The sequence below is a fragment of the Fistularia commersonii genome, chromosome 12 (assembly GCF_037954325.1).
Source record: "Fistularia commersonii isolate RoL2024-O1a breed Wild chromosome 12, RoL_Fcom_v1.0, whole genome shotgun sequence".
NCBI classification, from domain to species: domain Eukaryota; kingdom Metazoa; phylum Chordata; class Actinopteri; order Syngnathiformes; family Fistulariidae; genus Fistularia; species Fistularia commersonii.
In genome coordinates, this window is record NC_141295.1 from 18,675,808 (window position 1) to 18,737,268 (window position 61,461).

Here is a 61,461-nt window from a genome sequence, read left to right on the forward strand (position 1 = left end):
CGGCCGTCAGCGGTGCTCTAGCGGGAGTTCAAAAACCAGAAAGACGCAAGAGGTCAATGACAAGAAGACGACGATGCTAGTTTTTGGCGCACTCAACAAAGCACGACATGCAAAATATTTTTCACGCCCTCATCATGAAAAGCACAAAAAGTAATGCATATGATGCAGCTTTTAAGTTGAAATCATTCATTAAACATCCTTTTGTGTGACGGAGATTTTCGGAGGCTCTGAAGAAGACGACTTCAGTGTACTTTTGTCTGATCGGCCGTTTTACAGACACCGTTTGGAAACAATCAATTAAGGTATGTGAATAAACATTTACAAAATCTTTTAATATCTTATTTTACAACGAGGATATCTTCAGCTTATTGTCCGGTGAGGCATACATATGTAAAAAATGTTTTTCTTTGTCCAGTGTGGCTAATAAGTGAAAATATTTTTTATTATAAATTTAGTGGGTTTGGCTTATAGTCCAGTGCGGCTACTATATGTGGATTTTTTTTTAAATTTAGTGGGTGTGGCTTAGTCCAGTTAATATGTGAAAATATTTTTTTCTTAATGTAGTGGGTGCAGCTTCTAGTCCAGTGCAGCTACTATATTTGTTTTTTGTTTTTCTTAAAATTTAGTGGGTGCGGCTTATAGTGAAGTTAATATATGTGAAAAAAAAAATTCTTAAAATATAGTGAGTCTGGCTTATAGTCCATAGCAGCAATTATATGCAATTTTTTTTCTCTTAAAATTTAGTGGATGCAGCTTATAGTGAAGTTAATATATGTGAAAATATTTTATCTTAAATGTGGTGGGTGCAGCTTATAGTCGAGTTAATATGTGAAAATATTTTTTTTCTTAAAACTTAGTGGGTGTGACTTCTAGTCAAGTGTAGCTAATGTTTGTAAAATATTTTTCTATATTTTTAAATTTAGTGGGTGCACCTTATATTCCGACATGCTGGAAAGTGTGTGTGTGTGGATCTCTATCTATATCCCTGTTGTCATGGCAACGCGGGTACCTCTTGGTGGCTGTGGGGATAGCTGATGCGCGGCACTTGTGTGTGGGCAAACAGGAAGTGGAACGAGACCGACAGGAAGGGCTGGAACTTCATCAGGCTGAAGTTCTGCCCGTGCAGCATCACGTAGCTCAGCCTGTCCGAAAACGCCATCCAGTCCAGAGCCGCGCACACGCCGTGCAGGTTCGGGTCCCGGACACGCATGGACAGGAAGTTCTCGTACAGACCCTGAGGAGGAGGCGGGACCTTCAGAGATGGAGAACTTAAGATTGTGTGTGTGTGTGTGTGTGTGTGTGTGTGTGTGTGTGTGTGGGGTTTGCAGAGGAACAACGGGTTACCTGAGAAACCTTCTCGTACTCCCCGCTGGAGGACGCCAGGTGCAGAATGTGCTCGAACCTCCGCGCTCCGCTCCCCGATCCCGGCCCCTCCTCGAAACGCTCACCTATACGCTTCCTTGAAACACATTCGCTTCTCAGAAAACAGCCACGTACAAGTCTGCGCGCTCGGGTGCGGGTGTGTGAATTTAAACAAACGAGTGCGACAGATTCAAATGAAGTCCACAACAATGGACCTTCAGGGATCACGTGTGTCAATAGATTTTGCATCTACAGCATAACCTTGACTTACAGGTGCATCGGCGTCAGGAAACGTCAACGCACGAGGCGTCGTAAGAGTCGTTCGAAGCCGGTCCGGGATGATTTGATGGTTTTAGAGAGGAGCGGCTTCACATCCATAAATTAAGTTAAGACAAAGTGTAGAAAAGTTATATTTAGTGTAGCATTAAGTGTGGAGTCAGTCTGTTAAGGATTTAGCACCAAATATAATTGTCTTATGTGTTTTTTTTACACACTGCTCAAAAAAATAAAGGGAATACTTAAACAACACAATGTAGCTCCAACTCAATCCCACTTCTGTGAAATCAAACTGCCCACGTAGGAAGCAACACTGATTGATTTGGACTTGTTTTAAGGACATTTCATCAATGTTGGTGTGTTTTTCCACTTTCATTTTGAGAGTGACTACAAATCTAGACCTCCTTGGATTCATAAATTTGATTTCCATTGATCATATTTGTGGGATTTTGTTGTCCGCACATATATAATGAATATTTCATTAATTCTGCTCCAGGATGTGTTATTTCAGTCTTCTTCTTCTATCTGCAAGCAGAGCTGATGCCTGATGGGAGTCCTACCTCCGCCTTGAACTTCTCTGTTACCCCTTCAGCACACCTCACCACTGTCTCACAGCGAGCATACATGTCCTGCACCAGTTGAACATACCTCTCTGCCACTCCAGACTTCCTCATACAATACCAGAGCTCCTCTCTTGGCACCTTGTCATACGCCTTTTCTAGGTCTAGAAAAACACAACGCAGCTCCCTCTGGCCTTCTCTGTACCAAATCTGCCCATCCCTTCTTCATCCCCTCTATTGCCTGCACCAACATGCCCATTGAAGTCTGCTCCAATTATCAATCTCATCTCTGGGGATATTCTGCATCACATCATCTAGTTCATTCCAGAACTTCTCCTTCTCCTCAAACATCCCACCTGCGGGGCATAGCCACGAATAACACTAAGTATTAAACCTTCAATTTCCAGTTTCAGACTCATAAGTCTATCTGACATTCTTTTAACCTCTAGGACAGTGGTTCTTAACCTTGTTGGAGGTACTGAACCCCACCTGTTTTACATGCGCATTCACCGAACCCTTCTTTATTGGATCAGGATCGTTTCGTTGACGGGTACAAAGAACAGGCAGAGTAGCCTTTTCATGGAATCTGGCTCCCTTCACCTTGAATTCAGCAAGCGCTATGTTCTTGTAGCTCCCATCTCCATGCAGCTGAAGGAAGCCTTCCCTTGGTTTTGCCGGTGCTGGACTAGAATTGCTCATCTTGTCTTTGCAAATCATGCAGTTAGGACATCGATTCCGATCACGTTCCGTCATACATGTGAATCCGTATTGTACGTATTCTTCCGAACCGCTTTCTTTTTTTGCCCGACATAATTAGTATGAAGGGATTCAAATATTAAGAAAGAAATCACATGACGTACCATCACGACAGTCACAAGTTACTACAACTGAGCACGCCAAAATCCCTGCAGCACGGATAGGCCGAGCTATGTAGCGTGATCACCTGCGGCCAGTGATGTCATCACCAATGTGTGTCTTGACCTCCGCCGAACCCCCGAGACTGACTCACCGAACCCCTGGGGTTCGATCGAACCCAGGTTAAGAACCACTGCTCCAGGACGTTCCTTACGAACTCCTCCTTCAAGATAATTCTTACTCTGTGTCTCTTCCTGATAGTACCATGATAGTACATCTTAAAGCTGCTCCTGAGCTTCTAGCCTCACTACCTTTCCCCCTGGTCTCCTGGACACACAGTATATCCACCTTCCTTCTCTACATCACGTCAACCAACTCTATCTTTTCCTGTCATGGTACTAACATTGTTTGTTTGTTTAGAAGTTAATTAAGACAGTGTACAAATACATTAAGCACAGAGGCAGAGATGTTTGTACCAGGTTATAGCTCATAGCTAATTTCCATCTGTAGTCCTGTACAATACAAATATAAAACTGTATAAAATAGACAGATAGGCAATAAAATAACTATACAATATACATACATGCAGGATATTCAAAGTCCCTCCTCTCAGTTTCCTTTTCTCTCTCTGCTTCCAAACACATCTTCCTCCTCTCTGACTCTGACTAGGATGTGTTATTTCAGTGTTCCCTTTATTTTTTTGTTGAGTAGTGTATCTTTTGCTGTTTATAGAGTTCATTTTTTCTTATTTTAAAACGCGTAACAAAATCGGGGCGTTGGAACGGATTCATATCCTTTCATTATAATGTGGAAATTGCATCACCACCTCGGCCGCGGAAGCAATTACACTCCTAAGTCAAGGTGTTCCTGTATTTGCGCGCTCCGGCGAGACGGGCTCACCGCTTTGTGCGCGGCAGCTGAAAGATCTCCTGCCACAGATGGAACAATCCCTTGTTCTGGTCCTTCTGGCCCACGGACACCGACCGGACCGTCTTGGTGTCCAGCTGCTTGTGGCCTCGGCCGTGGAGGAACTAGCGCGACACAAGGACGGTGGGTTTTTTTAAGACGCCGCCAGGGCCGCGGATGCTGGAGAAGGACGGCGCTCACCTGCAGGGTGTTGATGCACGACCTGATGTCATTGTCGGTCTTCTCGCACAGCGTCATCAGACTGGGCGTGTCGGCCTTCATGCCCTGTCGCACGCAGATCTGCAGAGAAAGAAAAACAAACGTTAGATGGTTGATTCGCATTTTCTGTGTGTGTGTGTGTGTGTGTGTGTGTGTGTGTGTGTTTTTCTAGACCTCTGTCAGCCTTTGCACCAGGCGGGAGGGTTGCGTCTGAGGGAAAGCCAGGAGGAAGGCCTGCTGCCTGAGCGGCCTGAGAGCCGGAACGTACCTGCAGCAGGAAGCACGCGAACGTAAGCAAACCATCGGGCGGAAACACTTTGCGAGGAATAATTCCGTCAGAAACAGACGTACAAATCATTGCAGATGCAGATGATTGGTCGGAGGAGGACGGATTCTTTCTTCTTTTTCTTCTTCGCCGCCTCCGCGCCCGACTCCCCGCCGTCTTTTCTGTTCAGCGCCGCCAGCAGGATGTTGATGGCGGCCTGTTCCGGAAGAAAGTTGGAAAAAAAAAAAAAAAGGTAGGTTTTTCTTCTTGGTTGTTGAACGGAGAGATTTTTATCTCCGCCGGACGGAACGGACCGCTGGCGCCCCGTCGATTTCGTCGATGACGAGGCAGTTTGGTCTCTCGTCGGCTCCCAGGACCGACTTCATCTGCGTTGCCGTGTCGACGCGTTTCTGGAACACCTCCGCGCTGCGATCGTCGCTGCGAAACAAACTCGGGATTACCGTAAACGCCAGCTCTCGTTATTTCACGCCCGTCCGCCGGGACCCACCTGGCGTTGATCTCCACCACGTTGTACCCGGCGTGCTTCGCTATGACGTGAGCTAAAGTGGTTTTCCCCAAACCTGGAGGACCGGACAGCAGGGCCACCTGAAGCGGAGGCGAAACATGTGAACCCCGATGTATCGGACCACGTTGTCGCGCTCGGTTTTGACGCCAACCTTGAATTTGGGTCGTTGGTACTGGTCCAGCTCGGCCTCGAGTATCTCTTCGGTCATCTCTATCTTGCTCTTGAAGCGATTGGGGTTCTGGTTGGACTGGTTGGGTTTGAAGGAGGTCTGGTTGGGCGCCGTTCTGTCTGGCCGGGCGGTCCGGGGCTTCCACTCCTTCCCGAAAACGACGGTGTCCCACAGCTTCAGCCACTTCAGCAGACAACGGTTGGTGAACTAACGGAGAGAAGGCGTCCGATCAGCTTCCGTCGACCCGCTCGTGGGTCACAGTTGTGCAAAAACGCGGCGTACGTCGTCGCTGAGGAGCTCGGCGTAGTTCCGGGGGGAAAACCTGTCCACCCAGAGGCGAGAGCTTTGGCCCTCCGAGTCCTCCTGCTCTTCTTCTTCTCTGCTTTCAGCCGTGAAGAGCGCGTCATTCACTCCGCTGGACGAACGACAGAAATCCGGAGGCGTTCAAAGATATCGTGGCATTCCTGATGGATTTTTGTGTGAGCGCAAACGGGCGGCAGGTTACCGGGCCAGCAGATCCGTGAGGCGCTGAGATTCCTCCGCAACCTGCCGATGGCGCTGCAGATGAGATATTCATTTACAGAACAGATGTTTGTGAAGACACGCTCAGTATCTGGAACGCGTACTGGATCAGCATCTCTTAGAACGGCTTAAAATCTGCCGATTTCTTGATTTTCGCTGCATCCGTGATTTGAGTTGACGCTTTCTCTGAAGATGCTAAAATTCAAAGACTTGGCGACTTACCCGATCGGCCTCGAGCTCTCTCAGCACGCCGATGGGCAGCGTGAGCAGGCCCAGAGAGCCCTGAGAGTCCGGCACCATTCTGGATTCCACCAGCTGCAGACAAAGTGAAGACAAATAAGGCGCTCAAACAAGCTGCTGGAGAAAATGTCTCCTTAATGAGCGAGATTAACCTTTGCTGCCGGTTCTTCCGTCTGCCGGAGGTAGACTCGACTCCCCGACGCGTCGGTCACGCTGATAAAGTCTCCGTCTGGCGGGGGCCTCCTCAGGACGCGCAGACGGGCCGGGTTCGGCGGCGGCGGCGGCCTGGGACTCTCCGGGAGGGCAGCCAAGCCACTGATATCCAGCACCGCCGGTTCGGATCTGGAACCCAAACATGCGATACCTTCAGAATTTTCAGGTGTGATATCAATTCTGGCTTGTTACTCATAGCGTATTTAAGAACATCACTTACATTCTGAATATCTAAGACTTTACTAATCCCCATAGGGGGAATTCTTTTGTCACAGCAGCGTAACGGTTAGTGTCAATAAAAATGAATATAAATAGAAACCATTAGAAAATAGCAAAAGACAACAAAAGACAAATAAATAGACAACAGAGAGAACAATAACATCAAGGATAAGAATGGACAACAGGATAAAAAGAAAGACAATAAGGGTAAAAACAGACAACCAAAATGACAACAGGGACAGGAACATACACAGTGACAATGGCGATGACAAAAAAAATAAATAAAATAAGTGGGATGAGACCAAAGAGGATAAAATAGACAGCGGAGTTGGGGCATGGGTGAGGTAGTGACGTTGTGGTAGCACATATGCATCTCCGGCCGGTCAGAGTTGTTATAAAATAATGTAAATGTATTTATTAAATATAAAAACGTATTTTTTGGACTATTGAGAGCACCTGAATATAAGCCGCACCGGCTAAAAATAACCAAATAAATGTATGTGTACATATATAGGCCGCAGTTGTTTATAAGCCGTGTCCACGTTGTTACATGAGATATTTACACAGAGACTTTTTTGTTTTACTATTAATATAATGCATCCCGCTAACATCCAAAAATATGTAGTGGAAATGCTTTCTTTCTGAGCAGTGCCTGTAACAAGGCCAATGAAAAAGATGAATAATAATTAAGACAAGGAAAAGTCCATGCATTTTCTATCCCTGGTTTGTCCTACTCCAGCTGATCGCTATCTTCATCTTCCTCCTGCGCACTAAAACCACTAAAGTAATTTCTTTGGTGTCGCAATTGAACCCTCGTTTGCCCCCAAAAATTCATAAATTAGCCGTGTCGTTGTTGAAGCCGCAGTGTTCAGAGCGTGTGGGAAAAAATAGCGGCTTATAGTCCGGAAATTACGGTCATTAAAATGACCGTAACTGCATGCCCAGTAACTGCATGCATGAAGTGAAAAACAAAGGCAACAATATTCAGTCGTAATTATTAACTAGAACTGCAGCGGCTCCTGTTCTGGTCCCTTTCCCTCGTCTACCTGAGGGCGAGCGAGGGCTCGTATTGCTCCGGAGAGGACGGAGGCGTGACGTCGGCGTTCCGCGGCCGGGCTTTGACCTCGCCGGCTTGGGATGAGTGGAAAAGTTTCTTCACCACGCTCAAGTCCTGCTTCTGACGCTTTGCCCTCGGGGCTGTGGGGAAAAAAACAAACAGGGTGAGAATCGAGGGGAATATTTGCAGTGACGAAAACGAAGCTTGCCACCCCCGGCGGGAACTCACAGGCGGGCTGGTCCTGCAAGAGGTGCTCGATATCTGAAATGTCATCTTGTCGGCGCGGAGGCTTGACGGCGTGAGAGAGTTCATCTGTCGATAACAAGCACACGCACAAAAAATCCTTGAAAGGAATCTCAAAATCAAAAATCTGGTTTCATTAAAATAAATTGTCTACATTTATTAAGGAGCAGACAATTCAAGTGGTAAATACAATGTTATCAGCAAAATGATTTTCTATTAATGCAACATAAATCATTCTTGTTGCTTAGCTAAAATATTAAATTCAACAATCAAAGGGTAAATAACAGTTATTAGTAACAGTACTAATAAAATAATACCACACAAACTGATAATTCTCCCTAAAATACAGTATATCTAATAGTTTGTTGTGTGTGTTTGTGTTTCATCATGTCAAGTATGTGTGACAAGATCACATTGTACAAAGTGTAAACTATGTTTTCACATTAGTTTTACCTATGTAGCAAAAATTAAACACAAGTCAATGTTTAACAAGTAATTGTTAACTTCTAAATGTGACAAAATACATTGAGATGGGTATTATTATCAGATCTAGCACAACCAGATGACAGAAAACAGTTTTTCGTGTTTATGGCATCGATTAATTCATTTTTTTTTAATATTTTTTCTTAGCTTTTGAAAACATAGTCTCCTTACCCTCCATCTGAGCCATCACCTCCAGCTCGTCTGCAAACTGCTCCTCGAAATCATCGCCCGTCTCGAAAAGTTCATCGTATTCGTCCATATCCGCTCCGGGACGAACAAATCCACCGTTATGGAACTTTAATTTCCAAGCGTTAAATATAATTTCCCCATAAACGTCCGCCTCTCAGCCCAAAGCCTCTGCCTGATACAAAGATTTCCCGGCAATTTTTTTCAGCCCTAGGATATTACTTCCGGGTCAGGCTAGATTCCGTGTTCTGATTGGCTGTTAAGTTGCGTCACCGGTCTGAGCTCCCAGAATGCACCACGATGCTAACTATTCCTCAAAATAGTGGCCTATTCTTCAGGTAAAGACGATTTAAATGTGGTATATGTGTAAAGGTGGATTCAGAGTCACCAATATAAAATGCGTTATTAGTGAATAAAGATGGAAGTTTGCTCAAGTGCAAATTGGTGAAAAATTTGAACACTAGCATCCTTTGGTCGGTAGGTGACGCCATTGGACATCGTTTTGTTGACTGAAATGCGCCTCTGGCTAATGGTAACATCATGACTGAACTTTTAGTTGAATATGTAATGTAACGTCTTCTTTAGTCACTAAATAGAGAAAAAAAAAGTTTCAAAGCCCATTGTATCAACTGAGTACTGTCGTGTTTCACAGCGAGAGCAGCCATGTTTTCTGGTGTGGAGACACTGGGGAGAAAGCAAGAGGGAGAGATGGAGGCAGCAGAGATGAAGATGTTGGAGGTTCTCTTTGGAAGTGAGGAGGATGGAAAGGATCACGAACGAGTCCATCAGAGAGACAGCACAGGGTAGATGTTGTGGAGATAAAGTTACACTGAGATGGTTTGGACATGGACAGAGAAGGGATAGTGAAGATCTCTGCAGAGGAAGACCAGAAGAGGAAGGTCTGGATGAAGGCCAGAGAGGAGGTTTGTGGATGGAGGAGAAGAGGACAGAAGGTCAGGAAACGTGAGAGAAGAGGGTTAGTAGATGGTAGATGATGGCTGTGGTGACCCCTGAAGGAAAGGAAAAGAAGAAGAAGCTTAAGTTAAGTGTTGTGCCAGCAAAATTGTACCACCAGAAACCCCTCTGACCATCTTTATATGCATTTTTATTTGTGCAATTCCAATTTTTAATATTATTATGGGAAAGATATTGCTCTTTCCATGTGAGTGCACAAACACAAACACACAGGGAACATGGCAATTAGATCCAGTGTTGATGGGATGCAGAATGCTGATTTTTTTTCCATATTTATTTTTTATCATAAACATCATTTACAAAGCATCGACATCAATTATAAGTGAATTTATTATTTGTATATACACTTGTTTGCTGCATACATTTTTGGAAGTGCTTGATTTGTATCAAAATCAAAAAGTGATAAACAAAGGAAATAGACTCAAATCAGCAGGAATCAGCCCAAAATAAAGAAGAAATAACCTAAAAATAATATATTTGTCAGGTCGTCGTACGTCTGTCAACAGGATGGCACATGTGTCTTTATCTTTGTAACCTTAAAAGTTAAAATGAATCGTGGCAGGATTCCAAACCTTCATAGACGAGCCTCGTGAAGGAGCGGTTGCAGAGACGGAACACATATTTCCAAATTTACCTCTTCATTAACTTAATATTCTGCCACAGAAGATATTTACTTTTTAAATTAATTTCCTTTTTTTTTTTCTGCATGTCTGTGTGTATTTGTGTGCGTGTGTGTGTGTGGGGAGAGATTGATGATGATGTGTGTTTGTGTCAGAGCCGCCATCTGCTCCTCCTATAGACAAACACCAGCCACAAGTTTGTGTGTGACCCCGAGTTAATTTCACATCACGGAGCATGAAAGTGAATTCTCCTTTTGTCTTCTTCCGGCTTCTCCTCACAAGATCCGAACTCCAAGACACACAGACTTGTGTATTTTTAGTGTGCTTTTAGTACTTTATCATATCTAGTCATCACTTTAACACGACATGTTGTTTCTGTGCTTGTTTGCAGATGACATTGTGATCTGCAGTGAGAGCCGGGAACAGGTTTAGAGGTGGCGGTATGCTCTGGAAAGGAGAGGAAAGAAGGTTAGTCACAGTGAATGAGAGGAACCCGAGTGGAGCGGTGAGGCTACAGGGAGTGGAGATCAAGAAGTTGGAGGATTTCAAGAACTTAGGGTCAACATGTCAGAGCGTAGGAGAGTGTGGAAAAGAGGTGAAGAAACAGGTTCAAGCAGGTTGGAATGGATGAAGAAAAGTGTCAGGGGTACAAAAAGATAGAAGACTATCAGTCAGAATGACAGGAAAGGTGGAAGAGACAGTAGTGAGCCCAGCGATGCTGTATGCTCTACAGACAGTGACAATGAGAGAAAAGACAGGAAGCAAAGCTGGAGGTCACAGAGATCAAGATGTTGAGGTTCTCTTTAGGATCTGATCCAGGACGGATAGGATCAGGTATGAATCAATCAGAGGGACGGCACATGTTAGATGTTTTTGAGAGAAGGTCAGAGTAGCCAGACTGAGATGGTTGGGTCATGGACAGAGGAGGGATAGTGAATATTTTGGTAGACGGATGCTGGAATTGGAGGTCTAAAGGAAGACCAAAGAGAAGATTAATGGACGTCGTGAGAGAGGATATGGGGGTGGTTGGTGTGAGAAAGGAGGATCCAGAGAATAGGGTTAGATGGAGAAGGTGGATTGGCTGTGGAGACCCCTGAAGGGAAAAGCCCAATGGAAAAGAAGAATTTGTCACAGGGGCGCAGGACATGTATGACCGACAGAAAGTGATGACTGACATAGTTTGGACATGAATACTCCTCTGTTTATGTCCAAACCATGGTGAAGATGTGGCTAGAAGGTTGCTGAAGGTGGAGCTGCCAGGCAGGAGGACTAGAGGAAGACCAGAGAGAAGATTTATGGATGTCGTGAGAGAGGATATGATGTTCGTCTGCCTCCATGGAGAGCCACATATCACCATCATTTTACACTTTGTGTAACTGAATTTGCCCAAGTAAGGGTCTCTCTTTCTTTTTCTCATTGCAAAATGAAAGGATGAGCTAAACATTGCTTTCAATCAACAAAACAAAGCTGAGAAAAAAGTGGAGGAAAAAGTACCTGTCATTTCCACACTATTGAGCGCACCTGAATATAAGCCGCACTGGCTAAAAGTAACTAAATAAATCTGTGCACATATAAGGCTGCACTTGTCTATAAGCCCCAGCTGTCCACATTGTAACATGAGATATTTACACAGAAACATTTTTTTTTACTTTAGATTAAATACATCCCGGTAACATCCACAAATAGGTGCTGAAAATGCTTTTTTTTCCGAAAAGTGTCTGAAACATGGCCGATTAAAAAGATGAATAATGAATAAGACGAGGAAACGTCCATCCAATCTTCTAGTCCTACTCCAGCCGATCACTATCTTGGTCTTCCTCCTGAATAATAAAACCGTTAAAGTCTTCTTCTTTGGTGTCAGAATTGAACGGCCTCAGAATTTCACGCTTATTTCATTGGTCCGATGCGGCTAAAGGAGGCTGAATGTTTTGGCAACGTGAACTTTGTTCACCTCAAAAAAATCCATAAATTAGCTGAAGCGTTCAAAGCGTCTGGAAAAAAGTAGCGGCTTAGAGTTTGGAAATTAAAATGGAATTTAGTTTTCAAAGACAGGAAGTACAGAAAGTGTCACATCGTCGCTTCGATGAGAAATATTTGTTCCTGGATGAACCGATCTGAATGACTGAATTATCACGGGTATTTCAATGAAACACATCTGCAACAACGGTAAACTCATTTTTTATATCCTTTCTTGCTGTTTTTTTTTCCTTATTTCTGTTCATTGTCTCGGCTTCTTGCAGGGAATGGATTTATTCCAGAGGTTTTCTGATTGTGAACCTCCAGAGGGAACATCTCTGAGGAGCAGCGCTGAAGAAAGTGAGTCTAACACCATTTAGCACCCGCCAGCAGATGTTTGTGTATTTAAACACTAATGATTATAAACTTGTCATGGCCAATGATTGACCGTCCCCGACGAGTGTGTGTGTGTGTGTGTGTGTGTGTGTGTGTGTGTGTGTGTGTCAGCTTGGACTCTGGTCCACAGGAGCATCTGTTGCACCGGTGCCGCTCATCCACACCACACACTCCATTATCCCCTGGCAGTGGGAGCAAGTGTGTGTGTGTGTGTGTGTGTGTGTGTGTGTGTGTGTGTGTGTGCGTGTTTCGGCGCTGCATGTGCCGCATTAAGGTGATGTGTTTAATCATCAATTCAAGCAAGGAACTGCCCTCTTCACGCGTAACACCTTCGACACCCGCCGCTCCTTCAGCCGGGTGGGACTTTCACCAGCGGCCGGAGCGTGTTTGAGTGTGTGGATGTGAGTGTGTGAATGTGTGTGTTTGCGCGTGAACGTGTGTAAAGACCACGTTTTGTTGCTAAACTGCATGTCAGAGAAGTTTTTTGATTTTCGTGTGGAAGGATTGTGATGCTTTTGTCTTTCGGAGGCCTGTTCAATGATTGCACAGGGTTTGGCTCCACAGGTGTGTGTGTGTGTGTGTGCGTGTGTGTGTGTGTATGGAACAGGTCAGTTGAAGAAACAAGCGTGTGTGTTTCGTTGAGATCGGAGTGTGTGTGTGCATTGCTGTAACCCTTGGGGATGTCTAATTCAACCACCAACTTCTATGCCCTGCCGCAGTCCTTCAGCTTCTCTGACATTATCGTCATAGTAACATACTTCCTTCTCAATCTCGCCGTGGGCATCTGGGTAAGTTTTGTGTGTGTGTGTGTGTGTGTGTGTGTGTGTGTGTCAAGTTTATCTGCAACACGCATGAAGATGAAAAGTATCCTCTGTTAGTCGTCATGCAGGGTGAGCAGAAACACCCTGAGCGGATATTTCTTGGCTGGACGGGACATGGCCTGGTGGCCGGTGAGTGTGTCCGTGTGTGTGTGTGTGTGTGTGTGTGATTGATGCTGGAAATATCTTTATTCAAAATGAAGACGTGGTGAAGCCTCAGAAGACGCTGGTTCCAAATAGATTTATCAGTGTTACTGCTGATGACGTGAATTTAAGATTTATTTAAAGAGGTATCTTGAGGCTTGTTTGGTCCTTCTCTGCTGGAGTGTGTTTTCCACGTGACTCTTTGGAGAATTAAACATGCACCTCACATTCCTAACGATGGAGCTTTATATAGCTGAAGCTAAAAAAAAAGATTTTTTTTATTTTTGATAAACCTAAAAAATGTATTCGCTAACCTCAGTGTGCACTGGCCTTGCTTTTGCTCTATTAGCATGGCTGAAATTAGAATTTTAAACGTGTGCACACAACTACTCACTGCTGTTATAACAAAACCAAATAATGACTTTGTAATGTTTTTATGCAACGCTGTTAATTCATGACGTGTGTGTCTGTGAGCAGATCGGTGCATCTCTCTTCGCCAGTTCGGAGGGTTCGGGCCTGTTTATCGGTTTGGCCGGGACAGGAGCTGCTAGCGGCATCGCTGTCACCGGCTTTGAATGGAATGTAAGACATCACACACACACACACACACACACACACACATACGTATGCGCCCATTTCTCGGATGCTAGGTTAATTGCTAATGCAATTATTAATGCTCTGTGTAACATTGTTTTAATGCAGAATGGCCTGCAGGGGGGCAAAGCTCCAAAATATTTTTCTGGTTGAATTACAACACGATAAAGGAACCTCTCTTTTCCTTTCGGAATGCAAACATCTCGGCAGCTATTTTGGCTAACTGGATGTAAAACTGTCTGCAGATATGCAGGGTTTGAGAACCCGTCTGTCGCTTTGATCATTTAACAGCGCAAACAACTACTGGGAAATAATAATTGGTAAATCAATGAACAGAAAACATGTTTAGTTGCAGCATCATTTTTGAATTTGATCCTGCAGATTGCATATCGTGTCATAATTAATGAAGAGTCAGTGAAATGACACAAAAGTGCAGTATCTATGCCCACTATTTTGTATTTTTTGAGAGAAAGTGACGTCCAAAGTCATGAAATTTCCCCCACATCCACTTAAACACATGAACTTTTCGAGAATTATAGTTAAATTATGAGAATTTTTCCTTTTTGAACCGCGTGTCGCAACCATAGCTGAGCTGCCACGTGAAGTCAGAGGCATTTATCAGTCCATTAAGTCCATCAGCAGAAAAGCCCGGGCACGATTCATGAACGTGACTGCTCGGATGTTTTCCGCCTGACTGACGGCGATTAGTAATCTGATTACTCTTCTTACCCCCCTTTCTCTCTTTAAAGCTTTTATTCCTCATTTTTACAGGCTACCTATGTGCTGCTGGCTCTGGCCTGGGTATTCGTGCCGGTCTACATCTCCTCCGGGGTCGGTTTATACACACACACACACATACACACACACACACACACGTGTCTACTTGTTAAGGCTGGTTCTGCAGGTACATTTGGCTGGAGCGAGACATTGTCCCTACAAGCATTTCCCCACCTAGAAAATTCCCCAGCAGGGTGTTTCGCTGCAGCAGCCGTGATTAAACCAACCTGTCCATCCACGTCGCCCTGCAAATTCACCCGAAGCCTCAGATGCGCGAAAACAAGCAAACCCGTTCGGTGAGGAAGCGCGCTAAAAAAAAACGAGTGTGTGCAGATCGTGACGATGCCGGAGTACCTGGGCCGGAGATTCGGAGGGGAGAGGATTCGAACGTACCTGGCCGTCCTCTCGCTGCTGCTGTCCGTCTTCACCAAGATATCGGTACGGTCGTGGCGCGGCGGCAAATTCAACATTTCCTAATCCATCCCCGTTAACGCGCGCCTTCTCTCCTTTGCACCAGACTGACCTGTACTCCGGAGCCTTGTTTGTCCAGGTGTGTCTGGGATGGAACTTGTACCTGTCCACGGTCCTCATGCTGGTGGTCACTGCTCTGTACACCATCGCCGGTACATATTCCACGACACGATAAAACCTGCTGGGATTTTCCCCGTTTGTGTTCAAAGATGTGTTTCTGGACCGTCTTCCAGGAGGCCTCGCTGCTGTCATCTACACCGACACTCTGCAGACCATCATAATGATCGTGGGGGCGATTATCCTCACCATCACCGGTGTGTGTGACTGATAAATATACGCCGACCGTTTGGGTGCATGGAAAATAAAATCTAATGATTGCACTGTTCCCCGAACGCAGCGTTTAATAAAATCGGCGGCTTCAGTAACCTGGAGCAAGTGTACAGCAGGGCCATCCCGAGCAAGATAATCCCGAACAGCTCCTGCCACCTGCCTCGACAGGACGCCATGCACCTGTTCAGGAACGCCGTCACCGGAGATCTGCCGTGGCCCGGCATGACGTTAGGCCTCACCATACTGGCCACCTGGTACTGGTGCACGGATCAGGTACACCTGCACGCTTTCAGATACATGCATTATGCAGCAGCAGCAGCTTCGCTCTGCAATTCCTGGAAGGGCCTCGACACACCTCTGGGAACCCTGACTCAGATGGAGCGGATAGGAAATTGATTCAATCGCTCACTTCCTTCCTGAGAGCGTACTACCCAAACTTTTTAATATTACCGAACGGATGACATAGCGTTTCCCCGTGCTGACTGACTGACTATAAGGAACCAAGGTAGCGAAAAACGCTTCCGTTGCCGAGTCTGCTTCACATACAGCAATAACGTCAGAGCAAATATTTTTAGATCTGATCTGGCTCAGGCTGCCGTGTTCTTTTTGGCCCGAGCCGGACCAAACCCCGGCCGTTCTAACCGCGGTACGGCAAAGCCGAGCGAGGCCGCGTTCACAGAATGTAATTTGAGTTCGTAATCCGATTTAGCTTGAAATGCTGTGGCTCCGAATGGGCGCGGTGAAACGGACCGGCCCGTCTTTTCAGAGCTTTGGTTTTAAAGCGATACCGTGGCTAAGAATCAAAACGATTAAGTCACAATCAGCCCATAAATAGTCCACTAATAGCGTGGCTGTTTTGGGGAGACCTGGTTATACCTTTCATGCCCATTTTTGTTGGTTCTGCTCATAATTTACCGCCTGGACTCTGAGGTCATAACAAATTGTTTAGCTGGAGATGTCTACTCAATCCCTCTAACCCTTCAGGAGAGCCCGAGCTAAGAGGGCCCTTTATTGAAATCAGCTTTTGATTAAAATCCCTGAAATGACTAGATTCCACCGATATCTTTGCCTCCCTGCAAGAAGGTTCGATTCCAACAGGGGGACAGCATGGATTAAGCTTTCCTCTCTGATGAACCATGCAGAACATCACGACGGCACCGAGCAGCTCCTTCCTGTCAGCTGCCGTTCCTCTATTTAACTCTCACAGCTCTTTTTCATTCATCTACTCATTTATCCATTCACTCACTCAGACACCATTGTTGTTGCACGTTTATACAGTTTATATATTATCACATTGATGAGGTGCAGCTTGTTAATACAAGCGTTACCTGTTTATATATATTGTTTACACTATCTATTGTTCATTTTTAGTTTTCTATTCTTGATCATTTTTCTTGCACTGTCTACTTTCTGCAGTGAGCGGTTGAAATTTCCCCAATTTCCCTTTTCAGGAGTAGAGAAAAATGCCCCAGATGTGTGAATAAGGAAGCGAACGGTTGTATTGATCGGGTGTCGGGTAATTAAAAAGGCTATCAGACTTTTTAATTCCTCTTCCCTCGACCGCAGGGAATCTTCAAATCAAATCAAATCTTTGTAGTTACAGTTAACCGTAAAGACAATTTATATTTCATTGTATTTCTTATTCTTCCTCCTTTCTACTATTATCTATTACAGTTATGTTTTTACTTGAAACTCTGGCACAACAATTTCCTTCGGGATAAATAAAGTTGTTCTCTCATATCGGCGGCAGGCTGAGCGCTGGATCGGCGGTGTAGATAATGGATAGATGAATTCAAAAAATGGAAAAAATTAAAAAACACAGCAAGATTCCCGATACAAAGGTGGGATATTTTCGTTAACGATCTATGATTTTTATTAAAAACATTCACGCTTGGTCCCGTCAGGTTTTGACGTTGCGAACATATTTCCAAAAGCGAGTTGCCGCGTCGACAAGACGCCGTCGATTTATTAAAAGCAGCCAAGAGCAAAAGCCCCCCCCTCGAATCCTTAGTAACAATCACAGTATCAAGAGAAGAGTGAAAGGCCGGCCTGACTTTGCTTGTCATATATTGCACTGGTGCGTGTCTTATGGTAAAAAAAAGTCTACAAAAAGCACGTGAGGTGATTTCGACATATTTGAGAGGGGAGTCATCAGACGCGTCCATTGAGTTTTCATTGGATTTCATAAGCCACCGCTGTGTGTGTGTGTGTGTGTGTGGCGTTTTTGTCAAGAAAATACCCATAAGAGGAAGTAGCTAACCAAACGTGTGCTCGTGTGTGCTGGGAAAAAAATATATACACTAATAAGTGATTAAGATCCTTACAGATATTAAAAGGCTGCCTGTAAAATTCCTCGCCAGCAAGACGCTACTTGAAAGCTACGAACCAGGGTTTCTTTCAAATCTCATTGTTAAATAAACTGCAAACCCTTCACACCCTCAGTTGTCGCAAACCCGGTCTCGTGGCTAGAAAACAGGAAATGACATGCATGCCCGAGATAGAGAAGATTCCATATTGATGCGCCACCTTAGCATTTTTCCCCGCCTATAAACAAACTCCCCGAAGCCTCGGGTCCAGGTCGCACGTTTACCTGTTAGCTTTGTTATTCTGAGGCGTTTTCTTCTCGCTCCCGGCTCCTCGCGCCTTCAGCTGTCTGAAGTTGCTCAGTCTTGAGAAAGATATTCCAAGTAACGCGGGAGCGACGGGAACCTGCTGCTGCAAGGAGTGATCGGCCTTCCGAGGGCCCGGGCTGTGGCGCCGCGGCGACCGGCCGGATCTCGTATTCTCGCGCGTCGCCTCCGGCTGAGGCGTTTGCCCCTGCCAGTAACGGTGTCCTCCAATCACATGTGCCGTTGCTCGGGCGGGGCGGTGAAAACTTCCTGGTTTAGCCAGGATTACTTTGGCTCCTCTCCTCCCGTCCCGCACAGGAGATCTGGACATCTGAAACAACTGGACAAGGGAGAATACTAGTCAGTTTCATGAGGGTTAAACATTCAGGGATACCTCAGGGATCGATCCTCGGTCCTTGAAAATTTAGATTGCAACTGTTTTTATTTGGACAAACCACACAATTACGCTGATACAAAACGATCCAACTGATATTTTACAACCCGTTGACTGCAGTACAGCAAATAAAACAATTAGCTTCATTACTGTTTCCGTGATTTTTGGACTATTGGGCGCACCTGAATACTTAACTAAATAAATACATGTATGTGTATATATACTGCTCAAAAAAATAAAGGGAACACTTGAACAACACAATGTAACTCCAAGTCAATCACACTTGTGTGAAATCATAGTGTCCACTCAGGAAGCAACACAGATTCATTTTGACTTGTTTTAAAGACATTACATCAAAGTTGGATCAGCCTGGAGTTTGTTTTTACACTTTAATTTTGAGTGTGAATCCTAATCCAGACCTCCATGGGTTGATACAATTGATTTCCATTGATCATTTGTGTGTGATTTTGTTGTCAGCACATTCAACTGTGTAAAGAGCAAAGTATTTCATAAGAATATTTCATTCATTTAGATCTAGGATGTGTTTTTTAAGTGTTCCCTTTATTTTTTGAGCAGTGTATATAGGCTGCACTCGTCTGTAAGACACAGGTGTCCATGTTGTAACATGAGATATTTATGCAGAATTTTTCTTTTTAACCTTTTAATTAAAGACATACCGGTAACATCCACACTTACATACTGGAAATGCTTTTTTTCCGAACAGTGCCTGTAACAAGGCTACTGAAAAAGATTAATATTCCAGCTGATCTCTATCTTGGTCTTCCTCCTGCGCACTAAAACTATTACAGTCGTCTTCTTCGGTGTCGGAATCGAACGGCGTCAGAATTTCGGGGTCACTTTATCGGCCCGATATGACGAGGCTAAACGTTTTGGTGGCGTGAACCTCGTTAGCCCAGAAAAAAAAAACATAAATTAGCTGCGTTGTTGTTTAAAGCGTGTGAAAAAAGTAGCGGCGAGTACCGTCCAGAGAAGATGGTACTCCTTTGCTTAACTGGTATTTTCTTTAAAACTCTGTCAATGCACAAAACACTTTGAAGTGCTTAAACAGAAACATCTGCGTCTCATTTGGTTTCACTTCGCATCCTGAGGGCTTATCTCACATACTTGGCACCGGTATAGTGTGGAGTAGATTTTAAAATTCAACTTCAGTGATCTCAAACAATATAAATTCAAACAGTTGACGGATAAAAACAAGATCAGCGTCTTAGCAGGAAGCTAGGCAGCCACAAAGAAACAAGGACCATGAACTCTTTGCCAAAACGGAGACACATTTGGTATTTTGTTAAATAAAAGTACATGACGAGCTACCTGAGATTCATGAAGAAAAGTAAGTGCAATTTCAACATTATGCCTCAGTTCTGTTTTCTCAGTTCTCTGTGCATTTTGTTTTATTTTCCGCCACGGCGAGTCTCATCGTGGCGCCGAAACTTGCTGCATCCACACCAAGCGTACAGGTTTCTAAGTAACCCCAATGAAAAAATAAGAAGTGGTCCATTTTTCCAGGAAAGCCCTACACTCCATATCCACTTTTCTCCTTTTTTTGACAACGCCATCTTGCTGATGAGTGTCGTGGCAAACGGAGAAGCAGTTACATTTTTAACAAGAAGTAAAAATGCTACTTACAGACCCAGAATCTGCATTGCTGCCATCTGCTGTAAGTTCTGAGTCACATGGTGTTGCGCCATGTTGCTAACAATAACAAAAACAGCGCAGCTCTAGCAGACAATATAAGATTTCTTCATTTCAAAAAGTAGTTGATGATTTTTATGTAGTTTTTCACATTGTAGATTTATTTTACGGGCTGAATTTGAGCCCCTGGCGTGCCGGTTTTGGCCCGCGGGCCGTACGTTTGACACCCCCGGGTGTAAAATCCAATCACAGTCTCCCATTAGGATTCCACCGGTTTGGTGCTTTCATAACAGCAGGGTGTTCCTTTGCTCCGCAGGTGATCGTCCAGCGTTCCCTCTCCGCCAAAAACATGAGTCACGTCAAAGGTGCATCTCTGCTGGCAGCCTATCTGAAGATGCTGCCCTTCATTTTCATCATCCTTCCCGGCATGATCAGCCGCGCCCTCTATCCAGGTGATTTTTACACACATGCAACTTTCGATGAATCGCGTTTGTTGTGCACAGATCGCGCAAGTAGTGACTTGCAGCTGCGCCACAGGCGGAAAACACACCCTTCTGATGGCTTTCTGTGCGAGACTTCTTCGTTTTCCTAACATTTTATTTTCATTTTTGCCTCAGGCTCTGTTCTTGTATGTTGTTATTCATTATAACAGGTGATAAAAAACATTTGCTCTCAGTATTACACTTTTTTTTTCCCCTCCTAGGTGAATAGGAGTTTTGATTTGGCAAATGGAAATGTTTAATAGAAAAAAGAAAGAACTGAAGTTTGACTATTCAAAAGCTGTAAATGGTGTCGAAAGATTCCAACGGCACGATCGGGAAACCAATGCGGATTGATAATAGTAAATCACTGATTGATCCCTTCATCCATATCAAACATGTTCTACTCTGTGATCACCAAACTGGTTAAAGTTCAGTTTCAAGCAGATTCATGCAGGGCAACATCTTATTTTATCCCTTTTTAATCATTAATCAATTTTAAAAGGATTCTTCCCCCCTTCATTTTCTGCTGCTGTGTAAAGAAAACACATAGGTGCAAACATCTGACTGACATCAACAACAGGGATATTAGTGGAAATTGTCATTTCTACATCTGTATCTCCATACTTCACCTCTCTGCAACCTGACACGTATTGGTTGAACATCGACATTCGACTAAATCGATCTCTCACCTGTCCGATGTGCCGATGCGGGGAGCCGTGACTTTGCCTCCTGAGATGCTGCGATTGGCGGAGAAGGGAATTGTAGTCCTCCGGCTTGGCGGGCTCCCTCAGATCCAGCATGCTCTGAGAGAAGCGGGCCATCATGTTGACCCCGTCCCCTTGCCGGTGTCCGTGGCCCGACCCCACCGTGACCCCGTTGGTCACCGGGTCGCTCTGCAGCTGCTGCTGCTGCTGGGAGCAGTCGTAGAACTCGTCCTCCGACGTGGTGGAAGCGCTGGAAGGGTCCTCGTGGGCGGCCCGGTCGCACATCACCTTGGTGCTGTCTTGGCTGTCGTTCCCGTTGCTGCCGGAGTCGCCGCCGTTCTCCAGCGTCGCATCTGCGCGGCTCTTTTTCACCTTTACGCGAGGGGAGCCGTCGCGGCGGTCGTCGTCCCGGTCCAGCTTCACCAGCGTGACCTGCGGCGGACCCGTCTGCTCGGAAGGAGCGGCGTCTATGACCAAATGCAGCGTGCGGCGTTTTGGGACCGGAGGGGCGACCGCCGGTGCGTCGGGAGCCGGCGCTGCCGTGTCCGCGGGCTGCGTGTTCGCCGTCACGCCGCTTTCAGGTGCGGGACTGTGCGTCCCGGTCGAGTCCTGCGCCGGAGGCGGTGTGTGAGGCTGCGGAGGAGGAGGAGGCTCTTTAGAATCTGTTTCTTCGGTGTGTTCTGAGCATTTCTGCTCCTCCGCCGGTTTGCCTGTTTCGCCGTCTGGAGCAGAAGGCGCCGCGCACGTAGTCCGAGGGGCAGGTTGCGGTTTTTCGGCACCGGCGATCTGGGGCTCGTCGGTGTCGGCGGGGAGCGTCAGCGGCGACCTGAAACGTATAGCCTGGCTGACCTCAAAGCGCTCCGACCTCTGTAAGTGGACCTGGTGCGCTCGCTTTTCGTCCCGGATGTTGATGAACCCGATCACGTCGCTCGGGGGGTCGGGCTCCGGCCAGGTGGGCAGGTACGGAATCAGATACGCCTTCTCCAGGTGGGCCAATCCGGGATGGATCGGCGGCTCCTCGGAAACATGCTTGAGACGGCCTTTCCTGAGCTTCAGGCCGGAGGGATTCTGCGAATTCTTGTTGCTGGAGTTCTGGTCCGAGGAGCTGGGACTCGTGTGGGTTCCGGTGGCGACCAGGGCGTATTTGGGATTGATGAGCTTCCTCGCCACCGAGGCCGGCACGGGGACGGGGGCGGCCTGGGGGACGGGGACGGGGGCGGGTTCGTCCGACATGGGCACCTTGCCGAGGGACACGCCTCGCGACAGGAGGAAAAGCTCGCGAAACTGCTGGTCGAAGGTTTCCACGGGCTGCCCGGTGATCACCGTGATGAGATTGCGGTCCAGGCGAGAAGACGACCAGGTGAAGCTGGAAATCCAATCCAAACGGAGACATTATTTCACAACGCTTCCCTTTGGATCGGCTTCACGTCCCCCGGCTTTTTAAATCTACCCGACTTGCTGCGTCCGAACACTTGAAATATCTCCGACTTTAAAAGAGAATTACCGGTAAATTATTTTAAGTGACCCTCAGGTCGTGAATCCCATTGGGCTTTTTTTAATCAAATCACATGATTCCATCACGTTGTCTCCAATTTAAATTTTGAACACGGGTTGCCGTCCAGGACGCGATGCATAATATTTCTACATATTTGTCCCTTTTGGACACGTCATAAAAACAATAATAGCATATTTTATTTTAGCTGCCTTACTCAACACTAAGACACCGTACAACAATGTACCAATTTAAAAGAAACTATTAAAGAAAAAAAATAAAATAGTGCTGTTTTAACGCCTGGGTTACACATTTTTAAGAGCTGCGACTGTTAAAGTGACATTTACAGACTGTTCTGTCCAGCTAACAAGGCTAACCTTGATTTATTTTGCTCCATAATAAGACAAATTGGACAAAATCAAATAATAGTGAACAATGAACAGACCCGGCAAAGTTAAGACTATTTTATTTCCTCTCACGGGGAAAAAAATACATAAAAGGTCACATGTCGGCAACTCGGCGTGACCGCTTTGTTTAGGTATGGCGAGCTGGATTTGGTAATTGTTAATTTTCTGCATTCCTGAGGAAAACAAACCGGCGCTTCGGCGCTGAACGCCACTCTGCTCCTCAGCTGGGGGCTCCAACGGTTAGAAGAGCTTTTTTTGCACACTGGGGGTCGAAAGCTACCACGCCGTCACATTTAGATCCAATCAGAAGATCCTAAAAGCGTCAGTGACGACGATCTGTCAGCATAGGAAGCCTGAAATCTCTTTTTATGGACGCCAACACAGCACAGCTCACCTGTAGGAACCAGAGATGGCTCTGTCTCCATCCACCAGGAGGAACTTCTGGCTCAGGGAACCTCGCACCTTCTGCGCCGACCGCGTGAAAAAGTCCACGCCGCCGCAGCAGCGCACGCGCAGATTCTGCACAGATATAGATGGAATACACTTTTAAAGAAAGAGGGAGGGGGTTTCGGCTTAACCTTGATTTGAGGAAGTTATCGTGCAGGAAAAAGGAAAAACGTCAGGAGCAGCGTTGACACGGCCGAGGATGAAGAATCGGTTTCCGAGCATCTCCGGTCAGAATGTTCTGGCGCTGGGACGGCGGCGTTTGCTGAATACGCAGGTTAGAGCAGGGACCGCGCACGGTATGTGCACGCTCGTGCGACACACCCTGCCGTGTTTGTCTTCGGCCCTGTGATAAGGGTGGGGTCGCAGCCGGAACATTACCTTGTGAGTAAGTGTTCTGTGTGAAATCTCACAGGAGACGCAAACCGTGGAAGGCCGTAAAGCGCTCGCGGTGACGGCAGAGAGGGAAAAAAAAAGAAAGAAGTTTAAAGAAGTGCTTTGAGAGAGATAAATAAAAAGAGAGGGCATTACTGGCGGAGAGGATTTGCTTGTCTGATTGCCCGCAGGCGAGACGGGAATGCGCTTACTGTCTGTCTGGCCTTCGGTGAGGTGTATTTACCGAGGAAATTATTTTCTGTTACTGCCTCAACCAGTTCAGCGCAGACAAATGATGACTGATGTGTAAATGCGGCTCGCCGCGGCGTGTTTATTAGGTCCTGTGGGCAAAAAAACGTGCTGCACCCTCTTTGGTCACAACCCTTTTTTTTTTTTGGCATCCAAAAGGGTTTTGTTTTAACATTTTCTGTTTTGTCCTACGCCTGCCTGCGTACCTTCAAATGTCCACGATGCATATCAGCTCTGCCACACATGGAAAGAAAGCATGGCACGGCGGCCATGTCGATGATAATGTACACAGCAACGCGGCGCTTGTACGCCGCGTCCAGCAGGTCCCGGAAGATATCCACGTCCGTGAACGAGTCCATCACCACCGCTATCACCTAGAATCACACACAAAGCGGTGTTAGCGTTTCCTGTGGGAGCGGGTCTGATTGCAGCCGCATAAAAGACAAATCTCAAGAGGAAATCTGCCTTTTTTTTTTTAAGCGATGACAAAGAGCGACGTGGCTCAGGAATCACTGCAGGGCCGGTCTGAGTCACGGCGCGGCATTCTTCACGCCGCGACGCCTGTTAACTAAAGTTTGCCATCAGCTGAGTTGTTAATTAGAGCAAAATAACTTCAGTCACTGTAGTTAACACCTCACTTAACCGCCCTCCTCAAAAGTTTAAGAACATTAGCAAAAATAAAGTGGGCTTATTCTGGAGAGAATAGATTTGGCAGACTGGGCGCCAGCCTGCGGTTCATATTTCCTCTCCGTAGTCACGACCCCGGGAGCGGCGTAGACGCTGCATCACACCTCCATCCAACATCAGCCCTTTTTTCCAGGCAACAAGAGCAGACTTGCCTCGGCATGTGGAGGAACCCGAGGGCAACATGTGAGGGCAAGGATGGAAAAAAACAAAAAACAAAAACAGACAGGATACAATTTGATATTCAAGTGGATCTCATTTAAAAATGTGTGTTAGCGGGATTAAATTGTCTTGTTCCAAGACAGGAGGGTTACAGTAAACACCAGAAGCCTGTGCAAAATCAATAAGGTTCATTTACAGCGTCAACTTTCCCCACAGGTGATTTTACCTGCAAGCTCTGGTTGGCCTATGTTCACACTTTTGAATCCTCCTGCACAAGTGTGCAAACATTCCCCTGGGTCGTGTGATGCTCAAACATTATATCAAAAATACTGACAAACGAGTTCATCTGTGTGCATTTGACTTTGTTTGACATTAGAACCAACAGGACGGTCACCTTCTGCGCAGACGCGATGCTCTTGCGCACCACCTCCTTGATGTGCGTCTGTCCCTCCCTGGGGGGCTGCGTGTGCACGGTGACACGCGTGATCCCTCGGTAGGCGACGGCGTCCGGCCAACCGAGATCCAGCTCCGCCACCGAGGCCTCGGAGCGGTCGGGCCAGTACTGCAGGGACACCTCCCCGTCCCCGGCGGCGTCCTCCCCGGACCCGGGGGTGACGTTCCCGGTCACCGGCGTGGCGGGCTTCTCGTGGTGCTCATGCCCGGGCCGGTACGCCTCGGCTGTCCGAGCGATGCGCTCCAGCTCCGGCTCCGACAGGAAGCCCCGGACGCCGCGCTGGCGGAGGAGGTCCGTGAACGCATCACGGCCGCGGGCGACCAGCGCCTCCAGCGCCAGCCGCTGGTCCTCGCAGTAGAAGAACTCCGGTTTGCTCTCGCTTACACGCCAGTTGACGTGGTGCTCGTCCAGGCATTGGATCTGAGACAGCGCCATGGCTCCCCGGGGAGGGTAAAAAACAAAAAAATCCGAGGGAAAATGACCCGGTTTCCACGCGGGGAAAGTTCAAGAAAAGTGCGACCCGGCGAGTCGGTCCATGGCGAGTGGAGCCGTGAGGCGTTCACGGCACCCTCGGACACCCGAAACTCCCAGGTGGTGTCGGGACGAAAACGCCGGAGCCACGCCTTCCACCTGCGCGGGGGTGAGGAGCGCAGGACCGGGGGATGATCCGCCCGGACGCGGCGTCAGACGACCGGGCGTCTAGCGGCGGTTCTGCTGACGAGACACTTCTCTCTCTCTCTCCTTCTCTTCTTCTGCTTCTTCTTTCTCCGTGAGGCTGTAAATTCCGAGCCGCCGGGCGGGACCGGAAGTAAACTTTCACTCGGCAGTCAATCACCGTCCGTGTTTTCGTTCCCGGCGCGGTGGGCGATGGAATGCCGGCAGCGGAAGCTCGTTCGCCGGCTGCGGAGAGGCGGAGCGTCCGGTAGTTGGTCGGAGACCGGGACTCCACCCTCCGGGCTGCACACGGGGGGGAGGATTATGTTTTTCACCCCCATTTCTGAGGAAAGAAAAGAAGACTTGGATTTTAGTGTTTTTCACGCTGTTTTTAACCTAAAAAAAAAAGTTTCTTTCATGGTCTTAATTTGGGTTTATTGCTGGAAACCTCCTGTGAGGCCTTTCCGGAATGAGTCCTCACTGTGAAAGGAGGCCATGGCTGAAAACCAGCAAACAGATAAAGCAGTCCCCTCTTTGTTTTCCCTCTGCAATAAAACACCGGAGGGCATCTCGGGTTTCCCGCAGATGTTGGTTAATGCTCTGCGAGGACATGTAGCACAACGGGGTCAGGAAGCCCGACGGCCGCCCCTCCTCTGCAGGACATGTGGAAAACACAGGAAAACACGGGAAATTTTCCACTGCTCCCCGGAAAGCTTCTGCCAGGGCTTCTAGGAAAGAAGCTCAGCAGAAAAGATCTGGGTCCCTCATGTTCAATACCAGCTGTCGGGGAAAACAAACCAAACGTGTCCGTTTCATGTAAATGAATGAGAGCGTGAATGATTACATTACATTACATTACATTACATTGCATTTGGCAGACGCTTTTATCCACAGCGACTTACAATAGAGGACATAGGGACTGCAAATACACGATGCACAGGAAATATACAGAACAGTAAGCTTGGGTTAGTGAGGTTTTTTTTTTTTTTTTTTTTTTGATCGTATGATCGTATGTTTACACGACGTACGAATGAATGAATGAACAGCTGTTCATCTTTATATGTTTATATGGTTGCATGTCCATATGATGTGTGAATGACATATATCATTACATACGCCGTGTGAATGATTATTTTATGATGTATGAACGAGAGGGTGAATTATTATTTATCTGTACATAACATGAATGAGGGGATGAATGTTTTTTATGTTACATGCGAATCTATGTATGACTCGATATTGCGTGTTAATGAGAATGGTCTATTTGGCGTGTGAAGGAGTGAGCGAATAGCTAGGTTATTTCCTGTGTGAATGAGTGGTTGTACGTCTCTATATGCGGCCGTGTGATTGGATGGTTCGGGGTGAACCCCATCTCTCACCCAATGGCAGCGTGGCTGCAGGTCCAGTCATGAATGAATGAATGAATGAATGAATGTTGGATCTCCAGTGAATGAGTAGAACCGGAGTGAGTTGTGAATGAGCGAGATCCCGCTCTGCTTTCAGACTCGGTGGGCTGCGTCGACCCGGAGGAGTGTGTGCGGGTGTGCGGAGCCGAGGTGGGATGCTCCAACATCGCCTTCCCCAAGCTCGTCATTGAGCTCATGCCGAGCGGTGAGAGTGTTTCAAAACACACACACACACACACGCTTTCTCTGTGTTTTTACTCCAGTAAAGTTTGACTTTCCTGCTTTTTCACTTGTGTGTTTACGCGCCAGGCCTGCGGGGCCTCATGATAGCGGTGATGATGGCGGCTCTGATGTCATCGTTGACCTCCATCTTCAACAGCAGCTCCACGTTGTTCACCATGGACATCTGGAAGAAGCAGCGGCCGCGCGCCTCCGAGAGGGAGCTGCTGCTGGTCGGCAGGTATGGAAATCCATCGGCGTCGTTGAAGATCTGGGCTTGAGACCTCAAAACCCGCCTGACATGTAAATCAGTAGGTAATCTAGGTTACAACCATCCATATTTGACCTACTTTCACATTCACTCAAAATCCCAGAACTTAAGAGATGAACAAATATTGTGTCAAGGTGTGAATAGTCACTGTTTCACGCACTCAGACACAAATGTTACAGGGTAGAAACTGGAGGAGAAGCACATTTTTGGCTCGGGGGGGGATTTGTTTTTAAAGGTAAACAGGCCAAAAGGTCAAAAACCAACCTGAAAAGGTAATCAGCAGATAACCTGAGGCACGAGCACTTATTTACAACACAAAAGAAGAGCGCACACTTGGTGGAGGGCGGCCCACCACACACTGCTCGACCCCGATCACTAATATGATCAATACGTATCAAACGTGAGGTTTCTATCAATATAGTTAATCCCGCTCTCTCTCTCTAAATATATATATATATATATATATAATTATTATTATTTTAAATTTTGATTATTTGTTTGTTTGTTTGTTTGTTTATTAAATTAAATTTTAATTACATTTTTAAATTACATTTTTCCTAAATTTTTGAGTACACCTGAATATAGGCCGCACTGGCTTAAAATAACTAAATAAATCTATGTGTACATATATAGGCCAGCCTCGTCTATAAGCCACAGGTGTCCACATTGTAATATGAGATATTTACACAGAAACTTTTTTTTTTTAACTTTTAAATACATACCGGTAACGTTCAGTTATACGTGCTGGAAATGTTTTTTTCCCAAACACAATAAATAAGACAAGGAAAAGTTAATTTTCTATGTCTATATGACTTGTCAATGAGAGGGTGAATAATAGCAACTTTATTTATCCCAAAGGAAATTGTTATGCCAGAGTTTCAAGTAAAACATAACAATAATAAATAATAGTAGGAAGGAGGGAGAATAAGAAATACAAATAAAGCTATAAAGTGTCAAAGTCAAGGCTATAAAGTGTTTTAAAACACTTAAAACACAATGGTTGCATGTCTCTATATGTGGCCCTGTGATTGGTCCAGGATGAACCCCGCCTCTCGTCCAATCAGAGCTGGGATAGGTTCCAGCGCCCCCTGCGACCCTGAGTGCAGGATAAGCTTTTCGGATAATGAATACTTAATCAACATAGATATTCCTACAGGCGTTGAATCATTTCTGAGTGCAATTCAATAAAACAAGGGATTCTGAAAGTAAATCATTTAAAACAGTTTTGTTCCTGGGTTGGTTTTTGCAAGCGAGGGTCCCAGTGGTGTGTTTTGTGTGTGTGTCTGAGGATCGTGACGGTGATCCTGGTGGTGGTGAGCGTGGTGTGGATCCCCATCCTCCAGTCGGCGAACAGCGGGCAGCTATACGTTTACATCCAGTCGGTGACCAGCTACCTCGCTCCGCCCGTCACCGCCGTCTTCACGCTGGCTGTGTTTTGGAAGCGGACCAACGAGCAGGTAACAAGGACTCGCCCAAACATTCACGAAAGCGTCCCGGCACCGTTCTCTGGGAAGCCATTTTCCCCAACGATGGTCCGCCTGCCTGTGCAACCAAATCACGTTTGCTGGAGAGGTGGACATTGTTGGTAAATAACAGGGAAAAGATCTAAAAATGTGAAACTGTGTATTTTCTCCAAAACATGTCCAATGTCCAAACTATCTCAGTCATCACTTTGTCTCGGTCATACATGTCCTGCACCAAATTTAATTATTTTCCTTTGGGCTTTTCCCTTCAGGGGTCTCCACAGTGAATCCACCTTCTCCATCTAATCTAACTCTCTGAATCCTCCTCTCTCAAACCAACTACCTTCATATCCTCTCTCACTACGTTCATAAATCTTCTCTTTCATCTTCCTCTAGACCTCCAATTCCAGCATCCGTCTACCAATATATTCACAATCCCTCCTCTGTCCATGAGCCAACCATCTCAGTGTGCCGTCCCTCTGATGGACTCATTCCTGATCCTATCCTGGTCACTCCCAAAGAGAACCTCAACATCTTCATCTCTGCGAGCTCCAGCTTTGCTTCCAGTCTTTTCTCTCAATGCCACTGTCTCCAGACCATACACCATCATCTGCAGGTCTCACCACTGTCTCCTCCACCTTTCCTTTCAATCTGGCTGATGTTCTTCTATCTCTTCGTGCCCCTGACACTTTTCTCCACCCTTTCCAACCTGCTTGAACCCGTTTCTTTACCTCTTTTCCACTCTCTTATTCACTGGACTGATGACCCCAAGTACCTGAAATCCTCCACCTTCTTGATCTCCACTCCCTGTAGCCTCACCGTTCCACCCGAGTTCCTCTCATTCACACACATATATTCTGTCTTGGTGCGATTAGCCTTCTTTCCAGCACATACCTCCACCTCTCTAGATGTTCCTCAACCTTTTCCCTGTTCTCACTACTTATCACAATATCATCTGCAAACTTCATGGTCCTTGAAGATTCCTGTCTAACCTCATCTGTCAGCCTGTCCATCATCACTGGAAACAAGAAGGGGCTCAGAGCTGATCCCTGATGGAGTCCTACCCCCACCTTGAACTTCTCTGTCCCAGCTACAGCACACCTCATCACTGTCTCACATCGAGCATACATGTTCTGCACCATTCTAACATACCTCTCTGCCACTCCAGACTTCCTCATACAATACCAGAGTTCCTCTTTTGGCACTCTGTCGTATGCTTTTTCTAGGTCTACAAAAACACAATGCAGCTCCCTCTTGCCTTCTTTGTACTTCTCAATTAGTACTCTTGAAGCAAATACTGCATCTGTAGTACTCATATTTTCTCTAAAAATTTCAGTGAAGCAAAGCAGTCCTGCAGCTCGGACCTGCGAAGGAATGCAATTTTTTGAAAGGCTTTGAAACACTTCCTTCTTTTTAACACAGTCCTCCCGAACAACTGATTATTCACATACTTCCTCACAAAAACAGAACGCGTCTTTGTCTTCGAACGCTCTCTTTGAAACAGCTGACTCGACAAACGGGCCGCTCAGCTCGCAGGAGGGAACTTAGCATTCCCAGCTCAGTTTTAAAGTCGATCTGCCTCCAGGGCTCCAGAACGCAATGGTTTTTCTCTCCGCTGCGATTTTTCCTTTCATTCGGGCTGCGTGGGTTTTCTGTTTTATTAGTGTCACATGGGTCCCACTAAGTGCAAACATGCCTCCTGTATTTGCGCGTCATTCCAGCGCTTTGTTTATCCCCTCCTGCAACGAGCCCACGCTGTTGCTCACATTCATAAATAATCTGCGTGATGACCGGCGAGTGGACGAGAATAACAGCACTGTTAACAGGTTCTTCTGTTGTGAGGTTTAAAAATGTGTCAACTGCAAGTAAACACAGCTTTCTAACAGCCAAGAAACGGTTCCTGGGAATGTGGAGCAAGTCTCGGGCGTGTCTCTTTTTTGGCCGGCAGGCTATTTTACTACCACGGAGACTCTTACGCCTCTCTTGCAAGACACGGACCTTTACGAAAAAGGCTGTCGTAGAAGCCGCGGCCTGAGGCCTGTTTGCGAAATTTAATGAAAAAAGTGAATTCAAGGCTTTGGCTCGGCACCAAAATGAAACGTGTTCTTCCTCTGCCTACTTCCCTTTCTTCAAGTAGCTCGCAAGAAAAACATCCTGGTGCTTTTTCGTTTTCCCGACTGCCAGCTGGCACCCAAGCACACACACACACACGGGGATAAAGATAATGTGTTTGCAGACGGCACGGCGGCGCAAGAAGCTCCCTGGTTGGAGTCTCCACGTTCCTCCAGCCGTCCAAAAACATGCTGGAGGTGCGTCGGAGACCCTAAATTGGCCAGACTCAAGTGAAAAGTTGTACATTTTCAATGGACGTATGAATGAGAGAGTGGATCGTCTGATGTTTTTAGGATGTGAGTGTGAGGGTGGATGGTTGTGTGTCTCCATGTGTGGACGGGTCCGCTAGCAACGGCGTCCACAGGACCCTGAATCCAGTATTAGCGGCGTAGATAATGAATTCATGAATGAATTAATATGTTTGCATGATCAACTCGCCTTGGGTTGCAAGAATAGAATATTCCCCCAATTGTGCCATAGTGGGGAAATTTCAATTGTCACACAGGAAGTGGTTCGTCCAGTAGAGGTATAAGCAGTAAGATATATAACTATCAGAAAAATATAGAAATAGAAAATAAAAATATCACCGTTACAAAAAGAAAAGCTTTTTTTTTTTTTTTTACACCTGCGTAAATGAAACGTCGGGCCCGATCGCTCTGTAGAATGTGAAAATAAAAAAAAGAAACGGAAAAAAAAACAGAAAAATAGCGGCCGGAACAATATAATCACTCTGACCTGGATATGCAAAGGAGAGTTTAAAAATAAACAGAGAAGACCGATTAGACTGGCGGGGTCAAAGGTTAAACACGGTAGCGTGTCAAAAACCGCAGGCGCGCTGGAGAACAAATAACGCTGACATACACCGCTCAAAAAAATAAAGGGAACACTTAAAAAAACACATCCTAGATCTAAATGAATGAAATATTCTGATGAAATACTTTGCTCTTTACACAGTTGAATGTGCTGACAACAAAATCACAACAAAATGATCAATGGAAATCAATTGTATCAACCCATGGAGGTCTGGATTAGGAATCACACTCCAAATTAAAGTGTAAAAACAAACTCCAGGCTGATCCAACTTTGATGTAATGTCCTTAAAACAAGTCCAAATGAATCTGTGTTGCTTCCTGAGTGGACACTATGATTTCACACAAGTGGGATTGACTTGGAGTTACATTGTGTTGTTCAAGTGTTCCCTTTATTTTTTTGAGCAGTATATTTAAATCGGGACACCACGTGCTTTCAGAGGGCGCCGTGTAATTACCCTCATACGTGTGCGGTTATGATGTTATATCTTGTTTAACATGACGTTTTACGATCAAAGAGAGAAAAGTTTTTATGTCGGTTTGCTTCGTCTGAGGCGATAAATGTCAGAAAACAGCGAAGACGTCAGTCGCCGTCTCCGTTACCGCGGGAATCAAATAGAGGACTTTTGAAAGCGCTCCGAAAAAGCTTTTTTATGTATTTTTTTATTTCCGCTTCCGAATCCAATCGTCCGTTTTCCTCGCTCTTGAGAAACGGATCGATTCCTCTGCAAGGCGACGGAGTCGAACCGCACCGATGGCATTCTTCGCCGACGGCTGAGCGGACGAGTCGCGGAGCTATTTTGCGTCCGTGCACGTGCGAGCACCTATGTGAGAAGTGACCTGACGGTGACAGATTACCGGGGTGGGAAAGTAAAAAAAACACGTCTGTGAGCTAGAAATGCTGACGGGAATTAAACGTGTTTTTCCAACCCGGCATGCGGCGCAACCGGTATGTGTACGTGTTTTTTTTTTTGTTTTCTTTCCAGGGTGCATTCTGGGGCCTGATGGTGGGGTTGGTGGTGGGTGTGTGTCGCATGGTGCTGGAGTTCGCTTTCCCGCCTCCCAGATGCGGCGTGGTGGACTCGGCGCCCGCCGTGCTGCGCGGCGTCCACTACCTCCATTTCGCCATTCTGCTCTGCGGCCTCACCGTCATCGTGGTCGCCGTCGTGTCGCTGCTCACGCCTCCGCCCAGCCAGGAACAGGTGCGGATATAGCGACGTATCGTCGATTAAACCGATATAAGGAGCGTCGCCGCGACGGAACGGTGGATGTGCGATCTGGATTTTCCGCAGCTTGACCTTTGGGTCACGTCGATGTCCAAATCCTAAGATCTGGATGCCGCATTCCTGCAATTGCACACGTTTCGTTCCGTGTTTTGAAAAAGCCTCCGGCGCGGCTCCAGCCTCTTTGACAATTTTTAAACACGGCTTCACTGTTTAAAAGAATAGCAACCCCCGCCAAGATTGATATACAGCCGTGTGACTCGCGTAAACATTTCCTCACCCTGATGTGGATACAAGGCCGGGCGCAGTTTATTTTTTTAAGTGAAAAATTAAACAAAACAAGAAAAACAGACATTTTCATCAAACAGCTTTGCCTCTTCAGGTGAAAAGAATAGTGACAATAAAAAATGATAAAAATCTAATATAATATACCGCTTTATTGCTCCAATTTTCAGTAATTAATCCAATTAATTAAAATAATAATTATAAAATCATAACAATGATAACAATATCATTATCATTAAGATTATTATTATTACAATTAATAAGATTATTGAGGTTACTACTATTAATAGTGATATTATTACCATTAAGATTATTAATATTACTGTTAATTATTATTACTATTATTATCAAGATTATTATTATTACGATGAATAAGATTACTGAGGTTACTACTATTAATAGTGATATCAATATCATTAAGATTATTATTATTACTATTGAATTATCAAGATTATTATTATTAAAATTAATAAGATTATTGAGGTTACTACTATTAATAGTGATATTATTATCATTAAGATTATTATTATTACTATTATTATTACTATTATTATTAAGATTATTATTATTACTATTATTATTACTATTATTATTAAGATTATTATTATTACGATTAATAAGATTATTGAGGTTACTTCTTTGAATAGTAATGATATTGAACTACTATTTTATTGTATTTTGTATATTCAAATATTCATATCTTTATTCAATTCAAATATTCAAATATTCAAATCTTTGTACTTTTTAAGACCTTAAAACGCTTTATAGCCTTGATTTTGACTCTTTGTAGTTTTATTTGTATTTCTTATTCTCCCTCCTTCCTACTATCATTTATTATTGTTATGTTTTACTTGAAACTCCAGCACAACAATTTCCTCCGGGATAAATAAAGTTGTTTTTATTCTTATATTAGTATTGTTAATTCTTATATTTATTATAATTGTAGTTGTTTTAATATTATTGGTATTAGTTTTATGATATTATTATTCAATTTCACTGCTACATTCTTAGCAGAAATGCATGTTTCTAAAAACAGTCGGGTTCCTTATGTGGTTGTTCCGACGTCAGATTTACTTCGAATCAACGTCTTATTTGCTTTAATCTGCTGGCCTTAAAAAGCAAATGGCGACCGACATTTCCTCCTCCTGGTTTTCCCAGGTGCGTCACCTGACCTGGTGGACGCTGACCGAGGAATCCCCGGGAGAAATCCCTTTGCAGAAGGTGTCTTCTGTCAGCCGCCGTGACTCTCAAGGTGACGCTAAAATGAAAATGAAATAAAATCCGACGTCATGTGATGAATAATCCCGTACGGGCCGTTATCGTCAGCGGCTGAGTAACTTCCTGTGTGTGTCACGCCGCAGACTCAGAGTCCAGGCGTCCGTTGACGTGCTGCGGTCGCCGGGCAGGCCAGTGCGTCGCCGCCTTGCAGAAATCCGAGGGGACTCCGGCTCCGAGGGTTCCCAGCGTCAGGGAGAGCGTCTTCTGGTCCAGGTTCTGCTGCGCTAACGCTCTCCTGCTGGTCAGCATTAACATCTTTCTCTATGCGTACTTTGCCTGAGAGGAGCGGATCTTATTTCCCGGGTGAGCACCGGCCTACACCTTCAACATCTGGCAGCAGATACTGATTCTCCCACGGACGCAGACTGGTTCTTTGGTTTTTTTTTTTTTGGTTGTTGTTGGGATTTTCCCTGAATCCTGCAAGAAAAAAGGAAAGGAAATCGTTCCTTGATAATGTTATTTTGGGCGCTGGAAAAAGTTTTTATCAGATAGTGAAGACACTCATCGCCTATTATGGTGATTTGGTTGGGTGTTGCTGACATGCTTCTGGAAAACTCTTTTAACTCAGCGTCTTTTAGCCATTTCCAAAATTAATTGAACTATTTTAAGTATTTGAAAAATACTTCTTCTTCATGTAGCGCAAGCTAGAATCGTGTGGCATTTATTCTGTTATTTGCAACATATAGACAACATTTTAACATTTAATTTCGTTCTCCATAATTAGCCTGATAGCGGCTGTTAGCCATTTTGAAAATGAATTGAATTATTTTATGTCTGAAAAATATAATGAAGCACAAGCCAGCATCATATAGCCATTCATTTGGTTATTAGCAACATTTAGACAACATTTCAACGTTTTAACGCTTTGTTCCCCACTATTAGCCTGATAGAAGCTGTTAGTTTCTGTGAGCCATTTCCAATATGAATTAAACTATCTCAAGTATTTGCAAATTATAATGTAGCACCAGCTAGCATCGTATAGCATTTATTCTTATATTAGCAACATTTAGACAACATTTCAACATTTGATATGTTCTCCACGATTAGCCCGATAGAAGTTGTTCGTTTCTGTTAGCCATTTTCAATATCAATTAAACTATTTTAAGTATTTGCAAAGTATAATGGAGCACAAGCTAGCATTGTGTAGCATATATTCTTTTATTAGCAACATTGAGACAACATTTCAACATTTAAATCTTTGAAAAACATAATATAGCACAAGCTAGCATCATATAGCCATTTATTCTGTTTTTAGCAACATTTAGACAACATTTCAACACTTTGCTTTGTTCTCCAAGATTAGCCTGGTAGAAGCTGTTAGCGTCTGTTAGCCATTTCCAAAATGAATTGAACTGTTTTTAGCATTTGCAAAACATAAGGTAGCACAAGCTAGCATCACGTTGCCATCTTTTTAGCTATTTGTTAATAAAAGTTTATCTTTTTTGATCATAAATAAACCACTTTTTACATACAATAAGCCATCTCATCCTCTTCTGGTCCCATCCTTTTTAAGCTTTGGCTAACGGCGTTTGTCAAATCTAGACCCTTTTGGAAATATGTGAATATTAGTTAGCCCTTTCTGATTCAGCGTTAGCCTATTATAGCTTTTTCCTAGCGTCGGCTAATCATAATGTCATCTCATTTGAGCGTAGCATTTCATTTTGTCGCGGTGCATTTTTCCCTAAATTCAAGAAACATTCAGCTCACATCAGGACACACACTTGCATCAGCTATGCAGCTTATGTAAACAATCACCGTGCAATAATGAAACATGGAGTCCAAGAACCCTTCAGAAAATGCTTCATCAGTATCAACTTTGTGATGAAAACAGAAACAGTATTACAACACCCGTGTTGAAATATATATTATTGTTAATGGAACTAGAATATGTATTAAAACCCATCTCTTTTCTGTCCTTTGCAGTAACCTCAGTCCGTCTGTTTGACTTCCACTCAGATTCAAAACATTACAAATACAATATGTCTTGCAAAAAAAAAATTCAATTCCTTATTATTATTTTTTTTTAATCTTTGCAACTTTTAGTGTCATCTTTAATTCTGAATAATAACTTGTATTAATTCTTGCTGAAACTCTCGTGACCCAAATGTTTTTCCTTTTATGTTTTAGTCAAGTCATTGTTCTTGAATGTGGTATTTTGATCGTTGACCCAGTTCTTTTTTCAACTTCAAACATGTGAAAACTACCTGAGATAAAATTTATAGATCTTTTTTGTATGTATTGAATAATCAGAAAACACGTAACTTGTCTGAACATCGGATTAACGAAGCAGTGCTGGAGAGGTAGACGGTCTTATCAACTTATCCATCCAAATATGTCGTTGTCAGTTGTTATTGTTGCTGTTATTGTATCCAATAAATTTCATAGTGTGTATTTGACAGTCACAAAAGTTCATGGTCACATGCAGATCATTTTTCTATTTTTTCATTTTATTATTTATTACATCGCGAGTACAGCAGTGGCCGCGTTACTTAACAGCTCGATCGGTTAAAAAGTAATACGGCGGGACCTGAAACACAAACTTTAGGGTTTAAACAGGCTCTCGATCATTAATGACATTGTTTGTGGAAGACTCACAACAATAGAAAGCACGCACACTTGACCAATTTACATTTCGAGTTTTGTCCAACCATTAAGTCGGTTTTCAAAACCGAAAAAGCGGGAAACATAATGTGGCACCAGCTAGCATCATGTAGCCGGCCATGACTAGCATGAGTAGTAAGTTAGCATCTTTTTAGCTATTTGTTAATAAAAGTTTATCTTTTTTGATCACACATAAACCCGCTTTTTACTTACAATAAGCCATCTCATCCTCTTCCTATCCCATCCTTAACTTTTATAAGCTTTGGCTAACGGCGTTTGTCAAATCTAGACCCTTTTGGAAATATGTGAATATTAGTTAGCCCTTTCTGATTCAGCATTAGCCTATTATAGCTTTTTCCTAGCATCGGCTAATCATAATGTCATCTCATTTGAGCGTAGCATTTCATTTTGTCGCGGTGCATTTTTCCTCAACCAAATCCGGCGTGCTTTTAGCCTTTTTGAAAGATAATTGAAATAAAACAAATCACCTACAAACTAAAAGTTAATGCTTGTTGGTAAACAGGAACAAGGAAGAAACACAGACAAGAAATTCACCGGTCAACAATAAGAGATAAATAACAACACGTAGATTAAAATTCTGACATCACGAACCGCTTTTAACCGTAAAGTACGACCAACGCAGAGGTTGAACGGGAACATCGCCGACCTCGATCGCACGGAGATGCAAGACTTCTGCTTAGAATAAAAATTGGAGGGCCTCTCGCACACTCTTGAAAAAGAGACGGGGATTGATAGCTTCCGCTGGGGTTCCGAGATATTTGACACCGACTGTTTGCACATCATTGACCGACAAAAGCCGTCTGCGCTTCTTTGAGCCGGACAAAGACGAAGCCAGAAAGCCTTCGTACGAATGCCGTTGCGCGGCGGCGGCTGAATAATGGAGCCATTGTGTGGACTTCCAACCCCGAATGAATTACCCTTTACGGAACTCTAGCCTTCTGTGTATAAATTCTGACCATTTTCTTTTCACATTTTCATCTCAGTCGCGTCCAAACGCTAAACATACGTCCGCCCCCATGACTACTTTCCCTTTTGTTGAGTCCAATTATGAAACAAACCAAAGCAAAAAAAAAAAGGAAAAGGCTAATTTTGCTAGCGTAAATTTAGGAGCCGGGCTGCGGTGTTCCCTCTAGAGGCCGTGGACGGCTTTTGGCTTCGCTTTCCGTTCGCCGCCCCGTTGTGTTTGGGTGTTGGCGTGAACATGGCGTGGATCAGTGGTAGAGCGGCTGGACGTACTCCGGAGGAAACACTCCCACTCGTCCGCGGCAGCGACCTCTCCACCTCTGGGAGCCGGTGCAGTCCAGCAGGTCGACGATGTCGCCGCGGAGGAAGTGGAGGTGGGCGGCGTGAGCGGGGGCGTAATCGCAGAGGGCTTGAGCCAGACGAGGTTTCTGCGGGAAAACGAGGAATTTCATCAGTTTTTTTAAAGATTGGAAACCTTTTTTGATGTTTGATCGTACCCTCGTTTCCAGGAGACGCGGGGACGGGGGGGCTTCGGCGGGCTTGCGGGGTCGCGGGTAGAGGTGGGTCGAGGAAAGGGACTCCTGAGAGCCGCTTCTGTAAGGGTTGGGGTACGGGTTGTATCCGCCCCGGGGTCGCGGGCGAGGGGAGCCGTCCCAGGGAGGGTCTCGGAGCAGGACCGATCGCTCCACGGCGATGCTGTGGGTCCGGTAGAAATCCACCAGCCGGTTCAGGGAGCAGAAGGACTCGTCCCAGATGCAGTACTGACCGCCCCCTTCCAGGACTCGGAAATGCTCCACCCTGTCGCCGTAGCTGCGACGACAAGAGGACCGGCTATCAACAAGATGCGCCCGTAAATACGTCAACACAGTCCGGACGGCGGGTTTCAATAATAGCCGGTTTCAAAACACACAATAAGCATACATGTCTTGCACCAGTCTAATATACTTCTCTGCGACTCCATACTTCCTCATATTTTTCTTCCTCATTACACTTTACTGCAATTTTTCTGATTCAGGGAAGGTCTATGTACGTCCACGTGTCCACTTGGGGTTTTGTTCATCCAGATTCGATCACTTTTTCTCCAAGTGATCATTCTGAAATGTGCCAATGTCACATTTTAGTCTCCCCCAGTCCCAGATTTGGTTTCCACATTCTGGAAAAAGTAGTTACTGATGAGGAACTTTTTAAACACAGGGGAAGGAACCACAGTGAGTGACGCGTCGGGCCACAGCAATGCAGGCGGAAGAACCCGGACGGTCAAATAAGAGCCGTAATGTGTCTGACTTTTTTTTTTTGTCTTCTAAAGAATTAAACTACAAAATGATCTTGCCAGACTTAACAAACAATTATCATGGTAAAAAACATTTTTCAACTGACAGTGTGTGTGTATGTAGGGGATACAGCACAGCAGACTGATAAACTCCAGCTGTAAATATTTGTAGAAACTATTTTCATGCTTTATCTGCTATTTATAAACAAGAACTCAAGGCTGATTGATGCTGCAAGTTCTGCTTGTGCGTTGTCTCCCCCTAGTGGCCAGATGGAGAATTGCACCCTAGTTGCACCGCCTGTAACAGCTGCAACACACAACTATGCTTGTGTGTGTGTGTTTTTATGTGTGTGTGTGTGTGTGTGTGCTCACGGGCAGACAGATGCTGTGTTTTAAAACATTATTAATAATACGCACATTCTGTACATGTTTGTCAGGGACATGTGTGTGTTGCGTAACACACCTGTGTTTGACGAACGAGAGCGGGCCGTTACGTAACAGCCCCGATTATTGAGCACGTCTCATTAACCCTCAATGATTAAATGTGTCCAACGTCACTTCGGTGACCCAAATTACAACTCCTCACACACACGCACACACACACACACACACACACACAACGAGTCAGTTCCGATGTGATATTTTTAGTTTAATGGGTTCTAGTTGAATATATTTAAATGGAATCAGCCCTCCGCTGACCCGACACACACCAGAGACACGTGGACTGCCAATGTGCGCGGCGTGCACGATACAAACCACACATCACACACACACACACACACACAACTGAGAGCACACGGATGATGCAAGGAGAAGATGTGCAGAGGGACCTTCTGGGACTGACTGGCATCACAATTTGATTCCAGAGGAATGTAGTTTCAGGCCGAAACACCAGATTTAGCTGCTTCCTGCATCGGCCGGACCCGAATAATTCATATGTGTGTGTGTGTGTTTGTGTGTGTGTGTGATGCATTTACTGACCTGACGGAGACGGAGAACTCTCCGGGAGCTGACTCGCTTTCCCTCACCAGGAAAACACCGGCGTCCTGCCGGATGAGACGCTGCTCGGCCTCCAGCCTCGGCACCCGTCCTGCAAACCACCTACGGGAAAACACACACACACACACACACATTTGAATATTCTGCAATCTGCAACTTGGTGAAGTCCAAGGAGTCACGGTGAGTCACTTTGAAACGCAGGTTTAAGCGAAGAATCTTGGAAATAAATAAAAAGACGATTCCAGCAGACAAACCTCCATCTGACCTTCTGCAAGGTACATCTGCACATTTTGGGCTCGATTTTAGAATTCTGCAGCGGAGAAGGAGATGTTCTTACGGATGAGGCAGGAGGGAAATGTAGTTTTCCGGCACGTAGCCGCGCTTCCCCCGGATCTCCGCCGTGAACCAGCAGGAATCCTCCTCCATCTCCGTCACCTAAAACACACACAGATCTTCTTATCCGTGCAGCTTCTGTGACGTCCACGGGTTTGAAAGCCACGCCGACCTCCCGTACCTTCACCACGTCCCCCTTCTGAAAGCTGATCTCGTCCGCCTCGGATGCGGAGAAGGAGAAGAGGGCCACTGCCTCCATGCCGAGAAGCCAAGACCACCTCAAACCCCTGGTAGAAGGTACCTTCACTCCATGGACTGACGGAGAGTTTGGAGCTGCGTGAGCGGAGCGTCGCTGTGTGAGGGCACGCAAGAGCAGGAGGAGATAATCTGTGTGTGTGTGTGTGTGTGTGTGTGTGTGTGTGTGTGTGTGCAGGCAGTCACTGACATTCTGCTCATTAGTTAATGAGGAGAGTTCCACTGAACTCTGTGTGTGTGTGTGTGTGTGTGTGTCCTGCTGTGCGTCCATGTGACCACAGTAGCGAGTGTGTGAACACGTGAAGGCGTGGAAGGCTGTTTCCGGCGGGGAAGGAGGCTCAGGGTTGCGAGGAGGGCAAGTAAATGTAATCTATTACTGATTACTTGTCCGCATCTGCAACCGATTCACTTCCCGTGAGCAACTTTGTCCGTTTTCTTTTCTTTTAAAAAACGCCAAAGCGGATGAAATGGGTTTTTTGTGGGAAAGTAAAGGTGTGAGAGCTGAGCAGGAGCAGGAGAGGATGGAAATATTTGAAAAGAGAAGGAAATATACAGTGTTTAATAGAATTGACTAAATTGTGAATTTTATAGAGTTCAGTTCCTGGAGGTCGAGTCACGTTGGCTCTGAATCTCAAATCAATCCACACCAGAGATAGTTTGAAGTTGTATTTAACTCAAGGGTTTTTTTTTTAAACTTTGTATTTATTACAATTATATTTGGTTTTCATTTCTCTGGGAAAAGGTTTTGATATATTATAGATAAAGTGCGAAATGATCAGGATAGTGGTTGAGAAAACCAGTCAAGGTCAAGGTCAGATAAGGATAAGCATGATAGATAACGAAAGAATAGTGAGAAAACAGCGAGAATAAGGAAAAGGTCGGAGGCAGAGCTGGAGGTCGTGGAGATGAAGATGTTGAGGTTCTCTTTGGGAGTGACCAGGATGGACAGGATCAGGAATGAGTCTATCAGAGGGACGGCAAATGGTAGATGTTTTGGAGAGAAGGTCAGAGAAGCCAGACGGAGATGGTTGGGTCATGGACAGAGGAGGGAGAGTGACTATAGTGGTGGACGGATGCTGGAATTGGAGGTCTAGAAGATGCACGGTCATCGTGAGAGAAGATATGGAGTTAGTTAGTGTGAGAGAAGAGGATCCAGAGAAGAGGGTTAGATGGAGAAGGTGGATTGGCTGTGGAGACCCCTGAAGGGAAAAGCCCAAAGGAAAAGAAAAATTTATCACAGAGGTGCAGGACATGTATGTCCGAGACAAAGTGATGACTGATAGTTTGGACATGAACACTCCTCTGTTTTATGTCCAAACCATGGTGAAGATCTGGGTAGAAGGTTGCAGAAGGTGGAGCTGCCAGGCAGGAGGTGTAAAGGAAGACCAAAAAGAAGCTTACCGGTAATGGACATAATGAGAGAAGATACCCCTGAAGGGAAAAACCCAAAGGAGAAGTTGTAAGAAAGAAATCAATGTAGAAAGAGATACCCAGAAAAATATCACAACTGATAAGGAAATGAAGATCTTTATTAAAGGACAGGGTGGCTGAACATCCAGCGATAAACTGAAGGTCCCTTTGTGTTGCTGAGCAGCAACAGAAGCTCGGAGGCACTGGTTTAACAGGTAATCTGTGGTAATCTGTGTGTGGACTCAGTTTCTGGTGTTTTATCTTTCATCACTAGCGCAGAGAAAAACATATAAAAAAACAAAACAAAGCTGCTTCATCCTGATGTCCTGCAGCTTCTTTTAACATCCAGGAAAAAGCAGGAAATGGTGTAATCTGACTGGTCGCGCGCGCGTGCGTGCGTGCGTGCGTGTGTGTGTGTGTGTGTGTGTGTGTGTGTGTGTGTGTGTGTGTGTGTGTGTGTCAGTAGCAGTCCACTATGACCTCCTGCCCCGGCCGGGCGTCGAGCTGGGCGCCGCCAGCGCTCAGTATGTCCTGAAGCAGCGAGCGGAGGGAGTTGTGGACGTGGTCGCTGCTTTGCGTCAGAACGGCGAGACGCCGGTCCAACTCCAGGAAGCGCAGCGCCTCACACACACTCACACACACACCCTCGCCGCCGCCCTCCTCCTCCGTCAACTCCCGGACGACCTCCGAGGCGCCGTTGGCCGATAACATCTTCCTGATCTCCCTCCCCCACCCCCGTCCGGGCAGCTCGCAGGAAACCGTCGTCGTCACGGAAACGCTCGCGCTGCACGCCGCGTCCCTGAGCGTCATCAGCAGCTGACAGGCCTTCAGCGCGACCGGCCTGTCGCAGTCGACCAGGCCGCCGAGCAGCGCCGAGAGGACGCCCTGCTGCACCAGGGAGTTCAACACGCCGTCCAGGTCGCCGCCTGAACGCCGCTTGTCGCCGCGGCAACCGCTGAGAGCTTCATCCAGCAGCAGCTCGGCCAGCTCCAGCGTGTGAACCTTGACCTCCCAGTCCAGATCCACGCTGCCGCGCAGGAGGACGGCGGGTACGGCGTCGGCGAGGATCGGCGAGGACGGCGCCGGGCGGCTTGAGGAGAACCAGGCGATGAAGAACCGCACGACGGCCCGCCGGGCGAAACCCTCCGTGTCTTCGGAGAGCATCTCCAGCAGGCTGGAGATCACCTCCGACTGAAACGTTCACAGAAGAAGATCCGTCGGTCGTGGTCGTACGTGGCCTTCGGGTTCAGAAGAAGGTGAGGAGAACCGACCTGCTCCTGGGGCGGCGGCGCCCCCTGCTGGCGGCGGCGTGCGAGCGTCCGAGCCAGAGCCGCCACCGCGCTGGCCCTCACGTAGCTCTCCTGGTCCTGCAGCGCCTCCCGCAGGAGGGCGGTGGTGTCGCTCGGCGCCATGGCGGCGGCGGCGGCGGCGGCGGCGGGAGCGTCGCGGGCCAGATGTCCCAAAAACTCCACGGTGGAGTCCCTCACCTCCCAGCGGGGGTCACACACTCGCTTCCTCACCAGCCTGAGGAGATCTGACACCAACGCCGCCATGTCATCACATCGCTAACTCAGACAGGAAGTGACCTTACCAAGATGGCCGCCGGGAGGAGGAAGGGGGCGTCACCTTCTCCGAACCCCTCCGTGATGGACGAGACGTCCGAGCACTCGCTCATCCACGTCATCAGGGCCTTGTAGGACTTGTGTAACACCTGGGAGGCAGAAACATCTGGTTTAGCGCCGATCCAACTGTTTACGTTTCGGTCAGAAGGCGTCCATTTGGACACGCTGAGAGAAGCTGAGATCCTCCAGGTATCTCCAGAACATGCGAGAACATGGGATTTGTATTTTTCTGTGTCTTCGCCGCCTGCAGGACGTCTGCGGGGAGCAGGACTCACAGTGGCGTCCGAGTCGGGATGGTCCAGATACTCCAGCAGAAGGGTCAACACCTCCTGCACCAGGTCCTTCACCCCTGGAAGACAGGAATCTCATCCAGGCTCTGTTTGTTTGATTTTTTCTTCCCTGATCTTCTTGATGGCAACCTTACCAGGGCCTCCGCTGAGGGACGTGAGGGCCTCCAGAGCACATTTCTCCACCTTCCCGCTGGAGACGACGTTCCTGGAGATCTGGTCGGTGGACCCTGCGGAGGACCTCCCCGTGCAGAGCCTCAGCAGCGACACCACGGCTCGAGCCACCGAAGCCGGGGGACACGGCAGGACTTCGGGAGGCTGAGGCCACAAGGAACAGGTCAGGGTTGGACCGGTGGAGATCAAGATCTAGCTGCGGCGTCTCACCATGAGCGTGATCTGAGGCGTGGCCCTCAGACAGATGCACGTCAAGGAGACGCATGAGGTTTTGCTCCTCAGCTGCTCCGCCATGGCCGCCCGGAGCTCGTCCGCAGCCGGGCCTGGGAAGGCGTTCATGGAAATGAGAAGATTCGACCCAAAGTTTGCGTATCCTTCCCACGGACGGAGGTGTGTTTGCTACCTGAAGCCAGCAGATGTTGACCCGTGACCACATCCAGGACCAGCAGGAGGATTCTCACCGCCTGAGCTGCGTCGGCGGCGTCGCTGCACCGAGACAAAGAAAAAAAAAGTTGAAGGGAAAAAAAAAACACACACTCCTGTGTGGAGTTTGTGCGCGAGTGTGAACACACATTCTGCACCTGAACGCGAGGTGGCGGATTCTCACCGAGGGTTCCTGTGCAGGAGAGCGGACGCAACCTGGACCAGGTCTGCAGGCCCGCCGACCTTCAGCATCAACGAAAGGAGGCGTCCGAGGGTCCGAGGCCCGGCGCCTTGATCGAGGACTGAGCTGAGGAGAGCAGACACCGACACTTTGACCTCATGATTCCCAAAGAACTTCATTAACGGCTGCATTTGTGCAGAAAAGGCAGAACGCGGCTCCGCCGACACTTCGTCCTCATTTAATTCACACTGGAGACATGGGTTTCTCGCATCTGACAACTGATGTGAAGGAGCGGCACTTAAGAGAGAGGAAGTGCTGAGAGAGGAACTCTGGTATTGTATGAGGAAGTCTGGAGTGGCAGAGAAGTATGTTAGACTGGTGCAAGACATGTATGCTCGATGTGAGACAGTGATGAGGTGTGCTGTAGCTGTGACAGAGAAGTTCAAGGTGGAGGTGGGATTCCATCAGGGAGTAGCCTGTCCCCTGATGGACAGGCTGACACATGAGGTTAGACAGGAATCTCCGTGGACCATGATGTTTGCAGATGACACTGTGATCTGTAGTGCGAGCAGAAGACAGTTTGAGGAACATCTAGAGAGGTGGAGGTATGCTCTGGAAAGGAGAGGAATGAAAGTTAGTCGCAGCAAGACGGAATAGATGTGAAAGGTGGAAGAGACAGTGGTGACACCTGCAGATGATGGTGTGTGTGGTCTGGAGACAGTGGAACTGAAGAAATGACAGGAAGCAAAGCTGGAGGTCACAGAGATGAAGATGTGGAGGTTCTCTTTGGGAGTGAACAGGATGGATAAGACGTCATCCATCAGAGGGACGGCACATGTTCGATGTTTTGGAGAGAAGGTCTGAGATGGTTGGGTCATGGACAGAGGAGGGAGACTGAATATATTGGTAGACGAATGCTGGAATTCCAGGTCTAGAGGAAGACCAAAGAGAAGATTGATGGACGTCGAGAGCGAAGGTATAGAGTTAGTCAGTGTGAGAGAGGAGGATCCAGAGAATAGGGTTAGATGGAGAAGGTGGATCTGCTGAGGCGACCCCTGAAGGGAAAAGCCCAAAGGAACAGAAGAATTTGTCACAGGGGTGCAGGACATGTATGACTGAGACAGTGTGATGACTGGGATGGTTTGGACATGAACACTCCTCTGTTCATGTCCAAACCATGGTGAAGATCTGGGTAGAGGGTTGCTGAAGGTGGAGCTGCCAGGCAGGAGGTCAAGAGGAAGACCAAACAGAAGATTTATGGATGTAGCGGGAGGGGATTTGAACTTAGTTGGTGTGAGAGAAGAGGATCCAGAGAATGGGATTGGATAGAGAAGGTGGATTCGCTGTGGAGAACCCTGAAGGGAAAAGCCCAAAAGAGAATAAGGAAGAGGAAGAAGACGACTGAATTAGTATTTTTCTGTTATAGCCAAAGGATCTGATGAACCCGCACTGTTGTAAAGCTCCCTTTGCCCCTCGCAAACAAACTAAAGTGCATAAATTAAAATGCAGAAACTGAAGAAGAGCTTGACTGACAGCAGCCCGACTCTCTGGTCTTTCAAGCAGAACTCCTTCTATCCTCAAACGGCCCCGTTGGCTCCTCATCGTTACCATATTTGTTTGATCGGCGCTGTCGAATTCCATTTCCAGTTATTTTAATCATGTGTACGTCTGTGCGACGTGTGAGACGCCCCACCTTTGCGTCGCCATGACGACGTCCATGACGGCCAGCGTGAGCCGACCGTGGCCTCCGACCACCAGCTCCTCCAGGGGGTCCGAGACGACCCGGAGCAGCATCTCCCGCAGAGCAGGCCCGGCCCGGCCCAGGACCAGGACCAGGAGTTTGAGCGTCTGCAAGCTCCGATGGTGCTGCGCGGGATCCTTGGGGACCAGCGACTCCTTTAGGTGCCCTGAGATCGCCATGACGACAGGGTTGTTTACGTCAAACGCGGCGGCGGGTTGCGGCGGCGCGACAGAGCCGTTGGTCCGCCCGGCGGAGTCGTCCTTTCCGTCCGTCGGGCTGCACGGCGGAAGGTCCGGCTGGAGGAAGAGCAAGATGTGGGCCAGCGTCCGATTGGAAGCCGAGGCCACGAAGAGACTCGTGTCCGTCTGGAGGTGCAGAAGGTGTTTGATGAAATCTGGAAAAACAAGACGCAGAATTACAACCTGGTAAAAAGTAAAGACGGTTGAGTATCGGACGGATCCAACGTGACAGCGGACCTGACTTTTGGAAGAAGGCGAGAGCCTCCGGGTGGCGCAGCATCCTGTCCAAGCCTTGAATCCAGCCTATCCGTACGCAGGGATCCCCCCAAAGCCCTGCCTCTTCCCAGTGCTGAGGGCTGAAGAGCACGTCCAGGATCTGGAACTCCTGCAAGACGCCCTCCGTGATCAGCGACCGGTTTCTCGTGTATGAAGCTGCGACAACTTCACAACCCCCACCTGAAGCGTTTTAAAGTCGCCCTCAGTCGCAGCCATGAAGCCGGTGAGTTTGAGGGCGAAGGAGAGGACGCCGGGGTCTGCGGCTCGGTCGTGCGTCACGGTGGATATGAAGTCCAGGAGGGCCGGGCAGCTCTGCAGCAGCGATCCACCTTCATTCCAGACAGAAGATGGGCAAGTTTACTGCACATTGTTCCTTCTGAAGTCTGCATCGGCCTCCAAATCCACACAGAGGTGGAGACCTGCAGGGCATGAAGTTTTGCAAGCTCAACCAAGTCACTCAGCAACATCAGACCTGTCACATCTCCACATGGAAGTAGAAAGAATACACCAGATTATCTCTTTAGAACCGGGACCGGTAAACGGGTGGAGAAGTCTGACCAAACTTCCAGCTCTGACCTGCTTGGGTGAGTCCTGTGAGATAGTCCAGCAGCTTCTCCAGGCTGGTGTCGTCCGGCAGAGACCTGCCGGGGTCCGCCAGCACCTCACACACCCGCGGCAGCAGCAACACACACTCCCCGTCCATAGTGGAGACGTGTGTGTATGTGTGTGTGTGAGTCACAGAGACCGATTTGTTTTCCAGCGGAACACCCGGTTTATCAGTTACCTAAAAATACAAAGTGAAGCGTATTAAAAACAGAACTGCATCGTTCTGATTAAAAAAAGAAAATACACTCTTTGTAATCTAGTTAGGCTGCACGGTAACATCGCGGGAAATATTAGTGCGTCCACCGGCACGCCGCTTCCCCTACTTTGTCACTGCGCTGATTCACAAAACATATAGATGGGCTACATCGCGTAGCCTCTGATTGTGCTGCTGCCGCTCCCTTTTGTTTACAGATCTACTCACTTACTTCCGGGTTCGGGAGCCGCTTCCGGTGTCAAGCTTCCGTCGTATCGTCCATTTTCACGTCGTCGCACATGGTGTCGCACCGGCCGAGGACCATCAGCCCCCCTCGCCTTCTGTAACGTGTCCCTCCGCAAGCGGGGAGTCCTTCTCGCGGGTGTGTTTAAATGCAAGATACGGTGGACATGGTGGAAGACCCCGAGTATGAAGAGGAGGAGCCCTCCTTCAGCGACCCGGAGGACTTCGTGGATGACGTCGACGACGAGGGTGAGCGCCCGCAGGAGAGACCCCGGCTTTCCGGCCTGCTGCTAGCTTAACCCGGCTAACCGGCCCGGTGACGGTGTCGTTAAGCTAGCTAGCTAGCTAGCTAGCTAGCTAGCTTGCTTGCTAGCTAGCCGCCCGGAGTCTCAATTCATCTTTTCCGCGTTAGGGTGGACCCGGTTTCCGATAACGGATCGTAAATGTTTTTCAATCCCACGATTTTTCACTTCGCCGGTTCGCTATCGACACGTATCCGGTTCATCCGGCCGTGTGAAGCGATGCTACATGGCGCCCATCGGAGCCTCACCCCGGCCCCCGGAGCCCCGGCGTCCCAGCGCCGGCTACGTCGCGATTGTTTAGTCAGTCTTTAAATGTAAAATGTGTCTAAAATGTAAAAAGCTGGGTTTTGAGACAATCATCAAGACCCTCCACCTCCTGCTGCTGCATGAATGGGAAATGTCACACCAACATATGGGCGAATCGATGCTTAAAATCAATTCTTTGAATGGGAAAAGTGTCTACTTTTTAAATATTACACCGAAACTTTGATCCATCACTTTGGCCAGAGTCGTAAACGTGGAATTTATAGGCAGGGTTTGGGGAATTAGAAAACATTTTGAGCCTAAAGCTATAATACTTGACGGCTCCTCTAAATGTCTCTGTCACTGACGTGCGTTGCAATTGCCTCATTTGGATGCTAATGTACCACAGATAGCAACTCCATCCATCTTACCAAAGTGAACTGCAGTACAGAAATGTAATGCTGCGAATCGTCTTCGGGGGTTTTTAATATATTCACATCTAAGTCAGAAGTTGAGCGACACATCTTTGCCTTCCATTCTCCTCCACAGAGCTTCTGGGTCACATTCTGAGGGAGAAGCCCCAGGAGGCGGACGGCATAGACTCGGTGGTGGTGGTGGACAATGTTCCCCAGGTGGGCCCGGAGCGCCTGGAAAAGCTCAAAAACGTCATCCACAAGATCTTCTCCAAGTTCGGCAAGATCACCACTGAGTTCTACCCAGAAGCTGAGGGCATGACCAAAGGGTGTGTTTTCTTTCTTCCCCCCCCTTGTCCTTTTGTATCTCCATGTTTAAACATTTTATTACACATTCTTGTGTTCATTCAGCTACATCTTCTTGGAGTACTCCTCGCCCACCCAGGCATCAGAGGCCGTGAAAAACGCAGATGGATACAAGCTGGACAAACAGCACACCTTCAGGGTCAACCTCTTCACCGACTTTGATAAGTGAGGACGGCAGCAGAAATGTGCCACATTAGCCGATTCATCTTCTATTTCTTGGTTTCTCATTATGTTCTTCACTTGCAGGTACATGACCATCAGCGATGAGTGGGAAACTCCAGAGAAGCAGCCTTTCAAAGATTTTGTAAGTGTTGTGCTAACGTTGCTATGAATCATTTCATGTTCTTTTCCCTCTCCACTGCTCCCTTCTTTGGTCACCTCAGCCAATCAGCTGCCTCCATCTAACCCTCAGCCAATCACCTGCCTCCATCTTACCCACAGCCAATCACCTGCCTCCATCTTAACTTCCTGTCCTTCTCCCCTCCATCCATAAACCTCGTCCTGACCTCCTCCAACCTCAGCATCCTCCTACCTAGATCTCCACCATCCCTCCTCTTTCCATGTCCAAACCACCTCAGTCTGACTTCATCTCCACAGACACGTTCTGTCACTCTGATAGACTCGTTCCTGCTCTTATCCATCCTCCCCTCTCCCGCCATGACACATTTATGTATAATTATTGCCCCTCCGTATGATAAACATGAGTAAACCACAGTTGCCCCTCCTCAGGGTAACATGCGCCACTGGATCGAGGACCAAGACTGTCGTGACCAGTACAGCGTCATCTATGAAGCAGGAGAACGAACCGCCATTTTCGCCAACGACGCAAAAGAACCCATCACGGTGGAGGAGAGAGCGGTGCGTGGCGGGCCCTTTCGCTCCATAATGTAATCCGTCGGTCTCGACTCGCGAATGACGAGGTGTTTGTGTTCCGACGCAGCGCTGGACGGAGACGTACGTGCGCTGGTCCCCCAAAGGCACCTACCTGGCCACCTTTCACCAGCGCGGCATCGCGCTGTGGGGCGGCGAGAAGTTCAAACAGATCCAGAGGTTCAGCCACCAGGGCGTGTCCCTCATCGACTTCTCGCCATGTGAGAGGTAATCAAAGATGTTTAGCGGAGGATATTTTAATATATTTGGAGACCCATATTCATAATAAATGCGGATTATTTGAGCATTGTAAGCACGGTGTAAACACGATCTGTTGCCGTTCTGCAATACGTCCTTGTCCAGCACAAAAGAAATATAAATCTAGAACTAGTTGATCTCTGACGCTCCTGTCCAATGAAGTAGGTGTGCAAATCATTCTCAGCCAATCACCTGCCTCCGTCTAACCCACAGCCAATCACCTGCCTCCGTCTGACCCACAGCCAATCACCTGCCTCCGTCTAACCCACAGCCAATCACCTGTCTCCATCTAACTTCCTGTCCGCTTTTTTTTTTCAAACAAAACAAATCTGTTCAGCCAGGGGAAACACAAAAATATACATACATAAAACAATCACAAAGCCCAGAAAAAGAATACATTTACACACAAATATTAGTCAATATTTATAAAAAATAAAGATCATTCTTACTGCCTTCATGTTCTGAAGTCCAGTTATAGTGGTGCTCCATTTCCTTTTGTGAATGTGAAATTTTCCCCAAAAGCAAAACAAGTGGTACAAAGGATCCTGTCCTCTTTCGAACCACCTCCCTGGTCTTCCTCCAGACCTCCTCCAATCTCAGTAGAGACCCGTATATTAATGTTTAGTGTTGGATTGTGTTGCCATTGCAAACATCTTGGAAACACAATCTGCCGGAGCTCTGGCAAAAAAAAAACCTGATAAAACGATCGGCTCTGACGCTCCTGCCCGATGAGGTACGTGTGCTAATTATTCCCAGATGGCTAATCTGCACACAGCTGTTGTGGGGCGTCTGCATTATCGAGCTAGGGGACGTCAAGGCCTTCTAGAATCTCGGGAACGGATTTTAATTGTGCGTTGCGGCCATTATTCGAGCCCCCCGGAGAGATCTGCCAGATGTGCTCCAGCTGCAATATACAATTGGTAGACACCGCCAAGCGCAGCTCTCGCCTCGGACCTTTTCTGCCAAACCCACCATAGAGTTCGATATGAGTTAAGGAGATTCGAGATGTGACCTCCTTCCCGGAGGCAAGAGAAAGTCTCCCCGACGACGACCGTGAAACAGTTTGCTGACTTTTTCTGTCCCTCTGCGGTCGTGGCTTTTCTTTTCCAGGTACGTCGTGACCTTCAGTCCCTTGATGGACACCAAAGAGGACCCGCAGGCCATCATCATCTGGGACATTCTGACCGGACAGAAGAAGAGGGGCTTCCACTGCGAGAGCTCTGCACACTGGCCCATATTCAAGTAAGGACGGCCGTCCCGGCGTCCATCTCCTGCGGCGTGGAAGGCGTGATGATGACGTACGTTTGTGTCCAGGTGGAGCCACGACGGGAAGTTCTTTGCCAGGATGACCCAGGACACGCTGAGCATCTACGAGACACCGGTGAGATGATTCGCCGAAGGTCCGACGAGAGCTTTGTTCTAGTTTGCAATCCGCACTAAAGCTGTTTCCGCTGCTTCCAGTCGATGGGCCTGCTCGACAAGAAGAGCCTCAAGATTTCCGGAATCAAGTAAGGAATCCCGATCTTCCCGTTTTACGCCTCGCGGAGTCTCTTTGGAGGACCTCCGCAAACCTCTCTCTGGTCTCCTCAGGGACTTCTCCTGGTCCCCCGGTGACAACATCATCGCCTTCTGGGTGCCCGAGGACAAAGACATCCCGGCCAGGGTCACGCTGATGCAGCTGCCCTCCCGCCAGGAGATCCGCGTCCGCAACCTCTTCAACGTCGTCGACTGCAAACTCCACTGGCAGAGGAATGGAGATTACCTCTGCGTGAAGGTGGACCGGACCCCGAAAGGAACGCAGGTAGGTGCGGGTAGGAGGGAGGACGTACGACAAAAACCTGAGGGAAATAATAATCGTTTTTATTTTCGCTTCTCCCCCAGGGTGTGGTCACCAACTTTGAGATCTTCCGCATGAGGGAGAAGCAGGTTCCCGTGGACGTGGTGGAGATGAAGGGTAGGGACGAGTCCGCTTTGGAACCGCAGCTGAGCAGAGGCACAAACCTCACCTCTGGGTTTTTATTATTATTATTTTTTTTTTTTTCCATCTCCAGAAAGCATCATAGCCTTCGCGTGGGAGCCCAACGGCAGCAAGTTCGCCGTCCTCCACGGAGAATCTCCCAGGATCAACGCCTCCTTCTACCACGTCAAGAACAACGGCAAAATCGAGCTCATAAGTGAGTGGGCGCCGGACCTCCGGCGAGCCGTCTCGGCCGAACCTCTCCGCTCGCTGAACCTCACTTTGTTGACCTTTGCAGAGATGTTTGACAAGCAGCAGGCCAACAGCATCTTCTGGAGCCCCCAGGGACAATTCATGGTTCTGGCTGGACTGAGGAGGTCAGTTTAATGTGTGATCCCGATTCCAACTCTGATCCGAGGCCTGGCCGGACCTTCTGCTGAACCCTGTGGAGATGCTCATGGTTTGGTCTCCCGTCTGCTCAGTATGAACGGCGCCCTCGCCTTCGTGGACACGTCAGACTGCACGATGATGAACATCGCAGAGCACTACATGGCGTCCGACGTGGAGTGGGACCCGACCGGACGCTACGTCGTCACGTCCGTCTCCTGGTGGAGCCACAAGGTATGATCTGCTCCCTCACACCCCTGAAGACCTCCTCGTCCTCCCGCTTCACCTGCTCAAGCTCCCGCTTCTCATCCATCCAGGTGGACAACGCCTACTGGCTGTGGACCTTCCAGGGCCGCCTCCTTCAGAAGAACAACAAGGACCGCTTCTGTCAGCTGCTCTGGAGACCAAGACCTCCAACTTTGCTCAGCGGAGACCAGATCAAGGTACGGCTCCTGATTCCACCTCAACCTCTGAAGAACCGAGATACGTCGGTCCGCTGTAAACGCTCCTCTGTCTCCTCCAGATGATCAAGAAGGATCTTAAGAAATACTCGAAGATCTTTGAACAAAAGGACCGTCTGAGCCAGTCCAAGGCCTCCAAGGTGAGATCGTGTCTGAACCGAAAGCGTTAAGCGCGACTCAGCTCTTTTTGCTAAACGTAGAATAACCTCATGGTGTGTGTGTGTGTGTGTGTGTGAGTAGGAGCTGGTGGACAAGCGCAGGACCATGATGGAGGAGTACCACCAGTACAGGGAGCAGGCGCAGCAGACCTACCAGGAGCAGAAGGCGGCTCGCCTGGAGCTCAGAGCAGGTTCGTCTCCCGGCGTCGCCGCTTCCGACCGCCCGTCCTCGCCGTCGAGGTCTCACACCTTGTGGTGTCTTCCAGGCGTGGACACCGACGAGCTGGACAGCAACGTGGACGACTGGGAGGAGGAGACCATTGAGTTTTTTATCAACGAAGAAATCATTCCTCTCGGAGAACTGTAGTCCCCTACGCAGGTAACACACACACACACACGCACACACTCTCACTCGTAGGTGCCAGAGGAGAACATAACCCCATCCTGCATCTTCTCTCTCCACCTCAGTCCATCCGTTTTTGTGTGGAAGGAGGAGAGAGGAACTGCGTCATTGATCGGAGAAGGACGACGACCACGCCGTGAATCTTGGGGCTCGCTGAAGCTGAGCAGCCTCAACATTCACCTCGGGTGACCTCATCAGAACACACCTTTTGGGTCGACGGCACAAAGGGACAAGAGACCGACCACGATTTTAATATTCCGTCTCTCGTCATCGGGCCGATATTTTTCTTCCGCGGAACCCTGATATCTTAGCAACCCCCGTCTCCCTTTTTTGACCCGTTCATAAACTGAAGTCTCTTGCTGGAACGACTGGTTTCGGAACTGAGCTCGCCGCGCTAGCGTGTTTTCACCAGGCAGCGCAGAGTGCCACGCCGGTGGGGGGCCGAGGTGTTATGACCCAACGGGCGGCCCTGTTAGTGAATGTGCTGATGTGGCACTACCGTGGCCTGTATCCTCCTCCTTTCAGACTCGGCTTTCACACAGGGAGGGGGTGCGCAGCGGGAATACATTTAAATAAACGCTCAAACATGACGCGACAACGGCTCTGTCTTCACTCCTTCGTGACCATTTTTTAATCTTTTTTTTTTTTTGTATTTTATTTTTCTGCACCGCTGTCCGCTCCTCACCAGGGCTCCAGGATAGAGAGAAAGCTACAGTTTTAATAGATGTATATATTTAAAACGGATGTTATCGTCCGACATGGAAGCGCTTAGCACAAATCAGGGCGTACCGGATAAAATTGTCTTTTCCGGTCAATAAAATCCAGCTTTGTTGAATCACACCCTTTTAAGTGGAATGTTAGCAGTCAGATGACGCCTCTCCTTAATGCCTTTTTTTTTTTTTTGTATTTATTTTTGCACATATTTAGTGAAAAAAATCAGTAATTAGCAGATCAGAACAAGTAATTATCATAAACGCAGATCTGAACAGTCAATATGTGTACCGTAATTTCCAGACTATTGAGCGCCACTGAATATGAGCCACACCGGCTAAAAATAAATACGCACATATATAGGCGGCGCTTTCCTATAAGGTTGTAACGAGATATTTACACCGAAACATTCTTTTTCAAACTTTCGGTAACATCCACAAATACATACTGGAAATGTTTTTTTCCGAACAGTGCCTGTAACATGGCCGATGAAAAAGACAAATAATAGATAACGCAATATGTCCATTTTCCATCCCCGCTTTGTCCTCGAACTGATCGCTATCTTCATCTTCCTCCTGCGCTCTAACGCCGTTATAAGATTTCCTCGTTGTCGGAATTGAACGTCGAAGTCGTGGGGAATCGGGCTGGAGTAAGACAATTTATGTATATGTGTTTATTAAGCAAAGCTTTTTCAAAAATCCCTCATACAAAATCATCTAATACAGCTACCCGGGCTTATGCTGTGACCGAATCTTCCACCTGTACGTCCTTTTCCACTTTCCCCCACTTCTTTCTCCACTTTCTCTGGGTCTGCACATCTCGTCTCACGCCGATATCTGCAAAGAGGAGACAATCTGCCCTTCCTAACAGCGATGACCTGGGAGAAGAAGGCCAAGAAGGCCACAATCGCGCGCTGTTAACGTCACGCGCCGTCTGTCCGGGCTGTTGTCTGATGAGATTGTATGTCGAGCAAAGCAAATGTAATGATTACTTCATGAGCAAAGCAAGAAGCAGAATTTCATGGTCATTTCATCGGCCCGATGCTAAACGTTTTGGCGGCGTGAAGCTTGTTAGCCTCCCAAAAATCCATAAATTAGCCGTAGTGTTCAAAGGTAGCGGAAAAAAGATGGCGGGTTATAGTCTGGAAATTATGGTCATATTTTCAATATTCATTGTTTTTAACACTAGATTATACATATGCTTGAAGAAATGGATTTATTTCCTGCTGAAAAGTCAACCACGGAGATGAAAACAAAAGTTATTTGTGTTCTGGATGTTGAAACGCAAGAGCGTTGATCATGCGGCCCTGTTAAGGTCCTGGACGTCCTCATCTCGGGACCTGCAGGGAAAAAAAAAAAAGAAACTGGTGTTGAGAAGGAGAGAAGAACACCGAAGAGTTCACGGATGATTCTGAGCAATACGAGCTTTCGGTAATCGGTAAAGTATAAGGGATCGCAGTTGCGGCATCTTCTGGACGCGTGAAGCCGGGCCTTCAAGATGAATAAATCAGAAAAAACACTCGGTTTTGTTTGAGCGGTTTGACATCGTCAAGGCGATTCGTTTACTATCTTCATGTTGTTTTGAAAGTTTTTTTGCTCCTGCAGGACCTTCTCTGGGTTCTCCTGCTTCTGTCCATCTTCTTTGCCGTGAGACTGCAATGACAGCAGAGCTTTTGTGGGTAATAAATTACCCTCGTGATTAAATTTGTGTGTTTCCCCCCCCCGGCCGCCTCCCCCGCCACCTGAAACCAGCTCGGACGAAAGGGAACCTTATAATTTGCGGGTAAAATGCTGCGGGGTGAGATTTAGTCTGCTCAGATGTTGAAATTTCCACAAGACATACAGTTTAGACAGCTTTTTTTTTAATTTTTTTTATATATAAATATTTGGAATTTCTAGTTCATCTGAAAACCGCCGTCACGAGACGTTATTTTGGGCCTGTCGTCACGGGGACACTGACGTTTGTTGAAACACATCCTGAAAACAAGGTGGAGAGTCTGGTCTGTATCTTTTCTTTAGTGATATCTTAACATTGAATACGGCTCTGGGGAAAAGTAATATTGAAGTGATGTAATAAATTACAACTACCTAGTTACTGTCCTAGTAGTCATTTAACTTCTGTCAAGGAGATTCACTTTATGCTCTTTATTACAGTCATAAAGTTATAATGTAAAACTGGCAGCAAAGTCAGTCAATGTGGGACTGGAAGGATTTTCACTTTGCCCAAAGTCGATGATGAAACACGTAAGAGTGAATCATTCACTCATTCATTCATTCATTCTTTCATTAAATGTAATGTTTAGCTGATCCTGCATTCAGGATTTGGGGGGGGGGGGTCACACTGGACCGGTTGCCTGTCAATCAAAGGGTCAAATATAAAGACATAAAACCATTCACCCTCTCATATTTCATATAGACATAAAACCATTCATTCATTCATTCATCTAACATATAAAGATAGAACCATTAATTCACTTGTTCATTGATTCACACAAATATGGATATAACCATTCATTCATTCAATCACATCATATAGAGACATGCAACATTCATTCATTCACACAACATAGAGGTACAACCATTCATTCACCTAACATATATAGAGATATAACCATTCATTCACTTGTTCAGTGATCCACACACACATATAGCGATACAATCGTTCATTCACTCGTTCACACCATATAGAGACATACATTCATTCATTCTCACAACATATAGGGACATAAAACCAGTCATCCTAACATTCACGTTTCATATTAAGACAAAACCATTCATTGATTCAGACATCGTACAGAGTTACAACGTTCATTCATTCACACATCATATAGTAACGAAGAACCATTTTTATTTAATAAAACCATAATTATTTAATGCATCCATTCATTCACCCAACAAATAGCGATACAACCATTCATTCATTCATTCACACAGATACAGAGGAACAACCATTCATTCACTTGTTCACATGTCATAGAGGGAAATACAACATTCATTCACAAATTGTATAGCGATAAAACCATTCATTCATTCATTCATTCATCCATTAATTCATCTAATCCATAGAGAGATGCCCTATAGAGACATACAACATTCATTCATTCATATATCATATAGGGACATAAAACCGTTCACCCTCTCATTCATATTTCAGAGACAAAACCATTAAATCATTCACACATCATATAGAGATATAACCATTCGTTCATTTACTTGTATCTTGCATCCCTCTATAAGGATACACCCATTCATTCACTCACTAACACACACACACACACACGTCATATAGAGACATACAACTATTCATATAGACGTCATATTGAGAGATACAACCATTTATTAATTAATCCATTCATTCGCACATCATATAGAGACATTCAACTGCTCATCCTCTCATTCGCTGACAGGACAAGTCCAGTTGTCTCCAGTGAACCTCCTGCACACACACACACACACACACACAGACACGCACACACACTCAAACACAACTTCCAAGGTCCTCCTACAGTCCCACCTTCTCGTCCACATAATGTAGACGTTTACCGCCATTATATTCTGGATGTTTACGTCTAACATTCCAGTTCGTGGCCCTGATTTCATTCCAGCGTTGACTTGAAGTCCTCCTGTGGTCCAGCCGTCAAATCACATCTGGTTCTACAGACGGTTGTCGTCTCTAAATGACTCCTGCTTCTCTTCAAACAGCAGTGAGATCACAAATAGGACCGACTCACTTGGGTCTATTTATTTTTTTTTGGCATAGCGAGCGCTCAATCATGGCAGAATATCAGCTTGTATCTATTCATACCGTTTCTTTAGTGTCCGTGTGTGTGTGTGTGTGTGTGTGTGTGTGTGTCTGCGTGGCTCTGGCTGCAGGGCCATCACTTAGCTCATTAGTCTGGATGGTTAAACGCTCGGCGGATATGTGAGGACACACACAGCGTGAATATCGACACAGAAAACGGCGAGATCGTTAACCTCATTAACCGCCTAATGCGTCTCCTGCTCCGGTTCTACGTGTTCTGAACTTAAATGACTGACGTTTTCTTTCTTTTCTTCCCTCCTGCTTTGCTTTGCGGGTTGCCGCACAGTTTCCACCCTGTCATTTCCCCTCGGGCTAAAGAGGACGCTAACGGCTCCTCCTTCGGCCTCTTTACGCTCGCATTCTTTTTTGCACATTTTTAGTTCACTTGTAGGTCTGATCTTGCAGGAATTGTGTTTTTACTCTAAGTTAAAGCGGTGTATTATGGAGATACAATATTCCTGACTCTAAATTTCCCTTTTTTGGATCCCTTTGTGTGTTAAAGAGTGTAATCGGCCAAAGGGAGCCGTGATGGTCCGGCGCCCTGCAAACACTGACTGATGCATTGTGGCCACTAATTGTGTCGTCTGATGTAACTCGTGTGTGTTTGTGGGTTATGTGTCGATCACAGGAGTAAAAAACCCAAATTGGGGTCCATGATAGGAAGATAGGAATCCAAGAGAGCACCAAGCAAGATCCGACATCTTCTTCTCGCGTCCATTCATAATCTTTCCCATCTCACTTCACTGGATGAAGTTTTGTGTTTTTGCAGCTTTTACGTCATGGTTCCGCCCGATTTCGCAAACCACTCGTTTATGCTTCCACGGCACACCTGCAGGAGGAAGATGTGAAGAAAAAGTTACTGTTTTAACATTTTATTTGAGATTTGCATTGGATAAGCACTGGTTGTTTTAAGGGGGGGGTTGTGCTTCGTTGATCTTCATCAGGGGTGTTGAACTTTTCAGGCCCGTGGGATAATTTGAAAGTGAAAAGATGCATAAAAGACAAGGATTTATGTTCTTAAATTAAATGCAATTCGAGAATTTTCCGCTAGGGGTGCACTATTTTGGTCAGAGTAGAAGACGACCCGTATCACTGAGTCAGACCAATCTGCAGATGTTATCAATGCGCCGTCTGCTGCTTGTTATGACGTTGTTTCTATTCTGTTCTCCACCTCCCCGCTACTCCCTCTTAGCAAAAATGTTGTTATCAAAACAGAGAAAAGTAGATAAAGAGTGCAGAATTTTCAAAGAAAATGGACTATGTCTTATTTATTTACGGAGATGCACGGGAAACCTTTGTGCTTGGTGTTTTTGAGAGATGAGAACAACTTTATTAATCCCGAAGGAAATTGTTTTGCAACAAGTTCGGGTTTTTAAAGAATATAATATTTGGCGCCACTATGAGACTCATCACAGCGAAAAATATGACAGCTTGCAAAGAAACTGAGAAGAGATAAGATCAACCAATTGCTGGCAGGTCTAAGGAAACAGCGTCCACTTTCACCCATATGCGAGAAATCGGTGAAGCAGCGGTAAAAGCCGGCTAGCTAATTGCTAGTGAAAATGTGCAATTTAATTTTAGTCAGCAGCTTCACTGCTAAAGAGTATGATGGAATTCTACTGTTCATGCAACTCCATACATTTTTAGTATGTATTGTGTGTGTGTGCATGTTTCATGGATGAAGTTTACACATTTACAGGAAAGAAGAATACTTTCTTCCTTATACGTTTAATAGCACTCTCTTTAGTTTGTAAGGTGTAGGTAGGGATTCAATTTAGATTGAAAATCGGATTCTGGAGCAACAAACATGCTCACACTAACAATACCAAACGGGTATTTTGCCATCCAGATGACCCCCAGATGACCCCCAGATGACCAAACTAATAATATCACAACAATATCAACTTCAACTTGGGTTTTACTTATTTTATTGCCTGTTTATATATTGTATAGTTATTTTATTGCCTATTTTTATTTTTTATATATATTGTCTATTTGTACAGTTTATATTTGTATTATCTTCCCAGGACTACAGATGGAAATTAGCTATGAGCTACAATCTGGTACAAACATCTCTGCCTCTGTG

The 61,461-nt window shown here is 46.5% G+C and overlaps 6 protein-coding genes across 6 annotated transcripts in view; 2 read left to right on the forward strand and 4 right to left on the reverse strand.

Annotated features, from left to right (window-relative positions):
• Positions 1–8,409, reverse strand: part of chtf18 (CTF18, chromosome transmission fidelity factor 18 homolog (S. cerevisiae)) — a 15,877-nt gene extending 7,468 nt beyond the window's left edge. Inside the window, exons 1-16 of the mRNA XM_086157551.1 lie at positions 8,287–8,409; positions 7,618–7,701; positions 7,379–7,529; positions 6,053–6,242; positions 5,883–5,975; positions 5,644–5,696; positions 5,421–5,553; positions 5,121–5,345; positions 4,952–5,049; positions 4,758–4,881; positions 4,530–4,660; positions 4,353–4,446; positions 4,161–4,259; positions 3,954–4,084; positions 1,345–1,459; positions 1,010–1,234 (exon numbers count right to left, since the gene is read on the reverse strand). Coding sequence (XP_086013677.1) covers positions 1,010–1,234; positions 1,345–1,459; positions 3,954–4,084; positions 4,161–4,259; positions 4,353–4,446; positions 4,530–4,660; positions 4,758–4,881; positions 4,952–5,049; positions 5,121–5,345; positions 5,421–5,553; positions 5,644–5,696; positions 5,883–5,975; positions 6,053–6,242; positions 7,379–7,529; positions 7,618–7,701; positions 8,287–8,374 — 2,034 coding nt within the window. The 5' untranslated portion in view covers positions 8,375–8,409. The remainder of the gene's footprint in view (positions 1–1,009; positions 1,235–1,344; positions 1,460–3,953; positions 4,085–4,160; positions 4,260–4,352; positions 4,447–4,529; positions 4,661–4,757; positions 4,882–4,951; positions 5,050–5,120; positions 5,346–5,420; positions 5,554–5,643; positions 5,697–5,882; positions 5,976–6,052; positions 6,243–7,378; positions 7,530–7,617; positions 7,702–8,286) is intronic.
• Positions 8,410–12,837: 4,428 nt separating this feature from the next.
• On the forward strand, positions 12,838–37,615 carry slc5a10 (solute carrier family 5 member 10). The gene is made up of 15 exons (XM_086157553.1): positions 12,838–13,036; positions 13,127–13,198; positions 13,688–13,792; positions 14,576–14,635; positions 14,915–15,019; positions 15,099–15,204; positions 15,286–15,366; positions 15,450–15,655; positions 20,352–20,487; positions 27,646–27,753; positions 27,858–28,008; positions 29,327–29,495; positions 33,409–33,624; positions 35,089–35,182; positions 35,292–37,615. The coding sequence occupies exons 1-15, from the start codon at positions 12,929–12,931 to the stop codon at positions 35,486–35,488; spliced, it is 1,914 nt and encodes a 637-aa protein (XP_086013679.1). The 5' UTR covers positions 12,838–12,928; the 3' UTR covers positions 35,489–37,615.
• On the reverse strand, positions 17,232–26,358 carry LOC147229068 (protein FAM83G-like). Its single transcript, XM_086157552.1, has 5 exons — positions 25,429–26,358; positions 24,395–24,562; positions 23,515–23,639; positions 21,207–22,587; positions 17,232–18,331 (listed from the first exon to the last, which is right to left on the reverse strand). The coding sequence occupies exons 1-5, from the start codon at positions 25,921–25,923 to the stop codon at positions 17,969–17,971; spliced, it is 2,532 nt and encodes an 843-aa protein (XP_086013678.1). The 5' UTR covers positions 25,924–26,358; the 3' UTR covers positions 17,232–17,968.
• Positions 37,616–37,634: 19 nt separating the features above from the next.
• On the reverse strand, positions 37,635–41,766 carry LOC147229069 (GRB2-related adapter protein-like). The gene is made up of 5 exons (XM_086157554.1): positions 41,577–41,766; positions 41,400–41,497; positions 41,045–41,164; positions 39,291–39,603; positions 37,635–39,221 (listed from the first exon to the last, which is right to left on the reverse strand). Exons 1-5 carry the CDS (start codon positions 41,652–41,654, stop codon positions 39,042–39,044), a joined length of 789 nt encoding a protein of 262 aa, XP_086013680.1. The 5' UTR covers positions 41,655–41,766; the 3' UTR covers positions 37,635–39,041.
• A 1,410-nt stretch (positions 41,767–43,176) lies between these two features.
• brat1 (BRCA1-associated ATM activator 1) lies at positions 43,177–48,916 on the reverse strand. Its single transcript, XM_086157556.1, has 12 exons — positions 48,580–48,916; positions 48,184–48,332; positions 47,965–48,112; positions 47,441–47,882; positions 45,751–45,873; positions 45,547–45,629; positions 45,354–45,466; positions 45,107–45,287; positions 44,958–45,031; positions 44,687–44,771; positions 44,332–44,594; positions 43,177–44,251 (listed from the first exon to the last, which is right to left on the reverse strand). Exons 1-12 carry the CDS (start codon positions 48,704–48,706, stop codon positions 43,520–43,522), a joined length of 2,520 nt encoding a protein of 839 aa, XP_086013682.1. The 5' UTR covers positions 48,707–48,916; the 3' UTR covers positions 43,177–43,519.
• Positions 48,917–49,076: 160 nt separating this feature from the next.
• eif3ba (eukaryotic translation initiation factor 3, subunit Ba) lies at positions 49,077–55,458 on the forward strand. Its single transcript, XM_086157557.1, has 19 exons — positions 49,077–49,294; positions 50,140–50,332; positions 50,415–50,534; positions 50,616–50,673; positions 51,099–51,227; positions 51,310–51,467; positions 52,608–52,739; positions 52,812–52,878; positions 52,959–53,005; positions 53,088–53,298; positions 53,379–53,451; positions 53,549–53,671; positions 53,753–53,831; positions 53,937–54,075; positions 54,159–54,284; positions 54,365–54,442; positions 54,543–54,651; positions 54,727–54,839; positions 54,929–55,458. Exons 1-18 carry the CDS (start codon positions 49,195–49,197, stop codon positions 54,825–54,827), a joined length of 2,043 nt encoding a protein of 680 aa, XP_086013683.1. The 5' UTR covers positions 49,077–49,194; the 3' UTR covers positions 54,828–54,839; positions 54,929–55,458.
• The last annotated feature ends 6,003 nt before the right edge of the window (positions 55,459–61,461 follow it).

What these genes read in the sequence shown, in the direction of transcription:
- eif3ba (XM_086157557.1), top strand. Translation starts at nt 49,195, where the DNA reads ATGCAAGATACGGTGGACATGGTGGAAGACCCCGAGTATGAAGAGGAG. An exon ending in TCACGGTGGAGGAGAGAGCG is followed by an intron (nt 51,228 to 51,309) that starts GTGCGTGGCGGG and finishes GTTCCGACGCAG; the next exon opens with CGCTGGACGGAGACGTACGT. An exon ending in CTCAAGATTTCCGGAATCAA is followed by an intron (nt 53,006 to 53,087) that starts GTAAGGAATCCC and finishes TGGTCTCCTCAG; the next exon opens with GGACTTCTCCTGGTCCCCCG.
- LOC147229068 (XM_086157552.1), bottom strand. Translation starts at nt 25,923, where the DNA reads ATGGCGCTGTCTCAGATCCAATGCCTGGACGAGCACCACGTCAACTGG. An exon ending in GCATCGCGTCTGCGCAGAAG is followed by an intron (nt 24,563 to 25,428) that starts GTGACCGTCCTG and finishes GTGTGATTCTAG; the next exon opens with GTGATAGCGGTGGTGATGGA. An exon ending in GCCATCTCTGGTTCCTACAG is followed by an intron (nt 22,588 to 23,514) that starts GTGAGCTGTGCT and finishes TTGGATTTCCAG; the next exon opens with CTTCACCTGGTCGTCTTCTC.
- slc5a10 (XM_086157553.1), top strand. Translation starts at nt 12,929, where the DNA reads ATGTCTAATTCAACCACCAACTTCTATGCCCTGCCGCAGTCCTTCAGC. An exon ending in GGGACATGGCCTGGTGGCCG is followed by an intron (nt 13,199 to 13,687) that starts GTGAGTGTGTCC and finishes GTCTGTGAGCAG; the next exon opens with ATCGGTGCATCTCTCTTCGC. An exon ending in CTCCGCCCAGCCAGGAACAG is followed by an intron (nt 33,625 to 35,088) that starts GTGCGGATATAG and finishes TGGTTTTCCCAG; the next exon opens with GTGCGTCACCTGACCTGGTG.
- LOC147229069 (XM_086157554.1), bottom strand. Translation starts at nt 41,654, where the DNA reads ATGGAGGCAGTGGCCCTCTTCTCCTTCTCCGCATCCGAGGCGGACGAG. An exon ending in ATTTCCCTCCTGCCTCATCC is followed by an intron (nt 41,165 to 41,399) that starts GTAAGAACATCT and finishes GTTTTCCCGTAG; the next exon opens with GTGGTTTGCAGGACGGGTGC. An exon ending in CGCGTCTCCTGGAAACGAGG is followed by an intron (nt 39,222 to 39,290) that starts GTACGATCAAAC and finishes GTTTTCCCGCAG; the next exon opens with AAACCTCGTCTGGCTCAAGC.
- brat1 (XM_086157556.1), bottom strand. Translation starts at nt 48,706, where the DNA reads ATGGACGGGGAGTGTGTGTTGCTGCTGCCGCGGGTGTGTGAGGTGCTG. An exon ending in GTCGTCATGGCGACGCAAAG is followed by an intron (nt 45,874 to 47,440) that starts GTGGGGCGTCTC and finishes TGCTCTCCTCAG; the next exon opens with CTCAGTCCTCGATCAAGGCG. An exon ending in GTCCCTCAGCGGAGGCCCTG is followed by an intron (nt 45,032 to 45,106) that starts GTAAGGTTGCCA and finishes CCTGTCTTCCAG; the next exon opens with GGGTGAAGGACCTGGTGCAG.